At 42.3% G+C, this 61866-nt stretch overlaps 3 protein-coding genes across 4 annotated transcripts; 1 reads left to right on the plus strand and 2 right to left on the minus strand.

Moving 5' to 3' along the window:
• Positions 1-20731: 20731 nt before the first annotated feature.
• Positions 20732-34607, minus strand: trmt44 (tRNA methyltransferase 44 homolog). Its single transcript, XM_080519044.1, has 11 exons — positions 34135-34607; positions 33287-33404; positions 32325-32544; positions 32164-32232; positions 31759-31866; positions 30241-30312; positions 28738-28844; positions 28241-28424; positions 27252-27588; positions 22234-22350; positions 20732-21069 (listed from the first exon to the last, which is right to left on the minus strand). Exons 1-11 carry the CDS (start codon positions 34493-34495, stop codon positions 20846-20848), a joined length of 1917 nt encoding a protein of 638 aa, XP_080375170.1. The 5' UTR covers positions 34496-34607; the 3' UTR covers positions 20732-20845.
• A 3878-nt stretch (positions 34608-38485) lies between these two features.
• tnk1 (tyrosine kinase, non-receptor, 1) lies at positions 38486-48489 on the plus strand. The gene is made up of 14 exons (XM_080519275.1): positions 38486-38715; positions 41695-41873; positions 42543-42613; positions 42707-42892; positions 43371-43523; positions 43603-43880; positions 43969-44095; positions 44234-44380; positions 44510-44604; positions 45436-45666; positions 45813-45877; positions 46843-47339; positions 47425-47520; positions 47633-48489. Exons 2-14 carry the CDS (start codon positions 41711-41713, stop codon positions 47807-47809), a joined length of 2286 nt encoding a protein of 761 aa, XP_080375401.1. The 5' UTR covers positions 38486-38715; positions 41695-41710; the 3' UTR covers positions 47810-48489.
• A 1002-nt stretch (positions 48490-49491) lies between these two features.
• On the minus strand, positions 49492-60577 carry LOC308147110 (phospholipid scramblase 2-like). Of its 2 annotated transcripts, XM_080519192.1 has the most exons (9): positions 60455-60577; positions 60319-60365; positions 59738-59824; positions 56872-57152; positions 56191-56233; positions 55789-56009; positions 51946-52107; positions 51253-51414; positions 49492-51159 (listed from the first exon to the last, which is right to left on the minus strand). In XM_080519192.1, the coding sequence occupies exons 3-9, from the start codon at positions 59748-59750 to the stop codon at positions 51100-51102; spliced, it is 942 nt and encodes a 313-aa protein (XP_080375318.1). In that variant the 5' UTR covers positions 59751-59824; positions 60319-60365; positions 60455-60577; the 3' UTR covers positions 49492-51099. The 2 variants fall into 2 exon arrangements, with proteins under 2 accessions (XP_080375318.1, XP_080375317.1); XM_080519191.1 differs by having other exon boundaries at positions 60319-60483.
• Between the last annotated feature and the right edge of the window lie 1289 nt (positions 60578-61866).

The following is a 61866-nucleotide window of genomic DNA, read 5'->3' on the forward strand; positions in this document are numbered from 1 at the left end:
TAGGGAGATTGTGTTGTTTGTTATTTTTAATAAAATGCTGAGAGTGGCTATGTTGCTCTGTGACTTTATCGTCATTTTGATTGTTTGTTATTTGCTGTTTTCTTTCATAATTTTCAACGGAACATAATTATTTTAGATAAAGGGGCCGAGTAAATAAGTTGAATAATTTTTCTTCTCCATTTCATCTATTTTGTTTTGTATTGTATTGAATTGTTTTTGGTTTTTAATTTTTACAATGAATGAAATAAATTAAACTAAACAACACCTGAAAAACCTGAAAATTGATTAAAATCGTGTGCTTTACTTTACAGATCAGTGACTTTTCCTTACATTATTTGTAGCTTAAAAAGGCATAAAACATTTGGCCAGATGTAGCAGGAACTCGAAAATATAGTCAACTAGTTAATATTATGATTATAACCATTTGTCAAAATCTAGAAATTATCTTTGATGTCAACACATTTCTAAATCTGTGTAGTAATCAGATTGCCTGAACGGACTCACACAAACTAACGTGCGCCCCTGGTGGTCAAATAAATACCAAGCAGCCATCATTTCGCACAGCCGGCAGCTCCGTTTCTTCTTGTGGCCGGTATAGACACTGTGGTGGTCCTGTTCTGGCCCGAGGGCCGTACGTTTGACGCCCTTGTTTGAGGTGAACTTTCCAGAAAGAACGGAATGTGATTAGGTGTCTCCCTTCAGCAATCTATAATTCAAGATGGTGACCTGCCTCACACACATTGGTGTAGTCCTTAGTATGCTTGCATCACCGCAAGATGAACTCAGTTTTCTCCTGCAGTTAAAAAAAAAAAAAATGCATTTGAGTGTGACTCTTGATTTGCCGGTTTAAATCTGAATAACTGCCTGTCTCTCTGCTCAGGGTGTCTGTGTCTTATTTCCTCAAAGTCATCTGGGATAAACACCAGCGTGACAACTTGTGCGTAATAATATGATTTAAACTTCAAGTGCCTCCCCAGTTAATTGTTTGTGCTCACCTCGCGCTGAGTCAGCATAATGACCAACACGCGAACCAGGTCAGAAACAAGGTCAGAAGTCATTAGCCTTTAAACACTATCATGTGCAGACTCGAGTTCCAACAATCCATCATGCACAGATCAATATCTGATCCTTAAGGTTAGCAATAGCTTAAAAAAAAACAATCTCACAATAAGCATAATAATAAAAATTTTAAAAAACCAGTTGGTTGAACATTTCTTGTCTGACGCCAGTATATTTTACCTTCACCGGCGCTGCTGCCTGCTGGGAAGTTGCCAGGGAGGGAAAACTCGACGTGGGCACACGTTGAATGACAGCCGAGGATTTTGTTTACAGGGTTAATAGTGGTGTGACAGATGGGCCTCCTCCACACTGCTCCGTATGACAACATACCTGAAGCACCGCGCAGAAACAAAACCCAAGACGAACATCTGCCATGTCTCCTCTCTGGCTTTTTATGGTATGATCTGCAGTGACAACGGATGGCATTTACAATGTGTTTGCGTTCTATATATATATATATATATATATATATATATTGCAGCGCCAGACAGGTCCAAAACAAAAATAGCAAATCAAAACTACTTAATAATTTGATTAATAAACTTGTCAGATTTTCACTCAGTGGGTTTTTTTGTTGTTTTTCTTCTAGATTTTACTGTACTTTCCCATTTTTAAGTAAAGGACAAATCAAAAGGACATTTTGTAATTAAAGTTATGATTTGAATAAATCATGTGGAGCAAAGGATCAGATGCTGGAATGGAAGTAGCATCAGAAACTTGTCTTATTTTAACCTCTGACATTTAGGCCCTGCTGTTCTCTTTGCTTGATAAAATGTGTGGTGTCATCGTTGCCGGGCTCTAACAAGCTCTCCGAGGCCTTCAGAGAAAAGGTTGTGGATGTTTGTTTGTTTTTTTAGCCTGGCGAGGGGTTTCCTCAGTTTTCTGAATGAGTAGAAATAAATTATTTCGCTGTGACGGAAAATCTCCAACCTGCAGATTTGTCCAGGACCAACAGCGGATGCAGAGTCAGCCCAACAACAGTGCGGTAGAAGCAATAATTTAAAAAAAATCTCCAGAAAGCCTTAAAATTTAATAAGAAAGCTTTAAAATGTGCACAAACAGAGAGCGGATGCACAAATCTGACCTGGAAGGGAAGTTGGTCAGGAGTAAAGTACTGTTTGTCCAAAGGGAAGCCAAGTCAGGTCTAGTGTGGTGACTGGGGACGGATTAATGAAGCACAGTGGGTAACAGTATTCTCCTTCAGTGCAAAAAGACCAAAAAGTGAGTCCATCTGTCAAAAAGTTTAGGTTGAAATCAGGTGCTCAGTTCTGACGAGTACAAACAAATCCAGTCCAGCATGGGACATAAAGCAGATGAAGAGGGTTGTGAAATGTGCCACAGTCAACACACTGAAATGCTGCAGAAGATATGAAATTGGTTCTTGATGCAAAAAAAAAAAAAGAATCTCGGAGCATTTTGTTGCTTCGGGAAATTTGCATGAAAGAGTAGTCAAACATTTGAGCAAGCTGTTGTCAGAAAGTGTCGGGCGATTATGGAAAACTACTCCAAGGAGGTTTTGATGGCGTGCATCTGTGTGTGTTGGCGTCGGAGCCTAAATGTGTTTATATACTCGCATTATGCAGCCTGGGCATTCATGTGGTGCGGAAAAGATCTAGTTTTTATAAGGAAAATCAGTGTTTTAAGGTCAGAGTAACAGCTGTTTTAAAGGGGCACTATGTCAAATGCATGTCATGCCTTGGTTGTACACTGGGTGGCAGTGTTGAGTCACTTCAGTCAAAATCTGTCGGATAAGTCTCCTTTGACTTTTCTCTTTGATTCAAATCGGGTCCATTGGCTAAATAGTGTAAATTATCGTGTCATGACAGCAACTGTGTTGAATCAAAAAGTTTTATTGTTGCATTCATTTCTTCTATTTAAGTGACTCAATACACCCTCTTATGGTGAAACATAGTACTGCAAGACTAACACTGTTGGAAACTTTTTTTATTTTGGTAAGTAAGTGCATTTGTGGATTAATTGAGGTTTTACTGGTTTATAATAAACTCATTTTGTAAATTGTACCTTTAATGTTAGGTGGTCTAGATTAGAACACGTCTGCAGGTAATGAACACGATCTATGTCAGTAAAAGTGTAAATCTTTTTTGCACGAGTGTGATAACTCATCTTACAGATGACTGTTAAGATTGTACATTATTAAAACAAATCCCACTGCATTTAAAATGTTGCCAGTCACAATTAATTGTAAATCGAAGCCCAACATAAGTTATTTTGTTGGCAACTATACGGCACATGATTTACGTGATGCACAATCAGCTTGGATCTACTGTATATTAAACCTAACCTCCATATCGTCAATACTCTCCACAAACTAATGGCACTCATGAAGATGCATGCGCTTTATGAGCTGTAATGTATGTCGTAATGTCTTCAAGCTCATTGTCGATATTTCAAAGCTGTTAGTGCTCATTACATTTGTGCAGCTAATCCACTGAGATCACCGAGGTCTCATATGGTTGCTAAGTTATGCAAAACCACGGCATGCGGCAACATGATACAGCAATCACATGCATTTTCTCCAGGAGATCCATACTGGGAAATTTGACTAATGGACTGACTGATTGTGCTTCGGCCACAGTTTCACTCCTTCCGAGATGAAAATGCAGTCGTCAAGTCCACCGAGCACGTTTCCAAATATACCGCCGGTGAAATGAGAAAAGACTTGCAACAGAAGTCTTTCTCGCACCTGTGTTGCATTGTGTTTCCCAGACATCTGATATGATACGTTATTGAAAATTGAGGCTTCGCCAGTGCTGGTTGGCAAACAAAAGGAGCATGAAATAGCTTTCATGAGTGGTGTGCAGCTGCCACAGGTAAAGCGGGAAGACTTGTGATGAGTCACGTTCCCATAGCAACACCTCGGCCCGAGAAGTTATCGCACCATCTCTGGCCGCACACGCTCCCGTCCTGGACGTAAATATCATTTACATGCAGGCTATCATTGTCATTAGGAGAGATTATCAAGCCTCCATTATCTACTTCTTCTTTCTTTTCTTTTTTTTTAACGGCACATCAAAAAGGAGCACAAACGACGTTAGCATTTATTCCCCGGTATCCACGCAACAGGGTGGATATGAGCCCCCGTTCAGTGGGGGATTAAAGCGTGCACAGTTATTAAGTCGCCGCGAAATGTCTCATGGTCGTCTCTGCTAATCGAACGGTGTCCTCCCGCCCTCAAGCAGCCCCCGCTTTTATCGAACCGGGGCCAACAGAATGGTTTGGTGCTCCGCAGGTGCGCGCGGCTCTGTCAAGCCCATTGCTTTGTTCAACAATGAGCCCTCTTTTATCTGGAGACCTAAAGGAGTGGACAGGGAGATAGCCGGGGTGAGGAAGAAGCATAAATAGACTTGCTCTGACCCAGTGAGGACGCGCCACACTAAAGCCACATCTGAAAGGACTCCTTTAGTGTTTTATTAATCACCCAGTGGGAAATGCCTGGCCTATTTATTGATTACCTCCTCAATTCTTGCAGTTAAAGACTTTTGTTATGAAGCTTTGCAAAAGAAGAAAAAATTCCCAGATGCAGGGTCTCAACACTGACAATGTTGGCCAAAAATGTTTGCCTTGGACTTCTGGAGCATTCCTTCGATTTTGGACCACGGGGTCAAAAACGCAATGTTATTACCAGCGAAGATTCGGAGCAGCCGGCAGGCAAACAAACCGGGAAAACAGTCTTTCTTGGCAGCCGAGAGCAGAGAGAGAGAGAGAGAGAGAGCAGACTGTAACCCGAGTCTGAGTGGAACGGATTGACAGTGAGCCTACGAGCACGGCGAGCTGCATTCATTATCATTAGGTGACAGGGGCTCTTTGAAGCCAGCCGGGGCTCCAGTGGACAGACAAGATCAGGGCCAGCAGGCACGTGACGCTGCATCACGGCTTCTGGAGCGCAAACAAAAAGAGGCTCATAAAACCACGCAGGCGGGCACGCTGGTGAAGAAAACACTACTTTTTACAAGAGTATTTTGTTCAGGGGTGGATGTTAATGAACAGCCACACCATTCAGACATGATGTGCAGAGCTGCAGAGACACGGGGCTGAAGCAAAACAACTGGTCTGTGTTTTTAAAAAAAAGAACATTTGTACTTGATCACTGTTAAGTGATAGAGTAGAGTTACTTCATGTGTCTCTCACACACACACACACACACACACACACACACACACACACACACACACACACACACACACACATACACACACACACACACGCACACACACACACACACACACACACACACACACACACACACACACACACAAAACAGCTTGTCTCTTGGAAAAGTAACTTTCTCTTCATCCTCCAACCAAAAGCTCAGAAAATTCCAAATATTTACCATTTTATCATTTATTCAAGGGTTCAATCTTTTTTTGTTGTTGTTGTTGTTGTCATACAATTTCACGTTTTTACATGTCCTAATACAAAATTCTGTTTCCGAGGAACTGTTTCACTATTTGAGAGTCGATTGACAAATATTCAAATTAATCTTTGCGACGGTTTCTTTCAGAGGCAGAAGGCGCAAAGATTACTATCCTAGGCATCAGTTTGATTTGCATCTTTTTCTGGATTTTTGTTGTGTGACTACTAGTCCCACATTGTTGGGAGTACCGACACATAAAGCACATTAAAACGTGAGGAAAATTCTGGAATGGTGTGCTGTGACTTTCCTTTACAATTCAGCAAACTATTTCCACAAAAATCGCAAAGCACTGGGAAAAATGTTCCAGTCAAAGTGGATGAGATTTTGGTTAAAAACACCAAATGGAGGAAATATTTTTTCATAAATAGCAACAAGTGCCTATTTCCTAAACGCTGCACATCAGTAACCTGTTTCCAGGATATTTACCATATTACAGTGCAATTAAACCGTCCCTTTAAGTGGTTGAGTTTGGTGTTTGTTTGTTTATTAATTAATGAGTTTGTGATATAAATTGTTAGGATAATTATACTTAAATGCATACATGAACCCATCTCTTCTTTTGCATAGTGGGAAAAATTTGCATATGTTTTTATATTGTGCAGATTTTCCTCATTGCAGTACATTTCTGATAAAAATGTCAAAATGAAAACAGAAGTAGAAATAGAAGGTTTGACCAAGCAGTTTGTTGTTTTTTGATTGTGTAAATAAAGCAAATAAATCAGATTTACTTGGACTCAGGTGAAGTTTTCGTGTTAGGATTTCACATAGTCATTGCGATTGGAACTGTGTAGTGTGCTGTACTGCTTTTTCTTTTTTAATACCTCAATCACTTTATCCTATAATGAGCCAATGGCTGTCATCCATAACAAAACCCTACAGTTTAGTGACCCTCTGCAACTACACAGGACCATTAAAACATTACCGGGTGACACAAATGGATTTCTCGGTGTGCATTGTGCTTAATGGGTGAGTGTTCATTGATATTCATCGCTCGGTTGAAAACCGCACGTCTCAGAACACTTCGCCGCTCCTGAACCTCGGGAAACTGGCTTCCGGTTTCATTAGTCAGTTGTTTTTGAATCAAATTCAGCAGAAAAAAGAAGAAGAAAAAAAAGCAGAGTAACAAGTCAGATTAAGTAAATAAGTGACAAGGTTGTAAAGATGAATGTGGTGAGTCCATTCAGGTGATCAGGATTATGTAGAAATGTGTATTTATTATCGATTGGCAAGGCAGAGATTGAGAATTCTGGTAATTATACATTATAATGTTAGTATCTACAGGTTAGTACTCCTGTTTTAGGAGATAGATTGATGTAATGATGCCCAATTGAGAGTAAACTGTGCAGTTTGTGGCCAAGTTAATAAGCTCATTTTTCTAAATTCAATGAATACCTATTGAGGAAATTCTTTCTTTGCATTCAACCCATCCCATCTTCCACCTCTCTAAACTCCAGCCAACCAACATCCCTGACATAGAAGACAACAAATGTCCAGCAACACTAAGTACCACTTCTAAGGTGGAACTAATAACATGGTTTTTAGCGTTTCTGTCTTTTCCATGTAAACGGACAGGGTTCTGAAAATGTTGTGTGAAGGCGAAACTTTCCTGGAATGAAAACACACAAAAAACATGTGTTTTTACTTGAATCCTTGACCCAGAATGACTCCGAGACAAGTTGGTAGTTACTTTTCACTTTTCCTGCCAGCGTAATAAAAATGATAATATTTCAGCAGGGATGAATTCCCCCCAAAAATCACATGCTCCAAATATAAATCTTTTTTGTCCCTTATAATGAAGCAGGACGGTGTTCCTGTGAAGGATCCCAAACTTCCACTGTGAACACTAACCTGGTGTTTCTTCCAGTCGGTGTAAATGAACAGCGGCAGAAGCGCGAGGCCACTGATGAGTTTACACTTTCTGCATAGCCGGCGAATATATTATGTTATTTATAATTCCGCCAGCTGCCTCCCGACACCCCGGCCCTTTGCCATAGTAAACACACCGCCTGAGCATTGACTCACTCGTCCCTCTGCCTGTTTCCTCCCCTCTCGCTCTCTCTCTCTCTCTTTCCCCGCTCGGCCACACACTCAGATCCAGAGCTGGATTCCTCCAGCGGTGGCAGTTAGCCGGTCCGTCCGTTCCTGCCTCTCAGTGGGAACCTCGGCTCTTACTCATCCCCGTCTAACCTTTACCGAAACACGCTGGTCCAAAGGACGGGACGCCCCCACAGCTGGCCGTATTTCAAAACATCTGCTTCAGCCGGCCTCCAAGATATTTTCCAGGCTCGGATGCCCTCGAAGGTGCACCATGTAAGAGTAGTGACTCACACCTAATATGTCGCATGAGTCACGACGGGGCCGAGCAAGACAGAAGTCGCCAAACAACCCACTCTTGCTCCGGACACCGCCATCACTGGTTCTATGAGAGGAACACTCTGACGAAGAGATTTGGGGTTTAAGGGCTGCAGAGTGGCAGCGAACATTGAAGTGAAAATATGAGGATCAGGAAAAAAAACAACAACACCACAGAGATGAAAAAGTTCTCCAGTTCCCCAAAAACTACCATCGGCTCATAAAGACATGATGAAGTGAGGTGGAATAAAAATATGGCCGGGAAGAAGGAAAGAAAGACGTAAAGACATTTAGAAAACAGAAAGACAGGGAATATAATTAATGGAAAAGTGGAGATGGAAAGAAAGGAAAAAGGAAGAAAAATGAAAGAAACTAATTTAAATGTAGATTTTATTTCAGAAAAAAATAGAAGAAATGAATTCACAATGAAAAAGTAAGAATGAAAGAAACACATTCAGAAAGAAGCTTAGAAAGAAATTTAAAAAGAACTTGAGGAAGAAATAATAATTTTTAAAAAGATAGGAATTTTGAAAAATGTAAGAAAATATGGTTGAAATAAATTTGGGGGAAAAGAAAGAAATTTGAAAAACATGAAAAAAAAAATTTAGAAAAGAAACTTGGTAACTTGATAATTAGTTTTTTGGTTCAGCCATGTGTCATTTCTCGATTCTAACAAAATTATAACAAATTCACATTAAATGAAAAGTGATGTGAGGACGAGTTGCGTTATAGATTTTACTGGAAGAAGCACAAGGGAGAAACATGACGGGTTTATGGGACGGCAGCACCAGCTGCACTTTAAAAAACAGTTTGAAATACAAGGTGACAAACTGTTGTCGTTGTTTGTAAGCGATGATAAGTGATATAATATTTTTCTATTCTGGTTTGATGTTCAGTCTCTCTCTCTCTCTCTCTCTCTCTCTCTCTCTCTCTGTCGTTTCATAATGTGTCAAACACTTTCTATGGCAGGGAGTCCAGGTCAGCGCCGAGACACATTCACTGTCACACCGTGTTCATGAACATGCAGAACGAGGTTTGTCATTGTCGTGTTTAAAAGGGGAAGGTCTTGCCTGAAAGCCAAGCGCTCTGGGCTGCGACACATATTATAAAACTCTCATTATTACAGGCAAATGGAACCTTCTCGTGGATACAAACTGCAATGTCAGGTGCACAGCACTGCACCTGTTTACATGCTCAGTTTGAACACAGGCATTAAAAATGGAACTGCAAGGTGATTAAAATTACATGTATGTGCAGGTCATTTTTGAAAATGGGAGTTTGGGTCTCAATGTGACCTGCAGACCAACTGAATGGCAGTAATTGTGTAACGAACGCAAAGAAAAGGTTTTAAACGAGATTTAATTTTCTTAGTTAATGGGAAAACCTCGTTTATTCTCATTGTCACAGAACAGTTTGTTCTTCCTGCTCTGGGAAATCAAAAAGAAAATATCTCATTAGTGTCTTTTGTTGCTTTTATGGAAATCCAAAGTCAACAGAAATATCTTTTTTTTTTATGTAAATGAATGCTGCTAATGTTAATATGTGCAGCAGCACTGTAAAAGAAAAAAAAATCTGTTTTGCGCTTTAAACAAAGAGATGACGGATGAAGGTCCCCTCTTTTCCCATGGGTGCCATCATTAATTCAGATACATTTCAATATGATTTATCAGCTTTGAGCAGCTGATTAATCAATGTTTTCACCACCTGTCATCACAGGATTGATTCTGCCACACTGGCAGGTGCCATTACTTTTTTAGTGTGGCCCATGCAGTATTAACACGTGTTACGTAACCCTTATCTGAGAAGTAAAGGAGGGCTTTGAGAAACCTCCACACCACCAAAGCAATTTCTTGTTAATCTTTAATTAAGCATAAAGTGCAGTGTTGATTCATCCTTTCTGGACGAGTTCTATTTCCAGCCAGCGTCGCCCACTCCTTCGCTCTCCGGGGAGGCAGGGGGAGTCTTTAAAAGCGGCGGAGAGGCCACCAAACATCGCTGTCGACGTGTGATTAGATGGAGGAAGGCCGTGTCAAAGCATACGTGTGTCGGAACTGCCAGCTAAAATAATGATGGCGTCTGACGCGCGTGGCTTTTTGATGTCGCGTGAAAGATTCATGGAGGAGTTCGTCAGAGACGGGGCAGATCGGATCTATATGGTTAAACCAAAACAGGAAGTCCCTCTGAATTCTGTTGGTTATTTAAATGTTGCCCCTGTTTCATGTTTACGTTGGACTCCAAACTCCCTGACACGCTGAGCGATGCGATGACGCAGGTCTGCAAAACCCCCAACGTGTCTGAAAGCGAACACTCAGGGCCGTACAGTATATCACAGTACGGTCATATGACAGGGTGGGGAGTTTTACTGGAAACTGCCTTTTCTAATCATCTTTATTGGCTCACTGATTAGCTTTTAGGACAATGCATCAATTTAATAAGCCTAACAGCCCACTGATGGACTGATGGATGGATGGTTGGATGGATGATAGATGGATGATGGATATGGCAAGCAAACACTAATGTACTCCAATATAAAGCACCTAGATAGACTTTTAAAAAATATGTTTTACTATATTTGTGCAATTTCCATTAAGTTGTACATTGAATGAATGAATGAATGGTTTATTTTGTTTACAATCTACAGTACGAAACTTGCATTGTGTGCATTCAGCTTACATGCTTGCATAAAATTTAACAAGCTCTGTAACAAAAAAAATTATTACGCAGAAGCCAAGGCTTATTTCTGCTTATTCTCCACAATTCATAAAATAACTATCAGTAATACCAAAAAACCCAACAAAAACATAACAAAATTTTACTTTGAATTCTTCTTGGTCATTTTAGTCCAGTTATTTTACATTGTAATCCTTAAGTATTTCACCTTTCAATGTTTTTTTCAAGCTCAACAAAGATCTACACAATTTCAAACCATCTCTAAGTCCATTCTATAAGATGACTCCCAAAAATTGAACATATCTGTACATGACGTCTTTCACAGACATGCAGCGCTCTTAAATTCTAACTTTTTTCACTTAATTTAGAAAAAAAAATTTAATACAGGCGGGAATGCATATATTCTTTATTCAAACTAGTATTTTTATTGGTTTTTTTAAGTTTATAATATTTAAGAATAGTCGAGGTCTGTAAGTTATTCTGGCTTTGGTGCTTTTAACTTCACTCTATAGAACGTTTTGCTTTGGGTAGTAAATTCTAAATACCACCATGTGACATGTGTTGGAGATCTGGAGAACCGTCCACATTTCCAACAACAGTAGTCTGTCTTTATAAATGCCAGATTGTAGTTTTACAAGAATATTCCTCCTCAGACACAAGTTTTATTTAACTGAGAGCAACTCAGTAAAGTTATGTGTCTGTGAAAGACTTTTATATGCAAATAAAATCCAAAATGTGGTCAATTTCAGACAGATGAGGGAAATAAAGTGCAGAGTTTACTGTGCAAAAGAACACATTTGATGTCCCTCCCTGTTTGTTTTTTTTAAATCATTGTACATCTACATTTCTTAGAGCGGTTCAGTTGTGTCGGTGGTCTTTTAATCCTTTTACTTTCTAGCTCATGTCGGCACCATCACATTAGGCTTGTGCATTCTATATTTAACTTTTACAAATGATCGGTGTCCCCCGAGGGCTCACATGCCTCTGCTGAAATCTTTAGGTTTTCCATGTTGGCTCCTGGGAGGTCCCGACACCTCCAAGCCAACACATACATCCACTTTATTTGGAAACGCTGCCATTAAAGAAAGATAAACAGTGATGATTCAAGCACAACCTAAACACAGGACTCGTCAGCGCTTTAAATCTCATTCTAACAGTGTTGTAAACTACTGATGGCAGGAAGTGATCTGATGTTCGTCAGGAGCGTAACATGACAACATACCAGGTGGGTGTTTTCTCCTTGGCTACATCAGACAGACTAAAGTGGAGCTGTCACATCACAGGTGTCACCTCAACCCGTTGCCCATGGTAACAGCAACCCCCCCCTCCCCAGTCCGCTGTCAGTCGTAACCCCCATTTTCACTTGGTGTCAGAGCTGCTCTCATGTTGGACACAAGCATTTTCTTTTTTCACCCTGGTTTGAGGAGGATCACCTCATGGGGACCCGGCGCTTCAGCAGGGCTTCAACAGTCGAAGGTGATGTGTCACATTACAAGAAAAAAAGGGATTTTTTTTTTTTTTTTTTTAAGCATTATGTGGGCTAAGAAATAATAAAAAATAAATAAATGAATCCCATTTTGAAGTGTTCAAGGAATCATTATTGTCATACGCGTGCTGTCACATGGCATGGTACAAAATTCCACACTAAAGGCCCAAAACATGTAGAAGTAAAGAATGCAATAGAACAAAACAGAGAGTAATATAAAATAGAACATAAAAGCAATATAATATATCCATAATTTAAACAAAAAATATATATACGTACAGTGTTTATAATAGTGAGGAGATCATTTAACAGGCAAGTTGTGAAGGTCTGCAGAGCGACAAGGAACCACCAGAGCTCCTCAGTCTGGTGGTCCTGCTCTTGATGCTCTGCAGCCTGAAGGGAGGGAGGAGGTGGGGGTGGGGGGGGGTGAGTACAGTTCTTCACGATGTGGAGTGCCCTCTTCATCTGCCCGTGTAAATATCCGCGGTGGCGGGTAGACCGCACTCACCACCCTCCGAGGAGCATCCGTCTCTTCACTGTGCCGCAGCACGCCTGCAGAAACCGAGGAAGAAGGAAGGAGAAACCTGAAGCTGGAGAAACGCAGACAACTGATTTTCCCAAAGGGCCGCATGAAAAATTAGCGCCGCTATCGAGGGCCGACAGGAGCTGTGCTCAAGAAGAATTAGCTCTTCACAAAAAGCTATTTTTTACGCAATTTCTGTGAGCTACTGTTCCCACAAGTTCAGTGAATAAAAGCATTATTTTCTTAATTAACCATCTTTTTTTTTTTTACACTGAAAAACACACATTTTGCAAAGTAACAACAGCAAATAATGTAATAATGGCCAATAATATAAAAAGAATATGGCAATTTTAGATTTAATAAAGCCAATAGTAACAGTTATTTTCATTTGATTCTAGTCAGAGAGAGAAAAAAAAAGAGACGTCGCTATTTTGAAAAGTGGGAATGGAAAATCTAAATTTTATACAGATGAATACTGTTTCATCTCTCCACCTTTTCCCCAGACAACCCAGATATTCATGGTTGTAATTCAAATACTGGAAAAGAAAAAGAAAATCTATATTTTATTTTTGGCCCAATGAGCCGTGAATGTTGGAGAAAGACTGGCAGAGTGGGAATTCACACCCTGCGAGGCACGGCGTTCTCTGTAGAGTCGTACCAGGTGAACATTTTCACGTTGTATTAATCCACCTGAGAAGCTCTGAAGTCAAATGTACAGGATATCGGTAAGAGTGAACGTCACGTGTGAGGGAACGAAACCCCGCAGCTTGAATTTTTAAAACCATTAGGTGGCGGTTACGTGTGAGAGCCAGTGGCTTGGTATATGCGGTGGGAGCATGAACGGTGGTCTAATTTTATCGCCGCGAATTGGGCGGGGTGCCGCGGTGCACATCCCATGTGTGCATTGTTCGTTTCCAGCTCTTTGTTGCAGAGAGGCGCCGGCCACGCCTGGCAGCTCTCCACCGCCGGTGGCACACTCGAGACTTTTGGAATTCCAAATGAAGGAGGTGTTGAATGGTGAAATGTCAACACCTCCCCACCACCACCACCACCCCTCCTCATCAACAGCCCCCAACCTCTATGTCTATATATATATGGGGGTGGGGGGGGGGGGGGGGCAGTCCATGCACCAGGTATGACAGCTGGAGAGCCAAACACCCTCATCGCTGTGACGGGGTGATGAGGACGGTGGAAACAGGCATGAGTGGACATGAAGGAGGTGAAGAGGGGCTTTTCCTGCGGCTCCAGTGTGACTCTGCAAACACAGCAGATTGTCAGCTCTGTCGATGGAAGGCCCACGTGAGAATTCTACCATAAAGATCGCGATGAGTCCTCCGAGGGAGATTCTGTTTTTTTGTTTCTTCTCAGTTAAAGAACATTAGTTTGATTCCAAAGCGATAGCGTGGCCACAGAACGCCGGTCTGAGGGTGTAAGTAGCTTCAATCAGTGCTGCACTTTATCCAATGAAAACAGAGAGTGTCACAGGTAAGAGAACTTAGTTTACTCCATTTGCAAGAGATGATCTGAGTGTGGAGGATCCGGATTCAAACTGTTGCTGTAGCAGTAAACGTCCAACAGTCTAAGTTGCTGTGACAAAGACTTTCCATTGGCTACAGGTCTTGTAGGAGGAGAAAACTTCTTGGTTCTTCGAGGGCTGGCTTACTGGAAGTTGAATTGTTTTCCGAAAGTAGAACTGGAGGCAGAGCTTTCAGTTTTCAAGGCCCTTCTGATGTGGAACCGTCACATCTGCAGCAAGCAGATTTACAGTATGACAGTCGGTTTGTTGCTTGTTGTTCTCTTTCTCTCTCCTATCCTTTACTCTCCTTCTCCCCAAACGGAACAGCAGAAAATCTCCTCCTCTAAGTTTTGCTCTGCAGGTTTATTCCTGTTAAAAGGGCGTTTTTGTTTTTCTTACTTTTCCATCATCTCCAATGCTTGCTTATTCGGAAATTTGATTTTTACCAGTAAAAGTGCCTTGAAATGACTATGTTGTATTTAGCGATATGCAAATAAAATGTAAATACATTTGACCAATCAAAAGCAGGTTACACAGGTCATTGAAAGCCCAGTTTCTGTATGCTGTGATTCTTTATTGCTCTTTATTCTAGTTTGTCATCAGTTCAGTCACATCAAATGATAATGAAGTGCAGTGTGAACAAATTGTTACATTTCATGTGTTGTTCTTGTCATTCGGTGAAGTTTCCCAGTGAAATTATATAATAATCATCAGAAACTGAATTATTTCATAGAATGGCAGTTTGCATATTTTTCCTGTGCTTGCATGTTTTGTTTGGTTTGGTTTGTTTTTCTTCCAGATGCTCCAGTTGACTTCCAACAACATGAGTATGAGGTATTTTTTGGTGATTGTTTTTGTCAACATGTCCAGAATGTGTCCCGCCTCTCGCCATTTGCAAGCAGAGATCAAATGCAGAAGATCGATAAAGTAACGGTGGAGGACGGAGCTTTTCCTCATCTTTATGTGACTCACGGTGTGGACGGATTCATTCATAAACAACGGTTGTTGCATGTTTATAACGATCAGCATCTGTCTTGACGAAGCGAAGCGATGAATCAGCAGGAAGAGAGTGAAAAACTGCTCTAGTGAGGAACTCTAAACATCGCCAGGTCCAGACTGGGACAGATTATGACTGATACACTGAGTTGTTTTTCAACCGGTTGAGTTTGTTGAAAGTCTTGACCTCGTAAGCAGGGCGCAGCCAAATTGAATACAACATGAGGTAAAAATGCCAGGAAATGACAGACACATGCTTTTGAGCTTATGTGATTAAAGGCGGAGGGCGTAAGATTTAACTCATGTCACTTTTGAGAACTGAAGTACCTGGAAAAAACAAACTAACTTGGCTTGAACTGAGGATATTCAGTAGAGCAAGAATCAGTAATGGCTGGAGAACTTATGAGTATCAGATTGCATCTTTCTGAGGAAAAGTACAAGAGGCTGAACACAACCAGTCACGATGACCCCAAACAGAAAACACCAGCAAGCAACCCGACAGAGCAAAGGAACAAGGGTGTGAAGAAAATGTCACCTCGCCTTCTTCTATTCCAACACGTTCATCAGCACCACAAATCACCCGGTGACTCACCGGCGTCTCGCTAATTTATGATCACAGGTCTGTGCCATCCGAGATGAGCAAGCTCTTCTCCTGTGAGGTGACTTAGTCCCACAAGCCATTCACTTTGCATGGACGGACGCCGAATGCTGATGGAGCGGCTCCAACAAACGGCATCAGATGGCGGAGACATAAGGCATTGTTGACGTGTTGAGGCATTCAGAAGCTTTTAATTGAGTAATTGTTGGCCTTTTTTTGTTTTTTTAAATCAAATTGTGAAACAACTGCATGTACAATGCAGCAGTGAGGAATAATGTAAAAGGAGATGATGACATCGAATATGGAGACAAACTTAAGCACTACAACAGTCGCAGACTATCAATAAAAGAGAAGCTTTGTGAGTGGAGCTCATCTTACATCATGGACAGATCCTCAGTACATTAGAAGGCGAACACGGAGAGTCGCAGTCACACATACTCATATTAACAACTATGTAGAATTTAAAAGTCGATAATGAACCTCAAACTCATGTTTTGTGATTATGGGATGAAGCTGCAGAACAGCCACACACGCACAGGTAGAATATGCAAACTCGACACAGTGTCGATGCCCGTCTCGCTCTGAGGTAAGAGCTAAACCGTTACACCACGAAACAAACCACTGAGCACAAACTAACACAAAACTGTAGGGATTTAAAAAAAAAAAAATGTTGTGAGGCAGCTGCAGTTAAAGAAATCAATTCATGGCTGTGACAGCTGTCAGCTTCAGAGTCCAACACGGTTCGCTCTGCTGATGGAGACTTCTGTTCCTCCAGAATAATGTCAAGGAGACGCCGCATTACATCAAGCCCCATGGTGCCACGATGAATAAAGCATGAGGGGAAACACGGGGAAAGTTGTTGGCTTCGGCAAAGAGATGCAGCCACTTCTGCCTGACCTAGATTTCGGGGAGTAATTTTGTCTGCTAATGCGTTCCCCCCCCGTCATTCTCTTCGTTCGCTTTCAACGTCTCCTAATTTATTCCTCAGAGCTGATGGACGGCGTCCAAATGGCGCGCGAGGCCAGACATATACAACGCATGGCTAAGATTCTCTCTCACTTACTGTTCGGGAGGCAGATGCAGGAGAAAAATGTGTATTTTCCATTCAGTGTCAGATCCACGCTTCAAGGAAACTGTTTTTTGTTTACATTGCTGGAATGATTCACATAGCTCGCCGCTGGAACCACGCCGGGATTAGGTTATGTGGAAACTATTTTGACTGGACAAACACTTGCAGGCCTAATTGTAGCCAAACTGGTCCTTTGAAACCAATTCTGTGCCGATTGTTGAACACCTCTGAACTAAAATGTGTCTGTTCTGTATTGTCAAGTTCAGATTTTCTGATTCATAGTTCAAGAACATTGTCACGTCCTACATTCAAACTTCATTTGATTAAAATGAGCCATCTTAGCATTTCTCTCTCTCTCTCTGTGATGCAGCTGTATTTTATTAACTCCTGTCATGAAAGTCTTATCGGAGTGTGTGTAATTTGACACCCGCCTCATTGTGTAGACAGCTGCGACTCTTCCTCAGTCTGAAAACCATTTAAATCTGTGGAAAAGTGACATCCGTTAATCTTCACACAGCTTTGAAAACTGGGCTTCTTTTGCTAAATAGTGACCACAATGTGTGGTTAACGTCTCAGTTTGTCAAGACAATCTGCGATTAATAAAGTATTCTATTCAATGTTTAGGGGAAACGAGAGAAATAATGTTTATACAAGAGCCTGGGTGCTATTGCTCCCGATGCAACATTGTTTGATTGTATAAGTGTTAAAAATGATCATAAGACAAGTCTGAACTGATCAGCTGGATCACTCCACAGCAACACAAGAACAATTGGAGCACCGTCACGGGTCTGTGATCACATGGAGGAGATGCTATTAGAGGTCAGGGTTCAAATGTACTTGAACTTCCGTGTTTCAGTGGAAGTTAAACTTGCCATGTTCATGTGTCTCTTCCCTTGCATCATCCTCGGACTTGTCAACAGACAATTTGCAGTTGTGAAGTCTGAAGGCTTGAGGTATGAATCTGTAGCGGAGACTGTTTGTTCTGCACCTCAGGCTGTCCAGAGGCCAGCAGAGAGAACTGTCCCTGGTGTGTGTGGTTTCTGAATATGTTTTTCTCTAACGACAGACAGAGTTTGGCACTAGTCATGTCCTTGATGGATGGAGGAGAAGTCCTGGTAATCTTCTCTGCCGTCCCTCAGCTCTCTCTGGAAGCCATTCCAGTCCGCTGCTGTTTAACCAAAAGTACTTATTGAAATATAAATGTCTAAATAGATTTTTTTTTTTTCCCTTGCGTTTGTCAGATGGGTGAGCAGTGAACCTCTTAGGAAGTGTTTATGTGAAGGCCACGCATGGATAGATGCTCTTTCCTCCTCCCGTCTCCAGCGCGGCCGACATAAACAGAGTGATGTTTTTTTTGTTTTTTCCTCTTGCAGCGGTCAGAAGGACCAAGGGTTAAAAGGTCACAGCAACGTCAACGAGAGGCGTGTGTGCGCAGCTCCGAGCCACGTCACACATCCTGGGCAGTTAAATGTAGGGCAGCAGGTCGATTGCATCTGAAGATTTCTGCCGACCCGTCACAGCGTGAGCATTTTCATAAATTGATTTCTTCCAGGAAGCGTAATGACATTGTCGGGGGAGGAGGAGAAGGAATTATTTAAACAGGTCATCTAAGCCCCCTGACATATTACCACAGCACCGTCTGTCAAGTTGTTCGCGACACGTTGAACCTGAAACACAATCTCTTTACAGAAAGACGTCATCGTTTTTAAGCCTTGACAATCATGCAGAAAGCCCCGCCAGCCATCCTTGGTGCTTTCCTTCCCTCCGTGTTGAACCGCTGGACAGTCTGAGTAAACATGTGTGCATTATCATCAATATTCAATGGCACAGTCACCGAGCTCCGGGGGGGATACGTAGGCATCAGGTCTGCTAATATGTAACTAACCTCAGGATGTCCCTTTGATCCACAATATGGATTTTATCGTCTGCGCTGCGAAAACAAGGCAAGAATGCAGCTGTTTTCCCCGATAACATGGATTCACAGCTGTTTCCATCTGCAGACTGGATGGAAATACATTCCTGTATAAGGTATTTTACCCAAATAGAAAACTCTGTCCTTAAATCTCACAATTATACAGAAAAAAACCTGATGATCAACTTACTTCGTCGAGGGTCTCAGCATGTTCTCCTACAAACCAAAAACATAGCGGGATTTGTGTAGAAACCAGTGTGTGCAGTCAGCTGGGATCGACTGCGTAAAGAAAATAGATGGAGTTTGATGTTGTAATGAATCTCATTTGCTCCTTAAAAAAAAGGCACATTAATTACAATTCAGCTTCCAAACAATGCAGTAATTTTTAAATAATAAACGCTAAGCGCCATAGTATAAATTTAATGCATTTATGTATATATTTATCATATTGTGCATATTTGAAAATACTACAAAAAGTAGATGGATCCAGTCACCTTCTGTATTGCACAAAATGTATTTTACAACTTCGAATAGAAAATAGTTTGGATTTCTTCATTATATGTTTCTCAAGACATTTATTCCACAGGTTTCTTAAAGGTTCCCTATTGTGCAAAATGTATTTTATAATGGCTTTCTATCAGGAATATGAGTCCCAGAAGTGAATAAAGTCCTTCATCTCCCTCACTTTTAGCGAATGTGCGCTCATATAGGCAATTTAGAGATTTTCTCTTCATGATGTCATGCAGGGAAATAACAACTCCCCCTGGTTGTGGATACACACCCTTCCACGGGGCCATGAAAACTTCTGAAGATTACTGATTTACTGAATAAAGTCAAAATAATATGACAAACCGTTAGCCCTAGCTAGCAGGAGCTAGCATTAGCGACATGGTAGTAACTATAACACACTGCCTATCCTGGAATGTCCTGCTGCAGCTGCAGAGTCTGAGCTTCTTCAAGACTTTCTCCTTCTGCTTCAAACTGGTCTGTTTGAAAAGCAACGTTTTAACGAGCCACAGTGACAAATCCACCTTAAAAACCATTAAAGGTACAGGAAAGCTGCGTCTTCTGCCTGAGAGTAGCGTGGACAGACGCAGAACCAGCCTGTTCTCAGCAGAACTCACTAGAGGGTTTTTTTTTTGACTGGATGAAATTCAGGACCAATGCTGGATTTGGGGAAATACAATGTTGTTGGTCCTCTGACACTGGCGTGAAATTGTTGAAAAATATGAGACCCTTTAAGTAAATTCGTTATCCGTTGGTTTTAAAAGAGTTCTCCGTGTACATCCTTCGGTTCTGCTGATCCTGGTTGAATGAAGACCTCAGAATTCAATGGCAGCATGTTTTAGACGTCTCACGACTCCAACACAAGCCGAGATGTGTCTGTTTAGAGCACAAAAGCTGCTTCGGTCTGAAAATTGACATTTACTCCAGTTGTAGTGTCTGTACACGCCGGCTTAGGGGAACACATTTTAACAGTTTGCTGTTGTGCTTCATTGAATCGGTGGTCTGAGTAATGACTGTCACACACACACACACACACACACACACACACACACACACACACACACACACACACACGCAGGAGGCTCGTCTGGTTCCCCGCTGCAGCCCCCTGGAGGGCCTCACTGTCTGTGACATTTGAGCCACGGGGTGATGCCACACCGCCAGAAAGAGACACAACAGTGCGCGCCCATCCAGAGGGGACGACACGCGGCTCACCCCTCAACTCCGGCCAACAAATAATTCATACCGCTAACATTTACTTTGTTCAAACGCTGTACGGCTTTTATCCGACGCCCTGTCTGCGAAGCTCAAAGTACATTTTCCAGGGGAACGAAAGGTCTAAATGCGGCGCCGAGGCAAATACTAGTAAATATGGTGAACGTTTGACATAGCACAGAATAAAGACAAAGAAAGCGTTTGAGATTAAATTTCATTTGATAAAACAGGTGTCAGTGATCTCCAGCGGCGAAACCTTACGCTCCACCAGGAAGCCTCACATTTTGGCACAGAGGACGGAGGACACTGTGAGACGCCCACGCCTCCATTTCCAGAAATAATGCAAGATTGCGTCACACGAATTGGGCATAACCTTTTTCCTCATTTCTTTTTTTATTTAAAAACTGCTGGGCTGAACACAGTTGAACCTTCAAATTAGAAAAGAAATCACTGAATATAAAAAAAAAAAAAATAGATGAAATAACTGGAGGAATGAGCCGATCAAAATTAATTCCTTATCTTCTTCAGGGGTCTGGTCGAGGGCCGCATTTCGTCCAGTCCATGGGCGAAGGCACAGCTTTCAGCCTGCAGGGGGCAGCCCTGAGGGTGGTTTGCGTGAAACCAGCACAGGCGGGTTTTCAGGGCGCCGGGGGCGGCGGGCTTCCTCTTGGTGTCGACCCGGGTCGACCTCTTCTCCCGCCAGTCTCGTATGTAGACTCTTCCTCCTTCCACTGAGAGCCACAGAAACAAAAACCTCCAATTAAATAAAACCTCTCCGGGGAGCAGCAGAGATGTGGAGTTATGCGTCGTGTTCGCTACTTCTGAGATGTGGTTTAAAAAAAAAAAAAAAAATTTCACAATTAGCTTGGTGGGTTCGTGGGCCAGACTGGAGCCTCTTGCGGCCTCTTTTTGGCCCACGGGCGTCATGTTTGACACCCACGCACTAAATGTCCAATTCCCAATTTGTACAAGCCAGTATAAAGGCTTGTTCTCATAGAAATGAGAAGTGGTGTTCATACTCTGTGTGGATCAGAGCCCAAATAAATAAAACAAGCCCGCGAGTCACAGAGATTTGTAATCATAATGGTGATGTTAATAATATCAAACCTAAAAATATCAACAGATGATGTGCTGGATTTCTTTCAAATAAAATAACACAAACACATACACACGCAAAAACACAAGCAAATATCAAACCGGTCAATCACGCAGCAGTAAAAATATCTTAACGACGTCAAAAGTTAACAGCTTTTTAACAAAGTCAAACCAAAGAAAATGTCCAGTGACGACAAAGACGTGTTGTTGATGCCAGAGGTCAGAGGTCAGAGGAGAATGGACAGACTGGTTTGAGAGGAAACAGGAGCTCAAGTATCCACTCTGTGTCTCTGAACACAACGTACTTAAAACATTGAAGACAGAGTTCAAGCTAAGGCCAGGAAACTACAGACACAACAGAAGATTAGAAATGTAGTCTGATGAGTGTCACTTTCTGTTGAGAGGGGATGAAACAGGATTTCCAGCCTGAAGATATTGAATCCATACCAACAAGTATCACCACAGTTTTGAAGGAAAAAGGAGATTTGATCATATTTCAGTTTATTCAGGCTCACTGGTGTTGTGTCATTATAAGGTAATTCACTTTTTCATCATGTTTCGATGATTGTTTGATTTCTTATTTCAATAATAAAGCACTTTGAATCTGTTGTTACTTGTTCCTGTCCATCATTTCTAATAGACAAGGTTGAATTGAATTAGATAGAAATTATAATTTATTACATTATAGAACTTGTAAAATCTTCCGTATATACAGCGGCTCTAATTCAGCTCATCGCAGAGTGACTACTCTCACTTTACACGCCATTTCATCTAAATTCTAACGTGTGTCGCCAAAGTACCTCTGAAGACTTGATGGTTGTTCTTCAGAAGCGTCTGAAGGCCTCCGCACTCTTTCTTCAGCAGCGGCAGGGTTTCCTGTTCCAACAGCCCGACAGCCTCGCTCACAGAAAGGCTTCCTGAGGAGGAGGAGAGAAGATGAAAGTCAGGGAGGAAAAAAAAAAACCAAAAAAAAGGGAGCAGGAGGGGATCTATCGACGTTCCTGTCATTGATGTATCAACACGCAGCTTTAGGCACGCACAGAAATCTTTTTTTTCCCCCTCCATGGCGTTGTGCAATCGACCGCTCAATGCAACACGTATATCTGGATTATTTGACTTGAATAGTGGAGGACGAGCGCAGCAACCACTGTCTTTCTGTGAAATGGACTGATCTGAAGCGGCTCCAACAACCTGTCACAGCAGCCGACGTTCATCTTACCGCTGCTTCTCCCGGCGGCTGGCGGAGCGCGAGAGCCCCCCCCCCCCACACACCCACACACCCTCCCCCTCCCGGTGCGACTGATATTTCACATACCAGAGAGAAGAAGAAAAAAAAGAGGGGTAATTGAAAAATAGCTAGAAAGGAGTCAGCTGGAATGCAAGTGGATAGAATGGCGCTCACGGCGCTCCACCGTTGGGGCGACTCTTCCTGAGGTTTCCAGTATTTTTGGCTTTGCCCTTTCTACCCCCAGAGGAGAATTCAATTAGGGTTGACCTTTGGTTCACACAAATGACAACCCCCCTCCCCTCCTCCTCCTCCTCCTCCTCCTCCTTTTTGCGCTGACATATTGGAGAGGGCCACGCAACAGGATTCCTAATACTGATTTGTGGCAATACTTGACCGACATTTGAACTCATCACACTGGATAGTTTCAAAATAAAACACGGCGTCTCAGAACTCTCGTCAAAACCCCTAACAATGTGTTTGTCTGCCACTATAATACAAGAAAGCCTATTGTCTACACGATTACACCCTAAATTTAGTTGGTCAAATTGGTGATTAAATCCCAGGAAGATGCAACGCGCTCCATGTGTGAAACTGCCGTCCAGCAGCTGAGATGTCCAGGGAACTCCAAGGCCTTAATATAATATCAATACACCATTCAGAGCTGCCCTTTGCTGCCCGCGATGTTAATGGGGATTAATGGGAGAAGGACAGTATTGACGGAGCGGATTCAGCTCGGACGAAGAGCAAACAATTATTAATGGCTTGGCTGGATGTACAGTCGGACTTGTTTAAGGGTGAAAGTCCACCGTGAGATTTTTTTTTTTTTTTTTTTTTTAAAGGACTGCAAAGAGCTATGAAATCTGTGAGTGGAGGAATTTTACCTGCTGACGAGGAGCTCAACTTTAACGCAACTGTATAAAAATGTATTTGACACTCAAAAACACAGATGTCTCTATTCTAATCTAAGAAATAAAAGTTAAAAGAAGAAAAAAAAGATTCCTGAAAAATCTACTCAAGTAGAGTAACAAAGTCAAAATAGTTATTCGCCACCTGTGCGATCCTTCAGCAGATGGTCTTCTTACTCAGTGACGACTTGCTTTAGACTGCTGGAGAATTGAGTCCAAGTGAAAATCAAGTTTGACTCACATGGTTTTTTTTGTTTGTTTTTCATGTTCACCTGAAAAGCTGTCATGTCTTTTAAAAGAGGCGTTTGCCAGCGAGCGGCTGTGAAGAATGTCAGGGACGCGCCGTCGTCACACTGAACACAAACCGCCGGCTGCCTTGCCTCGTTTGCCTTCAAAAACAGATTCATGATTTCTCGATAATCAAACCCGTCCATTTCACGGCTCCACCGCATCCGAACCAAAGGTCTCGGCGGGCCCCTCGTCAGTCCTTTCACTTTTCCCTCCGTCCAGCTGCACTCTCCTCCTCGCCCCACTCTGGTGCACTGCCGGGATCATCTTGCTGAATTAAACCTTCTTTGCTTGATTGCCAAAGTCGTTGACTCACTTGCCTTCACGCTATCCCGAGTTACACTTTACAACCCGGTGAGTCACTCGTCTCTCGAGGTCAAAATCAAGCGGAGGAACTGTAAGAGCTGTACGACTGATGACTGATGAGATTTAATGACGCTGATGTTTGCCGTCAGGCTTTACGAAATGACCTGCTTGCCATTCTTTAAAAGGACAGATTTGGTCAATAAAATGTCAGGAAATTGTTGAAAATGCCATTTTACAACCTCATTTTTCAGTTGTTTTAAAGTGCTTACCGATTTTCTGAAAACAAAAAAAAGAGACGCGAGATGTGCCCCTAATTAAAACGCTGCATCTCAGTGTGTCGTACTGCACCTCTAAATATCGAACGAGAGACGCATGTCGGATGTACATGACATGGAATAAAGACATGGAGTCTTTATTCCTCTGCACGGTTACATAACTTCATGTGCTCAGTCAGCAGCGTGGCGTAACCCCCCCCCCCCCCCCCCCCCCCCCGAGCTGCAGGAGCCGGCTTCACACGGCAACTGCTCGAAATGCACGTTTATTTTAGCTCCAATGCACAGGTGTCACGCCACACCACGCCAGAGATTTACTTATGTAATCAGAATATAGCAAATGTCTTCAATGGAGAAAAAAAATGGTTTATTCTGTAATATGGACTGCAGAATTCAAACTTAAGTTGATAATTGGGACTTTTTTTGTGGTGGTAATGTTGGTGAAATCGACTTAAAATGAAAGATTTGATGCACTGAGACACAAGTTAAGAAACCTACAACTTGTTTGAAACCACAAATGTGACATTTCAAGCCTTCAATGCTGTGGACGATGTCGCTACAAGACAAATGGTGTCAAATTGTTTATCACCATTTTTCAAATTTTAACCCAATTTTTGAGCCCATCTATCCTCTATAAGGCTTAACCTTGTTCAGGAACATTATCAGAAATGTATTTATATTACTCCTATTAGTTTAACAAATTCCAATAATCTCTCACAAGCAGTGAGAATTAGTTTTGTAACTATAACATACGTTAATGTTAGTTTGAAAGAAACGGGGAACGGGGTTCAACGGAACCACATTCCCTTGTTTTTGTCAGTTTTAAAGCCGAATGTATTTAACTTTTTTAACAGGTAGAGGAAAAGAAACAACCAAATCTGATTTTTCGACAAAAGCCAGGAAGCAAAATCCAGTCAGAAGCCTGTTCAAGTTTCGCGTAAATGTCAAAAACAAGCAGAGGAACATTTGTAAAATGCCGCCAGTTTCTGAAGACAAATTGAGGAAAGGAGAAACTAAATCCAGGGGCTCGTTCGGTGACTCTCCTGGATGTGTTCAGCATCGGCAGGCTCACCCTGGATTTAGCCTTTGTTCTTACACAGCAGATAACTGGTAGGAATACCTCAATACAAATGCATACTCATGCATAAATCATAGATGGTGGTGCATTATTCATCCAGTCATCTCTATACAGAGTTACAGCCTGCCTTTATTCACTCCGCCTCATATTTTATACCTCTGATTTCGCCGCTGATAGAGATTTTTCCCTTTTAATGATCGTGTGTGTGTGTGTGTGTGTGTGTGTCGGCTGGGAGCAAAGGCACTGACAAAGGTGATGAGTGGGTGGAGTGTGTGTGTGTGTGTGTGTGTGTTTGAAAGAGTGTGTGCATGTGTGCGTATGTGTGTGTGCGACTGTGCACTGTGCAGAGCAGGAAGTGGCTGGTGGAGGGTGAGATGCAGAGTTCAAAGTGGTGTCGTGAGACCCTGCTGACTGATGGGGGTGGTGGGGTTGCGGGGTGGTGGGGTTGGGGGGGGGTGAGATGGGATCAGATGAGATGACATAAGCCAGTGACACGAGGCGCGAGCAGCCAGAGGAACATTTAAAAAGGCACCGAGATGAAGTGTGAGAGGCACATTCACGGGCACAACGCAAGAGGTTTTGGTTTAAAAGTAGATAAATGTGAATATATAAATCTCATGTTTAACGTGGCTTTCATACACAACAGTGTTGAGTCCCTGTAACATCATGCCATCACTTTTTTACGCAGCTATCGAATGTCGAGAACGTTTCATTTATGGCTGTACAAGGTACATGATCATGTACAAGATAACTTCATCTGGACTTCTTAGAACTTAAAACTTCCTTCCAGGATGAACACATGCTGGTTTTCCCCTCCAATAACAGATTCATGTTTTTTTTTTTCCCTTTGACACTAATTCTAGCAATATTTAATCTTTTTTTCATGTATTTTTAACACTTTCAACATTTTATGCATGTCCACTATTTCATCCACTTTAGATAAGGGTTAGATCACTTTTATTTGTCATCATTTTACCAGTTTTTCCTGTTTGATTAAGTACTTTTAGCTATTTCAACCATTTTTAGTAATCCAGGCTGTTTCGCCATTTTTACCAGTTTTTTAGCCAAGAGATGAGAGAATTGGTAAAAAAAAAACAACAATGTGGTATGCACATAAAATAAAAAATGCAAGCAAAATGCTTATTTCCATCGAATTTTCTGGAAGTTTCAGCTGCAGAAGCGCTGAAGAGCCATGTTAGTAGTTTTTATTTTGCTTGTCGTTTTTGTATTCGAGGTCCAACTTCCTTCTTCTAATATATCCACGATCTCTCCTCTCCAATCAATGCAGGCCTCACTACCGTCACAAACCTTTGATTTAACTCTTGATGCTGCACATAAGCCCGGGCATCAATCTCCCAATTCCTAATTGCTGTTAATTAGAAACACAAACTTTATTTTCTTTCGTCTTCTGTCACCTCCTCGTTGCGCCGCAGAATGTTTTAAGATTTCAGTGTCAAGACATTTGCAACTTTCCTCGACTTCACAGGTTTCTCTGCCCCTTATTTTTACATTTAAATTAAAGTACAGCTTCCTCGCCACGGCCGCCACAAAGTAATGACTTGAGGAATCCCCGATGTAAACATTGATAAAACCTGGATCGGCGCACCTCACAGACGATCCGTCCTATTTTGGATTTCATCCGAAGCTGTTCCGCCGCTTCGGCGGCGCCTCGCGTCCGGGGAGATTTGTGGTAATTATTTATTTCCTCTCGAGTGTTTTGCGGCCCGCCGCCGGATCTTACCTCCGCCGTTCCAGTCGTCGCAGGACGCTGCGCCGTCATCCGCGGTCATGCTCAGAAGAGCGCCGGCGACCCGCAGGACGACGCCGTCGACCAATTCTCGCGGGAGCGCGGCGCAGTTCCGGACCGCCTCGACCTTGTCTCGGGGCTGAAACCCGGCTCCCCAGGTGCTGTCGCCGCCCGCGTTCCCACGGCAACTGTCCTCATCACTTGTCACGTCCGACCTTTGAACTGTGACCCCGGGGCCAGGCTGGCGGCTGAGGATGTAATGAGCCCGTCGCCGCTCTGCCTCCGTCTCCTCAGACAGCCGGTAGTTTCTCGACTTCCCGACCAGACACACCTGCAGGTGGGAAGAGCTGAATGTCGGGAACGAGGACGGACCTCAACACACCTCACACACACACACAATGCAAACACGGCCCATCACAGAGCATCAAAACTAAACAAAAAGCTGTTTACCGTTTATTTTCTATAGAAGAGATGTCCTAAAAGCTTCAAATTAAATTATGTTTTCCACCATCAAAGGCTTGTTTTGATTAAGCGCCATCTGTGTGTTCGGGTCTCTTAAAAGCTCAGCCGAGGTTTCCCCCATTTTCACCGCGAGCTGCAAAACATGTCATTCAGGTTCTGCTTTCAGGCTTTAAAATCAACAAACACTTTTTACTGGACGGAGAGAAGATTCAGCGCGCGTTTTCTTTTGCGTTCGCTCCGTTTCCTCCCAACTAGAGAGCTTTAGTAAAATAATTCATGCTTTGTCTTCAGCCTTGACAAAAGAAGGAAAGTGTCTTTATAAGATGAATAATATGGGCTGAAGACATCTGCACTGCGTGCACAAAATACTACTCATTTTTACTGGGAAGATAAGGAGTGGGGGAGATCTTTGCTAATGCTTGTTTTGGAAGAGTAAAAAGATGGCGAACCGCAGCTGATGAACTGCATGAGTCACACGTGTTTACTATGAAGCTCCCGGTTGGTTTTTTTTATAAGCCTACCCTCTTAGTGGATGGGATTCTCAGGCAGTCTTCTTCGGTGTTGAAGCCACAGACTCGGCTGACCTCGGAGATGAAGTCGATGTATTCCTTATACTGGGACTTCTTACACTGGCGCCTCTGGTATTTTGCATAGAAGTCGAAGAAACAACAGGGGAGGACGAAGTACCGGCAGGAGGAAGACGACCTGCGACATGAAAATCACAGTCAATGTGAAGTGGGTGGAGGTGCTGCTTGGTGCAACGCTGGAGGCATTTTCCACCGTTTTCAAATGGAAACTTGTTCACCAAAGAGCCAGAAGGAGGAATATCTGAAAGACTGAGCGCCCTGGCTGAGGCTCAACGTCGCCATCAGGTGGGCGACCGAGAACAAAAGCACACATGCACATCTTCCCCCATCATCCCCCATTCCTCCCTCCCTGCCCAATAATGTTATTCCAAATTGGAGAGATCAGCTGCCACTTGAGCTGCTGAGCGTGATTGTGTCCCCTGATGACTTGCCTGGCTGCCATAACGGGGATCCACGGCGTGAGCTCGTCCGAGTGGTTCCCAATCAGCCAGTCCGTACCCGGGAATAAGAAGCTCTCGCCGGGAGTAATTGCCTTTTCCTGAAATAGCAAAGACCCAAAGAAAAAAAAAAAAAAAGCACAAGAGCTCCTGAGAGCAGGGACGACACACGCAGGCTTGATTTAATTCAGAATCACTTAATGGAAATTGTGGAAATGGAAAACCTTTTTTTTTTTTTTTTCCCCTTAACTTGAAACTTTTAATGCGACGCAGAGCAGACACTGCGGGGAGGTTTAGGGAAGCTCATGCAACTCCTCTGGTTGCTTTTGTGTGGATTCACCTTTCCATCTCGACGACACACACAATAACCGCATTTCTACTCGATAGGCTGATCTAAACATTTTCATCACGGCGATGATGCGATCTGAGAGTAACGAAGGTTGCGAGGTTCGCCGAGCTTGGCGGCGGCCCCGGGGGCCCTCAGATTGTTCCACCAGACCCGCTCCGCTGAAGTCAGTCAATAATGGATGACCTGAAATGGAAGCAGTCAGCAGCGTCTTGTCAAATGAGCGACGGCGGCCAGACGGGGGAAGGACATCAAAGTGCTCCGCGTTTTCGGGGTTTGTCTGGAAATCAGTGTTTGTTCACAGGAATCCGAGCGCGAGCTGATCGCCGGGATGAAATCGACCACGTGACCTGCTGGAAGACGCACGCAGAGCGATCATTAGACGGGAGTCTCTCAGGAGACCCCGCAGCACTGAATGTTTGATTATATTTGCGATAAATGGTGTCATCACGAGAACGCGCTTCTCCTCGGAGACGTTACGAGTTCAATCTGAGGCTGAATCTGCTTTTCTTTATCAAATACTTTTCTTAAGTATGTACATATTAATGTTTGTTTGGAAGTGTTTTGTATTACTGCACCTTGAGGATCAAATTTCCAGTTTCTCACATTACACAATGAAGACATTATTTACTATTTTTCATTTCTCATTTGTGTATTAATTTATTCTTTGACGGCTTTTAATGTGTTTTATGTTTTGTACTGTTGCACCTTGAAGACAGCACTTCCGTCCATCTTGTAATTGGCACAATGAATCATTCTATTTGTTCAGTAATTGATTAAATTATGCGTTGGCGTTGTTTGGATTATTGCATCTTGAAAATTTTACTTCCAGTATTGATCATGTAACTTGTGTTGAAGACATTGTGCTGCATTCTGTGAATCTGAAATAGTTCATGTATCCCGTGCAGGAAGAACTAAAACGGTTTCCATTAAAATGTGAAACTATTATCCACTTAATCGCAGCACAAAGCCATAATAGCAGTGAGGGGGCGACGGAAGCTGAAAAGACAGCTGCTGCTGCACATGAACGGTGTCTCCCCGCTTCCATCGGTTCAGGCGAAAAGATAATAACATACTGCATTGAGAAAAAAAAAAGAAAAAAAAACTGAAAATAGTTATGATCCCGCCTTCTTCCTTCTGCGCTCGCTCACCTCCAGCACAGTCTGGGGGCCGTACATGTCCCAGATCCTCCTCCTCCGGACGTCGATGCCTTTCCCGGGGTGCTGCAACACAAGACGGCGCGGCGATCAGCCAGTTCACACTCTGATTGCTCGTGGAAATTTCGATTCCGCCTGTCCCCGTGCGCGATTGGCGAACGCGATCGTCACGGTGCGGCGGATTGAAAGATATTCACAGACACGAAGCCGCCTCACCTGGACTCGCACCGCCTCCGCGGTATTGATTTTCCTGCCGGGGAGGATTTGGTTGATTGAAAGATCTCGGCTCTACGTAATCAATTCACACTTTCAGTCAATTCTCACACGACGGAGTGACGAGCTGGGATTAGACTGAAGGAGTGGATTATATTCAAAATTGTGACATTATTATTTCCCGCGCGGTTCATGTGGGTGACGCTTGTATTTATTGTACGGTCACTGTGTTTAACACCGACGCTCTGGTGACTCACGGTCGATAGAAGCACCTGTTGACCTTCATGCAGCCGGGAAGAAACGGGGTCAGCGGCTACTTCACCTGTCAGCCATGAAATGCGATGACGTTTTCGACAAACGTACCGATTCCTGTGTGGCTCCTATATATAATGCGATCCTATGAATAAGAAAACACTGACTAATAATAAAACTAGAGATAAACTGTCACAGAAAGAGAAAATGTGAATTTAGATAGTAAAATCCCTTTAGTGAAAACTACAAACAGGTGATGAATTCCATTTATCTGAATGTACATCAGAAATAACAAACGTGGGGGAAAAAAAACAATTATTTGTGTGGAATTGGGTAAATGACCTTGTTTTTGTCCATAAATAGTAGAACTTAACACTGTCATTATATCAGTTATCTCATATCACACTTTAATAAAAAAGTAAAATGGCATGTGATTAATTGTTTATACATTAGATTGAATATGTTTACGTGCATTTAAAATTTAAGTTCACAATGCGATGAAAGGAAAACAATGTTATTAATTTATGGAGAATAGGTGACATAAGAAGTTTGACTACTTCACACTTTTTGGACACGCATAAGCACCGGAGCCTTGTGGTGTCATTTTTGTTCCACTTTTGTTTTAAATCATGTTGTTTTGTCAAACGGAATCTCTTAAAAAGCTATCGCAAATTTATTTTTTTCATTTCACATGTTCAAATTCTTTTAAATACTTGGATGCAGAAGCTTCAGATACATTTTCTTGTCACTGAATAAACTGACAAAAGACACTGTGTTGATCTAAATGATTCTAATTAATGCCACCATTGAAAGATTCTGTATTGTACAAAAATCTCAAACATTTGATGACAGCATGATTGCTCAGAGGATATTCGGGTCTTTTACTTTAATAACCAAGGACGAAACCGGCTTGTTGAAATCCAATGTTATAAGATCCCGTTTGATGGATTTCCTGTGCAAAACAAGCACAGATTTGAGTCTGAGAGAAATAAAGTGCAGTTCCATGACACCTCGCGATGAGACCTTCCCCTCCAGCTGCTAACTCACCCCTTCGTTTGTCAGGATGTGAACCAGGAGGCCGTTTCCACAGCCCAGATCCACAAAGGACTGTCGGGCAGTCAGGCCGCTCTCCGCTCTCTCTCCGTCCCACAGCACCTGCAGACACGGGGACCAACACTCGTGTTGCTGTACGGCCCGCCAGCTCTCCGTCACTCTGGCGAAATCCAATTAACAGCTGCCGCGCGACACCTGCTGCCACTCACACCCTTTCACCTGCCTCTGGCGTGCGCTACGAGACGGTTCACGGGGGTCAAAGTCATCGCTTCGCACTCACATCGACTGACCCGACGTGTGACAGATAAATGTGATTTTCACCTGCGTGTATGCTGAACGGCGGCACAGGAGCATTTGTCAAGTCACACATCAGCCATTAAACAACGGAACCGGACCCACCAGGAGATACGTGGCGATTGCAACATCCTCATACACAAACTTCTCAGGATCCGTCACCTCTGGCCACACCTGAAAACAGACAAACAAACAAAAAAAAAAAAACAATTCAGAAAAATGAACAAACAGAAGAGCGAACACTCCTCAGAAGACATTTCCATCACCTTCACCATGGCCTTGTACTTGTCCTTCAGCTGCTGGTACACGAGGCTGTACTTCTCCACCGGTAGAAGAGACAAGGTGCTCTTGAACTCGCTGCTCTTGCACTCGGCGGCCCAGCGCCGCAGCTTGGGCAGCAGGTCGGACGACAGCCAGGGCAGTTTGGGGTAGGCGACGCCGTCGGAGAACCAGCCGTCCACTGCCAGCACATGGAGCTCCAGGGCCCTGGAGGAAAGATTACAAATACTGCCAGTAAGTACTATTTAAAAATAAATGGACAGGATGTAGAGTCTGATCAGGAATATTACTTCAAAAGGGATGAGATCCCTCATGTTTCGGGAAAAAGTGTTCTGTGACTGTGTTGCTTTGCAACCAACTGTAATTCTTCATCACTGTTTATACTTGTTTGTACAGAATGAACCCAGACTGTTCTGTTTTTACTCAATTTCTCACTTTTAGTTTTACCTTTCCACTGATTGCTCACATACACACACATAAAATAAATAAAAAAACAACTTAATGTGGTTTTACATAAAGAAATACAGTGAAATACTGTCGTCACAAAAAACCCGGGCAAAATGATCACAAGACGAAATGACTTAGTAGGTTCTGTAAAAAGACATGAAGTGTACTTTCATCACTTTTTCTTGCCGTTGCATGTAAATGTTGACTTTTTATTTCTACATTTATTTCTTTTATTGAGAATAACTGTGTATTACCATGATTATCTCATCCTGTATAATAAAATATGCGAGTTTAATGTAATATAACAGATCGTCCTGACCATTTGAAATTAGATTAACATGTATTTAATATTTAATGTGAATAAAATATTCATGCTTTTTTTCCAGCTCTTTCCACACTCAAATAAACTATTCCGAACAAATGTAAATTGTTAATTGAAAAATCACTCTGGAAGTTTTACTATTTGACATAAATTACTTGGAGTATCAAATATTGTGCTCACCATTCGTCACAGTCCTTGCTGTGGAGCTGAATCTGATAAATGTTGCTCTTCTTAAAAGACACTTTTCCTTCGTCATCCTCTTCAAATGGAAAAAAAGTCACCCGTTGTCCTGCAAAATCTACAGAAGGCAAGACAAATTTACTTCCATCCCATTGTTTTTAGCCTTAAAGAGGAAAGGTTAAAGGTCAGTGTTCATCTTGACTCCATGTCACGCAACACAACAAATCAAGACAGAAATCTCACACCTGAAATTCAATAACAAAATCAGCATACTAACATCCGAAAACTGTTGCAAGAATGAAAAGATTCAGAGAATCTCTCCTCTGGCTGCCTGTGTGGCAAAGGATCCACTTCAGAATCTTACTCCTTGTCTATAAAGCTTTGAATCTCAGGCCTGAATACATCTCAGATTTACTAGTAAAATATGAAACAACAAGATCTCAGGATGAGGTTTACTGGTTTAGAGACAGAAGTACATCAGACCATAAAACACTCTTATTTGCAAGTTCAAATAAACAATAGATTTGACTTATTTTGTTATCTCTATCCTAATTAAGCTTTTACTTCATTCATTTTCATTTCTTAGTCCCTATTTTTTTCATAATCTTAATACTGAGGAATAAGACTCTCAATTGCCTTGCGTTAATATATTTATTGTATTAGCATTGTGTCTGAATAGTGATCTAGAAATATATCAGCCTTGCTTTGCCTAAAACAAAGTGATGAAGAAAGGTATAAAAATAAGAAAAAACAACTAAGATAAATGTGATCAAAGAAGTAATATCTAATGTTTATTTGAAGGCCTGAGCAGATAAGTGTTTTAAGGCCTGATTTTAAAGAAGATGTACCTTTCAGTATAACTTCTTTGTGCAGGGTTGTTCCGTAACAGTTCACTTTGGGGATGAAGGTTCTGATGCTGGAGCTCCATGTGTTGTTGTTGTTGTGGTTTTGATGGGCGCGTGCAGGCGAATCACCACCACCGGAGAGGAAACACAGCACGTCCTCACAGAGCCGGTGGTTCCCCCGGTGGTCCCGCAGCAGTACCCGCAGCTCCTCTCGGCCCACGTCCCTGCTCTCCGTCTCTTTCGCACCGCAGAGGCGCTTGTTGACCACATGCGGTTTTTTAATCCAGACGTCCGTAGCAGACCAGAAACCTTCAGGGAGGGTCGCACATCCTCCAGGAAACTTTACATCCGCGAGCTTCGTCATTCCTCGACACGTGTTTATAGCCACCGAATGACACTAAAGTAAGCATTTGTATACCATACCGCCTGATAAAGGTTGTGTTAACGATTCAAAAGGAGCGTAAACGACAAATAAATGTCACCTCATGTTGTGTTTTGAGGAAATGTGCTGGTTGTCGCTGGATGATGACGTAAAATGCGTTACTGAACCTACGCGACAGAGGGCGCTGTTTACATTCCAACAAGTGTGCAACATAAGAGATGAACATAAAATGAAGGAATATAATTTATGTTTTAATACATGTTTGTGTCCTCCAGCAAGAGAAAAATATAATTATCCTAATTGCTACATGTGCTGCTGTTGTTGTTTGTTTATTTTACGTTTAAATGCCAAATGGGTAAGTGACAGTATCTGTGTTCAGTTTTGCAAAAGGTAAAACATATTTTACAAATGATTTAAAGGGAAAATAAACAAACTTTTCCATTTTTCTATTATCATGTGATGTTTATTTCATATCTGATTTTCAGAAAATTAAAATGAGTACTTTTAATGTAAGTACTATATGGAATTATTATGTAAAGTACAGTGTCTCTGAGTTCATATTAAAGAGGAATAATATTGTATCACTTATTTATAATACAGCTCTAAAAAGAAAATAATCTTTATTGATGCACTTCCACAGGTTTCTTTAATGAAAAATAATGGACATAATTAGTTAATTACAATTTGCAGTGGTCAAATTACAACAAATAGAAGAAGAAAAACAATATATTATATGCTGATGCAATAAAACATGTTATTGGTGTCTCAGAATATTTTAGTGAGCTTCCATTCCAATAAATGTCACATGATGAATGATTTGCCTTTAAATAACACAAACATTAGATTTTAAGTAAGTAAATACTCAACAAAATACAAAGCAAGAGTGAAATCTTGTTTATGATTAAAACAAAGATAATTAGTTTTCTTTTTCAGTTTGTGTCACATTAAATAAACATTGGGTTGGGCATGATGTTGGAGCTATATTTAGTAACACACATCTAAAGCAAAAACTGTTTAATCTGTGTGTGTGCATATTCTGGTTTCTTTCAAAAACATTAAATTAATGTTAATTTTAAACTAATGATGAAAGCAGGGATCTGCTCCAGTATAGAAGATGGGTAGATGAATGGAATAATGCTCTTTTAAAAAAAAACTTGTTTAAACATATTTTTTTACAGAATTTTACAGGAAAATATGTAAATCAAATGTAAATAACATATTTGCAGCTTCAAGTTGATGTTACTTGATTGGTACTTATAGTTAATGTTGCAGATCGAGAGGAGACATCCAGACTGCCAAAATTACAGCTTTATTTATTTATTTTATTTTCATATATGTTATCATCAAATATTGAAGTCATGTGTAACATCAGTGTTACAGAAGAGGCGCAGATGCATTACAAACTGTCAGGAGAAAACGTCACAGAGACACAATACACAGCAGTCAGACTGAGACAATCGAAAAGTCCAAGAGAATTTTTATAGTTTATTCTCGCAAAGAGAGACAAATGTGACAGTAAAACCTTAGCAGGAGCTTCAGTGGATCCACTGTTCATATGCTGAATTGTTTTGATAATGATCCACGTGCGTGTCTGCACTCCAGGCACTGAAGGTTAAAAAGTTGGTAACATAGGTCATCCTTGAAACACAGATTGAGAACTTCATTCTTTATGAGACAAAACATTCATTCCTTCTACTTCAGGGTCAAATGTGGCTGGAGCAGATCCCAACAGACGTAAGAGACGAGTAAAGAAATCCTAGAAAAGCTGAAAAAGTCCATCCCACATACGCCCACATTCACACCTGCCTAACCATAGAATGCGTGTTTGTGGACTTCGGTATGAGGAGAAGTCCCTGCTTGCACAGGGAAAACATGAAAACTGCACATAAAAAGATCTCCAACTAAATCCGTACTTATTTCAACCCTGAGAGGTGACCTGTACGCTTCTGTGCATCCGGCCCCAGCCTGTCCAGTCTTGTGTTTCTCCTCAGTCCGAGCAGGAAAACAGGGGCTTAAAATAGTACACACAACAGATACCGGAGTTCATGGTAACGACAAACTGGTCGCTGCGGTTTACTGTCATAAACACAGTGTTACTAAAGGTTTCCACGCTCGATGATGGCAAGAAATTGACAAGGTGATCACTGCCCAGCCCTGAGGCCTCGCTGCTTCACATCGTCTTATGAGTGTGAGTTTCGGGCTGCAAAATGTGAAGCCTATCAGGTTCCTCTCTGCCCATTTCTGAGTTAAGACGACATTCTCCCAGCAGTGATTCATACGCCACCTCCCCTCAAACTGTATCCAGGGCCGGCTCTCACAACACAGACGGCAGTTTCAAACGTTGTTAACTGACATTGATACTTTTTGTTTTTTAAGACATTCATCCTATACACTTCTTTTTTGAAATCCAGACACTCTGCTGCTCATCACATCCTTGAGATGACAGCTTAACCACCACGAATACCTGCCTGGTAGGTTTTGAATGACTTGCCGAGGTTGTGAGTTATCTTGAATGACTCATATCTGTTAAGGTCACCACTTGTAACGACGAACTCGAAGCTTAACCCTGCGCCGGGTGCCTCTTAAGTGATTCCAAAGTGCATAAAAGAGGCGAAAACAGATGTCCACCAGCCGCTCCTGTACAGGGACTCCTTTGAATGGCCTGAACTCTATTGTGGGTGTTTAGCAATTCAAGCATGTGAGCAGGGAGGAGCGGCGAGGACCAGAGATTCTCCGTCCAGGAAGTGCAAAGTTCACATGGGCGCTTCAATTTGCATTCAAACGAGCAGCGGCTTCTTACACTGAAACAATCCTGCCAAACCAGTTCGGCTCCGGCAGGTATGAGGCGAAGAAAAACCATTTTATCTCTCTTGCGTCATAGCTCATGGCAAGTTTCGAATGAGTCCATGCATAAGGATGTGTCAACATGAGGGAGGAGGATATTCAGAAGTTGTTCCAAAAAGCAACAAGCAAAAAGCAAAGATTTTATTTGTTGTCACGTGAAGTATAAGTGATGGAAATGTATGTATTTACACAAACACCAAACAACTTGTACTGAAAATTACAATAATGTCAACATAAAGCCAGTTTTAACAATATTTCTGCAGAAGAACACAATGAAATGTCCCAGAAAACTTCTATAGGTGTTGCATTGTGGTTGTTTTTTACAAACTCACCTTGACACCATGGCTTTGAGGCTTTTGAGGCTAATGCCAGTCTGCTATCTTTCATGGCAGCATCACCAACATCTGAGCTCGCGTCTCTCAAGAAATCTGATTTAAAAAAAAAAAAACAATGTTTGAAATGTTATAAACGTCATGAAATGTTATAAAAGAAGGTATATTGTTTTCCTAAATGCACTTTATGCCTTGCACTTGATAAAGAAATAGTTTGAAAAATACTTTTAAACACAAAAGCCTGTACTTTCTTTCTTCCTTTCAACCTTTTTTTTTATATATACACATTTTTGCTTAAAAAAACAACTTCAGAAACATAACTCAGTTCACCATGAGGGTTTTTATTTACACTATTTGTGTCTTCAAAGGCATAAAGCCGTTGGCCACATGTATCCGGAACTTAAAGATATAGAAGGATAGTTCACTTTGTGATCAGATTGTTGAATTCTACAAATGTTCTTGAATTTCAACACATTTCTACATCTGTGTCCTGATTACCTGACGCAAACTCAAGTGCGCTCCTGGTGGTCAAATAAACATATTGCAGTTAACTTTTTGGCTGCCTGAACTGTATGTTTGGCACTGCTGATATAGTTTATAATAGTTTGTAAAAAAAATAAAATAAAAAAAAACTTCCCACACAGCCATATAGTTGAGAGGTTTTCCGGCTGTGCGTCTCTGCAGGTTTTACCTGCGCAGGTGAGCCGAGGAAGAGGCGTGGCCACGGTGCGCAGCGGAGGGAGGTGGCGAGAAGAGCCGGAGGGAGGCGCACAGGTAGACCACAGGAACTGTCGGAGCGTCTCTCGGGGGAAAATATTTACAATATCAGGAAAAGCAGCCGGGATTTATCCGACTTTTCCCCTCATCGAGAGTCCGCGCAGGAGTCGTGATTTGTGGTCAATAATAATAAAACTAAGCCTCCGTCGACGCCGCTGGAGGTTCCAATCCCAACATGGATCAGTTTTCTCGGGCGTGTGTGGTTAGGAAATAGTCGACAGCCGGGAGAACGAGTCATTCTGATCAACGGTATGAATCACTTTTATATTTACCGAATAGTGACAGTTTTATCACACTCTGAAGTTTCTGATTGGAAAAAGGCTGAACCCAAGCGTGTCGTTGTCTTTTTGTATTTACAATATATGTCGTTCCTTCGTTGTTTATCTGCATATAACAGCTGAGGTGTGCTTCTTATTTACAGTCCAGTTTCTAATATATAGCGTATACACTACTGATTGTAACAGCAATTCTATCACTAATCAATAACAACCTATCACAATCCTGCATGGCTCAATCAGTCGATCAATAATAGTAAACATATCTTACTTATTTAATGTTATGTTTAACGTATTCCATCTTAATAAACGTCGATATGTTTTATTAATTGTGTCCTTTATGATTAGACAAACAACATATACTTTTGTATTATTATTTATGGGCATTTTATAGGAATAAAATCTCAGGAAAACAAAAGTTGACTGTTTCTAACATTTGAAAGACCAAACAACTCAACGAAGAAACCAATTAACTCCTATTTTATTTTATAGCACCTTTTAGAGACAATCATAGTGTAACTCAAAGTGCTTCAGGAATGATTCAAAGACATACACATCTGCATAGATAAATGCAAGAGTGCACGTTCATACAATCAAAGTATCTTAAATATGTGAAATTGAATCAATGGTAGACCAATACACACTAAAATAAGCCAATAAAAGGTGAGTAAAATGGTAAATAATTCAAATAAAAGCAACAAAAGAGTAAACTATAAATATCAATATTTCTAAGACAGGTGAGTAAATATTAGCATGTAAAATACACCAAAAAAATGAACATTTTATAAGGTATGGAATAGAATAAACAGTAAGTAGAGCTAAAATGGAAGTGAAACAATAACAGAACATTCAGATTATACTATAACTGTTATCATAAAGGATACTACTGTTTTGTTACAGTTCCAATAGCAGTTAATAGAGCTATTTGATACATAAACACATATTATTATTCTCACTTTCATTCTTTCCAGCACAGCAGCCATTATACGTTTTCTCACTGTTTCACATTGTTTGCACCTTGTTTTAAAGCGAGGCACACCCTTCACCCCTCTCAATAGATCTGTCTGTTATCTAATATCACCTCTGTGGCTGAAGCTCTGCACTTTCTCTTGCGAGGGAAGCGTCCAGGAGCTGCTCTGTCAGTGATTAATGACCCCCAGTGTGTCACAGCGGGTTGATCTTCACTTGTTCTTGAGCTCCTCCAGAGGAAGTTGACGTCAGCAGTGTAAACAACTGCAGCTATAGTGGATAAACAACGCTCCTGGTCATTTAGGTTGTGCATAGTGATGAAACTGAGGCCAGTTTTGCAGCTGAATAACTAAACTCTCGGTCCCACATGCCTTCGGGGTGAGTGCATTTTGGCAGTCGCCAGCCAGGTTAAAGATTGATCAGTGTGTACACAGAGCTGTCTTTGTTTACCGGCGTGCATCTTTCTGTTGAACGTGACCCGAGGAGAGTCTGCCTCGCGCCGGCTCGGCTGCTAATTTGATTGGGAGTTGTCCCTGGAAGTTAATGCAAGCCCAGACGAGTCCCCTCCTGTCGTGTATAACTGTAGGACTGAGCGGCCTCGAAGCACGAGACAACTCCAGTGTTGTTGTTTAGCGTGGGTGTTAATGTTTCTACAGGGGAGCCGACCGGGGAATGTTGAAGGCCTTCCCCGCCTCATACCGGCTGGGCTTGGTGTGCCGATAAGCAGGTGATTTATGGAACGTGTAAAACCTCCATTAAGTGTCAGAGCAGGAGACGGAAATCACATCTAATGCTGCAAGAATTCAGCGGGTTTTATTTGGCAAGGAGCGAGTTCGTCATTGCACTCATGTGAAAGTGAATGACGGTATTTGATGTGAGAAAGAAAACAACGGCAGGGCTTTTCTGCAGGAGCGCTGCCGTTTCTGAGTCATTTCAACACACTCCAGGAGTTCAGTGAATACTGTGTGAACAGGATCCGGTCGAACTGGTGGGTCTAAATCCACCGACAAGGGAATGTTTTCACCTCTACTGTAGTATCGTTGTCTCAAAGGTCCCTTTCCTCTGAGCTGGAGTCGGATCTACATGTTCATGCTTGAGGTGCAAAGATACTTCTTGGTTTATTTCTGTTTAGTGTACCGTAATCTGTCTCCCCTCTCTGGTTGTGCTTCAATTGCTTTACTGCCGTTAGTACAGCTCCGGGAAACTCCAGTACTTGCTAGAGTCGAGTCAAACACAAGACCTGTGGGACAAAGGCGGCTCCAATCTGGCCAAACCAACGAGAAAATAATAAAATTTCATTTTCTATATCAAATTAAAAGCAAACAGCAAATAACAAACAAACAAAATGACTTTGAAATCCGTGAGGCCTACATAGCCACTCTCTCTTATATCACTAATATTTTTCAAATAGCACACAAAAACACTTTGATTCTCCTACCATTTCTTTGTATTTCACTAATAACCTTGTTTTAATCTTTTTTTAATCTAGCATGTGTTTTAGAATCATTTAAGTCCTTGTCTAATTTGTTTATGTTGAGATTGTAGCAATCTTTGGAAAAAATTGTTCATATTTGTAAAAATGCAGACATTTTCATTGCTCCACAGTAAAGAAAAATGTAAAGGTTTAAATTTAAAGGTAAATTTGACTCTTTTCTACTGGTCTGGCCTGCTCAGCATGTGGCCTCTGAACTAAAATGAGTTTGACGCTGCTGCTCCAACACATTGTACATGTTTTCTCCAACTGTCTTCTATTCCGCTCATTTCTAACTTGATGTTTCTCAGCTGTTGTGCTCTTTTTTGAAATGTGAAGCAGAGAACATTACTTTCTCTGGGTTTTGCTCCGTAGCCGAGGACTATGAACACAGTCAAGCACTTAAATGAGAGATATAATATCAAAATGTTTCAATTTAGAGATTCACTACAAAGAACTACAGTAAAAAAGCTCCGTCATGTGACCTGAGATCTGCCCCCCCCCCCTCGACAGGCAGGTTGTCGGGGTCATGCTGATGGACCAGGACACTCAGTGGCTGTACCATCTGCTGGCTGAGGTCCAGCTGGAGAAGTTCTACCTCAGCGTCAGAGATCGCCTCAACATCACTCGCGTGGAACACTTCAACTACGTGAAGGAAAGTGACCTGGAGCAGATAGGAATCAGCAAACCAGGTGGGCCTCTCCACTCTGTATATTAACCTCCAGGCCGCAACTTTCCACCTCGATCTCCATTATAGATTTCATTAATTGTGCAAAAAAAAAGGCTTTGAAATACTTCTTATTACAAAAAAAAGCACTGCCTGTAAAGAGCTTTCCTATGAGTTTTGGATGGCCAATTTTATTGTTTTTTTGAACCAAGTCAAAAAATGTCATTTTGCTTCATGCAATGAAGTAAAATGATTATTTTTATGAACATGATTTACAAAGACACTATAAATAACATTTGTAGATTAATTCTGTGTGACTTCAAAGAAAATTGTTGATTTCTTATGAAGTTTTGGGCAAAAAAAATTTTGTTTTATCTTTTAAGAAAATATTTCAAACTAAAATATATTCTAAAATACTTCCGTAAATCTTCACTAGCAAATTATTTTTGCATTGAATGCTATTGTAGTGGTGTAGTAGTGTAGTGTTTAGCACCGTTGCGTCATATTGAGAGAATTATCAGTTTGAGTTTGTGCATCTGTGTCATTTAACAGAGAACAAACAAGTGAACAGAAACTGATTTAAAAAAAGACACACTGGCGAAAGACATTTCAAACAACTTAGAACTTTGATCTGAAGTCTTCTGGACGATTCCACATGTCAAGAGGCTCAAGCGGCCATGTTTCTTTATTGCAGCACAACGGCGACTCTGGGAGGCTCTGAAACGCTACAAGACCAGCTCTCGTGCCCGATCATGGATCCCCAAGGTCTGATATCGTTTCTCTTGTGCAAGACTGCGAATGGCTTTTCTTGTTTGTTTTTTTTGTTTGTTTTTTGTAACAATGTATGGATGCACACAGGTGTTTGGCGGCCGGGGTTCAGTAGAGAGTGTGGAGCAGTTCAGTGGCGGTCAGGGCCAGGAGGCGAGCAGCCGGGCTCTTCCGTCGCTGATCCCAGACAGTGAGCTGCACCTGGGGGAGAAGTTGGGCTCCGGGTCCTTCGGGGTGGTGAGGAGGGGGGAGTGGCACACGCCAACAGGGAGAGTGGTAAGGAGCTGCATTTCAGATTTTTTTTTTTTCCTTATTTCAAACCAGACAAACCATCTACTAATTACAAATACTTAATAACATTAAGCATCTTGTATGAAATTCACTGTTTAATTTGGATCTGCACCATTATTAGATTAAATTATTTATTTGTCTATCGAGAAAGACTGAAATCTACTGATTAGAATATCTTTTTTTAAATCCCATAAAGTGGATATGTTGGACTTGACAAAATACAACCCCACTCAGATAACCAGTCCAAGTGTATCATGGCTTTTATATGAAGTTTGGCTATAATAATAATAATGTTCAGGCTTTGGATTATGCCATATCAGCATTTCTTATTTCAGAAACTGTACATAAACCTTCACCACAAGACTCCAGAGGTCTTAAATCCCAAATGAGGTTTATTGTCACTGAATATTCAGATTGTACCAACCTGCCTGAGACTGAGTATTGATCTTCACGTGTTCCTCAGCTGCCCGTCGCGGTCAAGTCACTGAGGAGCAGCACGTCGCGGCAGGCAGAAACCCTGACGGACTTCCTCCAGGAAGTGACCACCATGCAGTCCTTGGACCACCCCAACATCATACGGCTCTACGGCGTGGTGCTCACGCAGCCGCTCAAGATGGTGAGGCAATGAATTCAAGTCGGGAAAGTGATTTTTGGAGCTGGAGTGAACACACTGACACGCTACCCTTGCCCTCCAGGTCACAGAGTTGGCCCTCCTGGGCTCGCTCTACGACACCCTGCGATCCCGTCAGTACGAGTACCCTCTGTTGCGCCTCTGGGTGTTTGCCACCCAGATAGCGGCGGGTATGGACTACCTGGAGTCCAGGAGGTTCATCCACCGGGACCTCGCTGCCAGAAACGTACTGCTGTCCTCCAAGGAGATCGTGAAGATCGGCGATTTCGGCCTGATGCGAGGCCTGAGCGAGGAGTCGGACCACTACATTATGACGGCGCACAAGAGAATACCGTTTGCATGGTGAGAGTTGTTGAAGGAATGCAGGGAATGTAATGGCGATATCAGGAGTATTTGTAGTAAGCACCTACCTCCGGTGTGTGGCCTCCAGGTGTGCCCCCGAGAGCCTCCGGGTTGGCTCCTTCTCCCACGCCTCTGACGTCTGGATGTTTGGCGTCACCCTGTGGGAGATGTTCACCTACTGCGAGGAGCCCTGGTTCGGTCTGTCGGGTCGTCAGGTACACGCATGCTTCATCGTGCCGGTTGTATTCGTGTGTGGAATGTGTGGCCTCGCCCCTTTCGCTGCCCCTCGTTGTCTGATTGACTCCGTGACTCAGAGCCGAAAGCATCACTGACATTTAGTCTGCTCGATGCAGATCTTGTGGCGTGTGGAACGGGAGGGCGAGCGGCTGGAGAAGCCGCCGGATTGTCCTCAGGAGCTGTATGTCGTCATGAGGAAGTGCTGGGCGTGCAATCCTGCAGACAGACCCAACTTCGCCCAGCTCACCACGATGGCGGCAGAGGTCTGGATATACTAAGTTCTTGTGATCCACTGTGTGGGAATCTGCAGGAGTTATTGATCTCCACTCGTCTGATGAGTTGCTGTGTTGCTGAAATCCAGCGCATCACTTTTCTGTTGCGTTCCTCTCCAGGTCAAACCGATGGAGGTACACGCAACACGAGACTTCGCCGAACCCAGAAAACTTGCACTGGCGACCAACGACCCCGTCACCGTCATAGACCACGGGTGGGTGAGGGGGAAAAGAAGGCGGAGCATAGAGTGAAGGAAAAGCGACACAATAGGTTGTCTGTTGGGATGAAACGGGTTTCAATCAGCCGCTTTTCAAGTTGCATTCCAGTGTTAATCTAGTCTTCAATTGCATTCTGCTTTGTTTGTTGAATTAGTTCAGCAGCTTTTACAGCAACTTCACAGTCCTCTATTTTGTTTTTCAGATTTCTACACAGGATTTTATTTATTTTGATTTTTTTCAAGCACAAATTAAACTCAAAAATGCACATAAATCCACAAAACAAAGGCACAATTTAGCGTAATGTCAATAAAGTTGTTCAATCTATTTCACTGACCAGCATCATGCTCTTGATGCAAATGTTTATCCAGCTCAGTAGCAAGTAACTTTACAATTCATCCGTCCATCTCCATCCAACCCAAAATACACAATGGACAGGTCACCAGACCACAGGACAAACACTGTGGCACAGGTGAAATGATCAGTTAACTTTGAATGCATGACTTTTGACTTTGAGAGGAAAGAGGAATACCCAGAGAAAACCCATGCCTGCACAGGGAGAACATATAGACTCCACACAGAAAGGCTTAATGCTTCAGATTATATGTGATATGTCATTATTTTGACTGATTGCAAATTGTTTATGATTCTGTCTGAGCTGCATCTTATTATGATTAAATACGAGAAAACATTGGCAAAAAGAAGCAACAGCAAAACATACAATACCAAAGCTTTTGTATGCAGATTGATAAAATATACCCTGAAGCTAATCAGGCAATATTGCGATGGCATTTGTTTTTAATTCTCTCTCTCTCTCTCTCTGAGTGCAGGCTGGAGCTGAGCGAGTGGCGAGGTCAGAACCAGAGGACGCTGAACGTGGGCTGGTTTCCCGCGAGCCTCACTGTGCCGTCTCTCTCCACCGCTGCTTCTGCTGCTGCTGCTGCTGCTGCTGCTGCTCCTTCTGTCCACATTTCGGCTCCGGTGAAGGGCAGCCTGCAGCACATTGGGCATGGAGACGCGCACCTTCAACGCAACAGGGGAACACCGGACAACCTGGACGAGTGAGTGACGCTTCTTCTTCACCGTTTTCTGACGACACTCTGGCACACAGTCAGGATCCCAGTTTTGTTGAATTTTAGCGGCTTCATTAAACAAGCTGTCATCCGAGGTTGTCAGTTTAATATATGTACTGTTGTGACTCCTGCAGCAGTGGAGGCTGGAGGTCGGGCCCTGGCAGGGAGAAGGAGGGAACTAACCTGCAGGGAATGGCAGGTAGGAGGAAATACGACATCTGAAGGCAGGAGTAATGAGACATTTCTAAATGTGTCTGACTAATTTAGCCAAACTGATGGTTCATATCCACTTTATTTCTTTATATATGTGGTGTGGTGATGCAGAGATACACTGTCGCCGTATAAGAGTGCACCTGGTTCAAAAAACTGGTCTTCCTGAGTGGTGTGCATCGGGGTTAGTTAGTCAGAAGTGTTGGTATAATAACTTCTACTTTCTCATAGAAAAACTCACAAACTCATAGACTTTGTGAGTCTGCCCCCTGCAGGTTGCATCATTTCTATATGAAAAGCTTGAATTCTGTCTATTTTTATTTGTTTATTAACAGGATAGCCCAGGGGTCCCCACCCCTGGGCTATCCTGTTAATAAACAAATAAAAATCAAAAATCCTGGTCCTCGAGGGCCGCAGCCCTGCACGTTTTAGATGTCTCCTCACATCAATACAGCTGACAGAAATTAATGGCTCCTTGTCAAGCTTTCTGCAGAGCCTCATCATGATAATGCAGGTGTGCTTGAGCAGGGAAACATCTAAAACGTGCAGGACTGCGGCCTTCGAGGACCAGGATTGCCCACCCCTGGGATAGCCCCTTGAGATGGAACATCTCTTTGTGATTGGTCCTACAACAAGCACCTTGAAACAAAATAATAATAATAATAATAATACTGATAATGATGATAATAATAAAGAAATTGAAAAAGATAAGCAAAATGGCAATGCAACAATGACAAAAACAACAACATTGAAAACACACAACATGCATACAAGACAGTAGCTTTCAGCAATTGTGCAGGCCTCATACCTACAATAGGATTTGGTAGGAAAGAAAATGTATTCCCATGAGCCATTTGGGGCCTAATTATGGGATGAAAGCAAAAGATAATAATAATACAAGTCAAAAGCAGTGCTTTTTATATTGACAAAAGCCTGTTTTCCCATTCGTTTCAGGAATGTCTCAGAGCCTGGAGTCAGTGATAGGTGGGCAGCGGCCCCGATCCAACACCATGGGAGAGGTCAGAGTGGATCAGCACGGCCGCCTCTTGCCCCCTTCGATGGCAGCTCGGAGTGTGGTGACGCAGCAGGACCCTCGCCGGTTCAGCGAGGCCAGCATCGCGCCCCCTCCCCGACCGCCTCCCCCGAACTTAAAGCGGGTGAACGTGAGATCTCAGAGGCGACCGCAGCAGTACCCCCCTCCGGGCGCCTCGTGGCCCCAGCCGATGGTCGTAGTCGCCGCGGGGCAGCCACACCCTCAAGCTCAACCTCACCCCCATCCCTCACCGCAGCAGGCCTTCGGGGGCTCAAACCTCAGTAAGATGGCCCACATGGCGCGCTCCACGCCGCAGCTGGACGAGACGGACAACAGGGAGCGAGAACGAGAGCGAGAGCGACGCTACCGGGAGAAATCGCCTCATATGCAGAGCCCGAGAGACGCCGTCGTCGCACAGGTGAGAAACAAACGCCCCTTCGATCCCGATATGCACGAATGATGGCCGAGTACATTAAAAAACACAAGCTCATTGTCGTGCTCAGATTATGGAGTCGGTGCACGGAGTGACCATCGAAGAGGTTCAGAAGGCGCTCCACCGTAACGACTGGAACCCGATACGGGCGGAGCAGCACCTCAAGGTCAGACCAGAAAGCCTCTTGTTCGAATAGGAGTTCATTCAGGGTGCACCTCGAAAGCAAACCCGCAGTATTTGAGCGACGGCGCCTGAGCCCTTTGTTTGTGTCTCCGCAGCTGGAGCAGCTGTACTCCCTGAGCCTCTGCTCCAAAGAGGACTGCCTCAAGATCCTCACCCGGTACCAGTGGAACCTGCAGCTGGCCAGTCGGTATCTCATCAAATGGTATCGGGACGAGCGGTCCGGCCCGGGCGAGAGGGAACGGCCTACGGTCAGCGCCGAGAGACGGGTCTGAAGAGACGTCGGTTGGGACACTTTTCCAGCTTCACGTCGGAGCAGCTGTCGTCAAAGACTTTGGTGTGTGTGAATGTAGAGAAATGAAGATGGACGAACGTGAAAGAGTCAAAATGTAATCAGAGAAACACAACGGACTAGTTTTTTATACGTCAGAAGAAACACTATCAAGCACGTTTTTGCAAATAGATTTTTGTACTTTAATTAATTTGTATATACTGTACTTGAAATTGTTTTGATTAATAAAAGACTGTTTGGTGTTAATCTTCCATGTGGGAATACAAAGTGAGCATTGTAACTGCTTTTACCATCACATTCATTTTCTTTTATTGTGGCTTTTAAAACTCATGTAACAGGTCACATCATCAGGTATATGTACTGACATTGTACCTTCATTGCAAAGGGTCACTTTATTACAATTTGTTGTTAAACGCATTGAATCAAAGTAAGTAAAGCAATATCATCAGATTTAAATATTGTATAAAGTTTCTTCATTTGTTGTATAGGGGCATCCGGATATAATATAATCTGTATTTTAAGTAAGGGAATGCATTATTCCATCTTCTGTTTCCAGAGGTGGCAGATAAAATATTTTAGTATATGTTTTTACTTAAACTCGTTCTTTTTAGGTATCTGTACTTTTTACATACATTTCACCCTGTTTTATATGAAGTCCCACCAGGTTAGACCCTTTTTTTTTTTTTTATTGAAAAAAATAGTTCAATTTGTGACATAAAACTATATGATCCAAGTTAATTCATGGTTTGTGTCATTGCTGATGATTAGGCTGGGGCGTAACAGCGTTTGTGTGCAAATTCTTCACACATCAAAAGAAAAAGGTTCAAGACCCTTAAAAGGTGTCAAATGTATTTATTTATGTTTCTGTGCATTGAGCTACTGGTATTTAAGCTAACCATTAATTTACCACATCTGTCAACACTTATTTCTCTGATTGCACATGCTTCCTTTGCCCTAAGCCTCTCTCTGGTTTCCATTGTTCACAGCGATTATGTTTGACGGTTCATCGGCCTTAATGGAGCAGTTCTAGCATTTGTTTATCTTAAGATCAATTTACTCACTCAAACTGTGATGCATTAGTAATCTAGTATCTTACAGTACACAGGATGAAAGCTGAAATTAAAGGCTCTAGGATCGCGCAAAATCAACCCATTAATCTAACTTTGTTAAACGTTCTCATGTCTGTAGTGCAGAAGCACAGATTTATTTAATTCTTTTCCAATAAAAACCACTGAATGAGGTTTTACTGGATGATGGTTATAATCAGGACATGTGTTGATAAGCTCCTGCATGCATCCAGCAGGTGGAGATACTCACTTTGTCTCCAGTGAAGTAGAGCGTGGACATACATTTTCTGTTAATGTTCATTGGTAGAACAGAATTCAGGTGACAACGACATCGTAAACCAATAAAGTGCTTGCTGATTTGATCATCTGAACCGACAACTGGGCCATTACATTTTGCAGGAGATGAACTTCAGACTTGTGAGGAATACAGAGTTCCCTCTGAAGCCTGAGGTCATTTTTTCCAACTGGAGCCAGATGTAACAAATAAGACGGGTTTCTAAGGGCCTTTCCCAGATTTTCCTGGATGATCACCAAAAGCAGAAAAAGACAGGAAAAAGACAATGCGACTGTGGAACGCTGTGACATTTCCTTTGTTTTGGACATACTTTTTATTATTTCAATTAAAACAAAGAACTGATCACAAGGCGGGACAATGAGTACAAAAGAGTTATGATAAAAAACAAACAGGAAGAATTTTGAGTGTCGTGTTAAAAAAAAAAAAAAAAATAGCTGCATTAAAATAAACTGTACAACCATTATGCATTTCTAGATCCCAGGTCAGTAAACTGGCATTTGCATATTTTGTATACAAATAGTTACTGGCAGTGAGAATAATGAGCTGCAGCCTGGACCGGACCACAGCAGGCGCAGCCATTAGTCTCCAGAGGAACCACAACAAGGACGATTAACTACAGAGTGGACGATCAGATTCAACAGCAACAAACACACTTCCAATCTGATCATAACAACAATCACCTCAACGTAGTCGTTAAAATGTCGTCTTAGCATCTAAAATAGATGGAAACCAAACCTGGACTTAAACAAGTTGACACTTCTGTTCTCTCTTCCCCACAGCGTTCATCATTAGTTGCAGGATTTCTCACACACTCTGCGGTCAGACCAGCGTTCAGTCAACCCAACTTTCACTTCTCATTTCCTCCCCCCCACACTTTGTTCCACTTTTCATCCGTTCTACAATTGACCTTAACCCTTTCCCTGATAACTCATGACGCTGGCGCTCGCGGTGTCCCGGAGTAACCGGAGGGCGAGGCTCAGCTGTGGCGCGAGTCTCCACGGCAACCGCCGAGCCGCCAGAGGAGCCTTTAATGCCCCATTATGTACACTTGAGGTGAAGACACAGAGACGGGGCAAAGACAAAAGTGTGACAAAGAGCACTTCGGTGCACATCTACTGGCATTGGTCAACGCTCGAATTTCCAAAGAATTTTCACCATCTGCTCATTCTATCTGCAAACACAACCACCACTACCGACCCACCGCGGCCTAATCCGGGGTTTTCCCAAGTCTTTGGTCGAAGTACAAACGCACAGAAGGTCTCGAGTTCCTCTTGCCCCTTCATAGCAGTTATCTCAGAAATGCCAAAACTCAGCATGCTAATATATCTACAATCACAAGGATATTATAATGTTTAGCGTATTATAACGCTTACATTTACTGGTACTGCAACTTACAGCTCAGAATAACAGGAATATATTGCAGACGATGAAGAGAAATAAAGAAAGTGTCAGATTTTGCAAAGGATTTAAGTGGTGGGCAGACATTGCTCGGATGCTGCTCACTATGGCAAAGAGAACATGGAGTTAATGAATACAGTTTTTACTAAATCTACTGTCATTTCTACAGAAAGGCTGAAAAAACAATTATGCGTGGTACGAAATAGAAATGTCATCACAAGTGCAAAATCCGAACGAGAGATTCACGGTAAGGCTGATATTCTTTGGCAGGTTTTTTGAGTCTCAGCAGGAGGTAATTTGCTTTCTGCACACGATACGGAGTGTAACAAACAAACTGTGACACCTTGACAGCCAGTTTCAGTCATAGAGCTTCGACGGGCCCGTTTAGCTTTTCTTGCTCTTGATGTGTATATAAATGATTTCTGGGACTGGCAGCCTAAAGAACTGATCAGACTAATAATGCATTCATGATTTAGTTTTTTGTTTTTTTCCCCCCCCGTCACTTTTCCGCCGTTATGAAAAGATGGTGCTTCGCTGGTTGGCCTCGCCGACCTTCTCGAAAAACATGAAGTCCTGCAGAGTAGAGGCGATCAACACGTTAGAGGATAATTGAGGCGTGTACACATCGTTCGATCGCATGCAAGGGGGACAAACACAAATACTTACGATGAGGAAACAGGCGCCCATCAGCACAGCTTTCATCTTCACATCCAAGTCCAAAGGGAACTGGATCCCGAAGTTATCCGTGTCTGTGAAGACTTCTTTCAGAAGGCCGCTCCACTGCTTGCTGATGCGACCGATGGCTTTGTCGCTGTCCTTTCCCTTAAGCTGTCGAGCAGAATTTTTTTTTTAAACTATATTACAAAACTATCAAAATGTCTCAGCTTCAAGCAAGAAATATAATCTATTTTTGAATCAGTACAACAACAAAAAAAACTGTCCACAGTAAAAACTTTGCAATTAATTCAAATGATCAACCAGCATGTCTTCAACAGTTGTTGGTTGATCCAGATGTTTGGAAGAAAACATGTTTGGATGTTTTCACGCTTATTTGCTCTCTTGCCGAGAAAAAAAACAACATAAAACAACCACTCTGTCATAGATAAGCAAAAAAAACAAGCCTAAAACTACCACAACCGCTCTATTGAGGCTACATCTAACAAATGAACATGCTATTATGTTGAGCATTTATTTATTCAAATGGTTGCAGTGTTTAAATGGAGGAGCGTGTCGGCATGGAAACAGCAAGCTTCACATTTATCTATCTGCTGAAGTTGGATTAAAAAGTTAAGCTTTGCTGGATACAAGTAGCTTAAAGTGCCCAGGTTGAACGTCATGCATGCAAACCTCTGAGCTCACCTCGAAGTTGACGTCCCCACAGCAGTTGCAGGCGAAGCAGGGCCCCTCCAGCATCATCACGGTCTCCTTGTTCGGCCCCTGGACGGAAAACTTGGGCAGGAAAGGGTGCCAGTCCTGTTTGACGTAGCCTACGGTGGTACCCGGTGGGGCCTGGACCTCCATCTGCGGGTCACATATTGTCGTTAGACTACTACCATCACACAGAAATAGAAAGTTATTTACAGTTTGACCCCGACTCTTGACGGCGACGGCTATAAATAAAACCTCACGAGCTTGGGCGTCACATGAGACACCAGGAATGAGGATTGAGACGGTTTCATTGTGAGACTACATAGCACAGGTAATGCGTCTCACATGGCTCCTGTCTTGAGCGGTAAACAGAGAGCTGCAGTATGTGAGAGAATCAGTTCGGGCTCTCGGGGCCAACGGGAGCGTATTTTAGACCGACTGTGAACGACGCGATTTAACCGAGAGGGACAGAGAAAGGTCTCAGTGGAGGGATGGCAGGGAATCAGGGAGTCAAGGAGATAGTTTAGCCAGACAAAGGGCCATTCATGCTCTTAACACACCCCTGCCTGAGCAGACTGGAGCACAAAGAGATGGAAACACAACCCAGTAACAGGAAGAGACGGCCATCTGAAAGGACGGCGACCCAGAGAAATGACCCAGTGACAGAAGATGCAGGTTTTACTTTTTCCCCCTAATTTCCCCAAATCCAGCCTTGGCCTTAAATTCCAGCCGGTCTAAAAGTCCCTCCAGTGAGCACTACTGAGAACAGGTTGTTTCACTCAGGGGGAAGGATCAGGCTTCTTTGGGGATCCTGTTCATTTCAATTTTTATCTTTGTATATTTAGTGCAGTTGTGCACTGAAGCATTTCTTCATTACATATACAAGAGATTGTGGGTTTTATCATGAGTTCCTACAGAGATTGAGATTTGGGCAGGTTTGGTTTTTTTAAGTGGGCGGGTTTTACATTGAGTTTGAGCTGGAAACAGTAAGACAGCTCTGGAGAAAATGTGGCTTTCCAGTGGCATGCAAAAAAGTTTGTGGTTGATTCATCACTATGACCGTTCGTGGTTGATTTATCGCTGTGACTCGTATCATCATACAATATCATGCACAGGCTCCAGGGACCCATATTATCATTAGAAAAACATTATCAAGGGAATTTTATGTAATATGTTTAACTGATCATGAGGGGGTAAAAAAAAATACATTAACTAGCTTTGTATTTATTGTAGCCAAATGGTTATTTCTGTCCCGTCAAAGCAACAAACTTTGATTCACATGCAGCACAGTTAAAACTTTGAACAAACAAATGCAAAATATGACTCTTGATTATATTATATTCACTTTTCCAACTTTTTAAATCAGCTGTGCGTCTCAGTACATTGGTTCATACTGAAAACTAACAGTCACCCATCTAAAAATCTCCTGTAATACCATCCAAGTGTCCCATAAGAAGCCCCTCGAGCTCAACTCGGATTATATTTATGTTAAGGTAACCCTTTTGTTCCTATCCTGTGATTGTTGACATAACAATCACTCCAAAACTATTTATGATATCTAGGAATCTAACAGTGAACAGACAATAGAGAAATGGAGCTTCTGTATGCGCGCAATGATCATTAACAATGGCTGGGTTTACCAGCCTGTCACATTTAGCGCTCGTAAAATGAGATTCTCAAAACCATTTAAAAAAATAAACTGCAACTTTTTGATGATTACAAAAAAAGCAAAAAAAAATAACTGAAATAATTCCAGTAGTTTAAGTCGTTGATAGAGTTAAAGGGTAACTGAAATGTTTTTCAGATTTCATCTTTAGAAAGAATAATAAATATATGAATATAAAAATAAATATGCTTTCGAAAGGTATATAACATTCCCAGATAAAAGTCCGAATTCCGACCCTTTTAATTGACTTTACATGATGCAGCAGACGACGGTATATTTGCGGCCCATAAATGTGAGCCGCCTGAGCTAGACCGGATATGACGTACGAGGGGTTATATGTCCCAGCCAAAACAACATCAGCTGATTGAAGAATGGAGGGGTTTGGCGATACAGAAGCACCTAGGAGCGATGTTAGCGAAGATTTAAGTGACGTATCGTTGGTTTTGGACGAAGATGAAGGAGAGGAATCATCGGAGGAAGAATTAGAAGAAAATCAAGGCGTTCAACCATACATGTTTGAGCCGTGAGTACATATTGTGTGTGACCGGGTATTTACCCGTGAGTACATATTGTGCGTGGCCGGGTATTTACCCGTGTGCACATATTGTGCGTGACCGGGTATTTACCCGTGTGCACATATTGTGCGTGACCGGGTATTTACCCGTGTGCACATATTGTGCGTGACCGGGTATTTACCCGTGTGCACATATTGTGTGTGACCGGGTATTTACCCTTGTGTCAGAGTGGGTGTTTTGCAAAGTTTATTGGTCTATTTGTCTTAAGTTTTAGCAGGTTTTAAAAAGACTTACTGAAGGTTGGGTTTAAAAATCCGTTAAAAAGCCGTTTAAAAATGGTGGGGACAGAACCAGGTTTCAGGATACGTTTCCTCTTCACATCAAAACCAAGTGACTCTCGGATTGCGGGTGCTGTTTCGTAACAGTCATCCGTGAAATGTTGACTGCAGAGATAGGAGGCCCCTGTTGGTGTCCAGTTGGAGCGAGTGCGCTGCACTTGTTTTGTCCATAATCTCCTCAAAGTTTCATCTTTTGGGAATTTATGGACACTTACAGACGGACTGGGCATTTGGGAACACCCAGCCGCAACACAACGCTTAGGCATGACTCTAAAAAACTGCTAAATAACGCGATAATGCAGAGCACATGTAAACAAGACACTACGATCAGCTGTTGTGGGCGGAAGTAAATAACTCCTCATACGTCACAGCGCAAAACTACGGCAAGTTGGGAAAACTAGGTCAGATTCACAGGGCGGGAGATTTAAAGGCATTTTTAGACGTTCGGCGCTCAAGAGCAAGATAGTGGTGTGATTGTCATTGGTGTGTCATATATCATTCGAAAGGGGGAAAAATAATGCTAAATACTGGTGTATTTTAATAGAATTATTTCAGGGACCCTTTAATCTCTTTCTTTGTGTGTGTGGCCTCACACCGTCTCTATCTTAAAGGTCAGATGAAACACGAGTGACTCAATTCACATTCTAAAGAGCAACATGGAATTACGAGGCCGTACAAGCTTCGACAAGTTCGATATGTGGAATCAAACAAAGACGAGAAGCTTTTGCTCTATAAGGGTCTGCACTCAGTGAGGAACTAAACCTCAACTTTACCAGGCTGCGTTTAAGCAAAAATGTGGGTTTGATTAGGCCGACATCAACTTCCCCGAGCAACGGTCTGTACATTTTATGTCCTTCCACTCCCCCGGGTGACTAAAGCTCAAACATGCCTGAAGGTAGAAAGAAAGCAGATACGACAACTACAAGAGTTAATTTACACACGTACGTGTAGAGCAGCACCTAAAGAACATAACCGCTGACGATAGAATGAAAAGATGCTTTTGCAATCACTTCACAACTGTTTTCTCTTTTTTAAAAGGGGTTTGAATTATTTACAAAGAAAAAAAATATATATATATGTATTATTCAAATAATTATTTAAACTCGGAAATTTGAGATGACATTTTGTGCGTGCCTGACACTCAGTACCCTCTCCATTTTGATTTCTTGCAGGTTTTTTGCACGAATGGTTTTATTGACGAATGTCACAGACTCGTCTGTGTTTTGATGTGCCTTTTTGTATGCATGCTGCAAACAGCACCGCTTCTTTATTACGCTCTTTGCGAGACAAACGCACACGAGCGTGACGCACAGACCTCTTGCAGGCAGCAGGGACACCAGCAGGACATGCAGCGGAACGGCCGGATGAGACGGATGACCTCCCGGTCCGTGTTGTCCTTGATTTTCATGTCGAAGCTGCGCAGAGAGCCGCAGCAGTTCCTGGTGCAGCAGTCGTTCTTCTCTTTGGCTTTGTAGATCTTTTGGCCCAGGCTGTTCTTTATCTCGTACTGGTTGTTTGTCTCAAAGCCAATGAATGCTGGGTGGAGGGGTAGAGCAGTCAGTTGAGACAATAAATTATGAAAGCAACTGATAAGCAAAAAAAAAAAGTCGAGGACAAACTTCAGAATTGTATTTAACACAGCTTGAAGAACGCATGACAGCTGCTCATTATTCCCTTATTTTACTAGAACAAATATGAGTGAGCAAACACGGCTCACCTTCTAAAAGCTCAACTTTTTGATGGATCAGGATCTGGTCGATCTAGAAGAGAAGGCAACGTTAGAAAGACTGGGAAAGTTTCTGCAGTGAAATATCAAATATTTCCAAAGCAAAACCATCTCGCTCACGAATCTTCCTCATCTGTGTACAATGAGACTGTTACATTTTTTTTTTCTGTTTTTAAAGAGCGGAAATGTTACTTTATGTCATTTCTTTCTTCAATATCGACGCCGGCGACAGTTGCTGATACGACTGATCTGTAAGGTTTCAAAAAGCGGCGTTTGATTTGAATAAATTGTGAACCGGAGCTCTCAAAGCAACAGGTGAGGAGAAATTATAGGATGTTTAATGGTTGTTTACACACAAAAGGAATAGCGTGAGAAAGACATGACTGGTTCACAATGAGGCGCTTTGAAAAGGTTTCCTCTACTTTGGTTTGCCTCCCACGTACAGAAGGCGCCAAAGTAAAGGTAGAGTTCAGGAGTTGATGTCAGTCATTGTTACATTACAAAACCTTCCCATGATGGCGAGGCGTCGTCACAATATAGCATTAAACAAATAAAGGCTTGTGAGCAGGTGGAGGAGGATTCAACATCACCCGACCGACACATCACAGCGCCAGCAGCGTTTCACAACCCCAAATATGACCTTTACAACCGGTTCACATTCATTCGTCCTACCTGTGTGAGGTACTCCAGGCCCGGCGGAACCCCGACAGGAACCACGGACGGAGCCGGAGCAACCCCATCGGGGGCGCCGCCGTAGTCCTGCCCTGGAGCTTGTCCATGAGCCACCGGTCCGGGCTGGTACATGACAGGAGGTGGGCCTGCGTTATAGCCCATGTTGAAGCCCGGGGAAGGGGCTTGGCTGGGGTCTCCGTAACCCCCGGGGTAAGGGGCCACGGCGTGGCCGCCGGAGTGAGCCATGGGGTAAGGTGGCTGGTAGTGAGGACTTGGGTAGCCTGGGAAAGAGACGGAAAATGTTACTTACAACCCTTTGAAAAAGTTTGTCACAAAAACCCTGAGCAGTGAATTAAAAAAAACATTTTAAATACTAAAACTGCTTTGTTTCTTATCTGCGATCAGACTTGTCAGGCAAGCTTCAACTTCTTACCTTTCAACGAGATAACAAGGAAGAGACTTAGGTCATCACACCACCAGAGTGATCTCTCAGTAATAACAGTCACTCCCGAGCGAGAGCTCATATACGTCCTCCATGGCTCATAAAGCCTCTCCCACCTGGCCAGAAGAGCCAATAAGCTACTTATTAGCTGAGCCACAGCCTTTACCGCATTTAAAGAGCCTTGACTGGAGAAACTGGTCTGTGTGACACACCTTTGTGTTTCGTCATTCATTGGAAAGTAACTTGCTAATAAGACTGACTTTAGGAGGCTTAAGGAAATGGCGTATTTTATTTAAACTGAGATGAAAATGTGTTAACAGCATCTTTTGTGAGCGCCAACATGATTTTTTGTGAGGAAAAACACAAACCTTGGTAATAAATAAATGAATATACACATAGAATTGTCGGTGTAAAGAAGGAACGCGATAATCGTGAAAACATAGTGACACTGAAAAACAGGCTTTTACAACCAAGTAGTGGCAAACATATGAAACAGGAAGTATTCTTTACATACAAACCTGGAAATAATGTAAATATTTACAAGGTGAGTGCAGTTAGTGCAGCTGGAAGACAGACAACAAGCCCAGTAAGAAATCTTAGTTTAGTTGGTTTATTTGGAGTTAAAAAAAATTAATAACTCCATTCTTCTGAGTGAAGTAAATCATATCATGTAACATAAGATGTGTCCCTACAGTTTATTAATACTGCACATGGCAGGTCAGGGACATTATATGGACTTTGAATTAAACAACTCGTGTCAGATCATTAGGTTCTACGTCAAGATTATAAGAAATAAACATTACAATTCACAAGAACCGCTTGTCATCTACAAGGTTATTTTATTAATCTATAATTTAGTGCACAAATGTATCAAAACGTCGATGTTTGTTGTAATGTAGGATGTAAGCAGGAGGGCGCAGTGGAAAACTCTCCCGTGCAATAAAGGTGAAGGCTGGTCTGTATTTCTAATGTGTTGAAACGCCGTCTTCATAACTGATTGACATGCTGAGGCCCTTATGAGGGAAAACACACCCGCAGTTTAATCTTCTGCTTTAAAGAGATATGAACTGTGTGAGTGGCATTTATTTTTATTTTTATTTTTTTTTTATTAACCACATGAGTAATAAATAAAAGTCCTGATGTGGCATCGATCAAACGACACCTCGCTTCAGTGGCACATAAACTGAAATTTAGGTCAAACAAGTATTTGTAGTTACTCGAGTATATTGCCGTCTGTTGCAGTATGGGCCGCTTTACTGATACAGCGGACTCCCTGCGGTGTTTGTCGTGTCTGACAACAACCCGGCGTTTGCTCTGGAGGGATTTTTGTGCCACACGTTGTGGTTCAACCATGACTCAGCTGATCAGACCGGTTCTCCTGAACTCAAAGGAAACACTTAACTCACCCGTTAAACATCACTGAAGCGTTTACTTGTAAAATGCGGACGTCGTGAGCCACGCTGACAGGAAGTGTGATATTTAACGGTATGATATTTAAAAGTCAAATGAACCCATGTGTCACTTTTGTTTGGAAAACAAAAGTTAAAGGGAAAAAAAAAAAGGAAGTGGTGAGCAGTGTTTAGGATTTCCAGGCTTCTTGTGGCTCCACCTCTTTCCACATTCCTCTCTCGACTTTACAGGAAGCGAAACACCCAAAATTGGAGCCCTCCTGTCCTCATAAGATCAACTTAACAACAGCGGGACCTTTCACCTCCCGGACAGGATCCAGTCCGAGCAGAGAGAGGCCCACTCTGGACAACAACAAAAACAACAACCTAAAACGCTCACAGGCAAAGTATTCAAGGAATTTCTCAGAGATTTCACCATCTTGTGGAGGATAAAATTTCCTAAGAGGCATCTGGAGGCCGGACAAGGTGCTCATTCATGATACAGCTGCGTCCAGCGGAGGGCCTCTGATTGGAAAATCTGATGGAAACGCTCCAAGGCCCGAATAATTTTTGCTCCACAGGATAACTATGTCCTTCTGCCTAGAAGTTAAACTGAACCCGAGATGTGGAAGCGGTTGAGTTCACACACAAACACACACACAAAACCACACTAAACAGGCAGAATAAAGTGCTGCAAATCAAAACGCCCCATTGCAGGCCTGTCCACCTGAGTGCATTGGAATCAATCAATCAATCAATCATTTTTCGTGAGCTGTACACAAAAGGGCCTATTTTGTGTTCGTGACCACTTCTCCTTTGCAGAGATCCATCCACCTCACAGGTGGGATATCGAGATGCTGATTAGACTTCAGGATTTTTGCACACGTGTGTAAGTTAGATTGTGTCATTTGGATTGGGCTCGGCAAACTAGTCTCTCTTTGTTTACCTCCCGAAATAACAGTTTCTGTTCATTCTTCCAGGTTGTATACATTTGCTCAAACACGTACTCCAATGGTGGAAGCGGTTGAGTTCTCACCGGGAGCAGACATGGCGACGAGCTGGGTCAAACTTCTCCGGGCACAGCCACAAAATAAGGACACACTTCCCGGCTCTTTGTGGGAATCTGATGGCGAGAAAGGGGTTGAGATCAAGGGGTTAAATCAAAGATCAAGCCGCATGCCTCCATTTACCCTCACAGCACTAAAGTGTCCTTTTCACAAGCACAATAACAAGACAAGCCGGCTTTGTGTTTGATAAAGATCGTGAGGTGAAAGTCAGAAGTGTTGGTCAGCAAGAGGACCTGTTGTACTGGATGGAGCATGATTGATGGGGATAGAAGTGGGTGTGGCCTTGCGTGATGTAAGAAAGACAGGGGGGGGAATTAATTTTTCCACCACTTCCCTCTCGTTTCTGTCCTATTTCCTGCTTTATAGTGTTCCCCTTGCCCCCCTCAAATAGCAGCAAAAATAACTAAAGAAGTACAAGATCCATCACGTGAGGTCATTAGTCAACATCTGCCTGCTTCAAGAACACGCCTTTAGTGAGAGATGTATCAAACTCTTCTGATTTGTTTGCTTTACTTATCAAAAATGCTGAGGGAAAACACTCGGCTCTTACCTTAACGGGCCTCAGATCTTCAATCTGTCTCTGCTACAAAAGTGACACTTAAAAAAAAAAACAAATTATATAGATGTGGAGGGAAAAAACTATCCAGAAGGCCAAAGAGACGCGTTGGTGTTGTGTTCTTCCAAACCTGTTAGTCGAGGCTGTGTGATTCAGCCCCTCCCATCAGGTTTTTTTTTTTTTTTGGGGGTTATGTTTTCTCCTCCTACTTGTGACTCCTGCAGATCTTCCGGCTCTTCTGTCTCCAGCAGCTTCATCCAGCCACAGCCTTTAATAATAACACGCACGCGGGGTTGTCATGGAGGATGGGGGTGTTTAATCGATTCAGCACTGGCCTCACATCCTGCACGAGAAGGGACTGAACCATAAAAACAGCTTATCGGCGCGTGCAGCTTGCGAGGAGGGAGGGGTTTGTCGTCAGGGCGCGCTGCCGGAGCAACCGCTAGAGGGCGCAAGTGCAGCGGGAATTCTTGTCACATCCTTCAATGGCATGCAAAAAAAAAACATCTTTACTGCTTTTAGCACTGTGGAGCTGGAGGCACAACATGGACAGGTCGACAGAAAACGCAGGGAGAACATGCAAACTCTGCATAGAAAGACGTTCAAGTCCAGACTCGAACCAGGGATCCTATAAGGAGGCCAAAGGCGCCTCCATAACATTAATATTAGTGGCGGCTGGTGATACACTTCTTAAGTGGGGCTCAGCTTTGTTATTACATTTCAGCCAATTTGAGCTTAATTTAAATACCGTGAGTTTATAAACCACATTACAGCAATTTGGCCTATTTTATATTTAGAGGCCCCCGGTGATGAAACTGATATTGTACTTTTCAACAGCCAATGAACAGAGAGCACTTATTAAGACTCTTTTATTAACATACTTGTAAACAAATATAAGCAGAACCTTCATGGCTGGCTTTAGAGAAAGCATAAGGCCTATCAGGTATATTTTCAAACAATACATCAATCCATCTTTCAAAGCATTTTAGAACAGAAAAGAAATGCAAATGCAAAATAAAATGTGTGTTTTAAGCCCTTAGATTTTCAGTCATTAATAAATATCCAATCCAATCCAATCCACTTTATTTATATAGCACATTTTATAAACGAAGCATTTACAAAGTGCTTCACATACTGCACATAAAACTAAACAGTCCAACACTAAATAAGTATAAAACCATAAAATCAAAATAAAAACAGATGAAAAACTACAAACACATTAAGAAACTACAAATAAGAATAAAACAATTCAAAAGAATAAATAGAAATATAAAGACGCTTAAAAAGCAATAAAATAAATGAAAACAATAAATAAAACAATAAATAAAAGACACAGGGGACCACACGACTCACGCGGCGTTAAAAGCCTGAGAATAAAAGTGGGTTTTAAGATGTGATTTAAAACAGTCTAAAGTGAGTCTAAACATGAGCATGTCTAAATATTTATAAACATTAACAAACTTGGACACAAAAACATTCATGAACATTCATGGTATTTACCTTTTTTTTTTTATACAATTTATTATCATAGTTGTCTTCTCC

Source organism: Blennius ocellaris, assembly GCF_963422515.1.
Source record: "Blennius ocellaris genome assembly, chromosome: 23".
NCBI classification, from domain to species: Eukaryota; Metazoa; Chordata; class Actinopteri; order Blenniiformes; family Blenniidae; genus Blennius; species Blennius ocellaris.

What these genes read in the sequence shown, in the direction of transcription:
- tnk1 (XM_080519275.1), top strand. Translation starts at nt 41,711, where the DNA reads ATGCTGATGGACCAGGACACTCAGTGGCTGTACCATCTGCTGGCTGAG. An exon ending in GATAGGAATCAGCAAACCAG is followed by an intron (nt 41,874 to 42,542) that starts GTGGGCCTCTCC and finishes TCTTTATTGCAG; the next exon opens with CACAACGGCGACTCTGGGAG. An exon ending in ACACGCCAACAGGGAGAGTG is followed by an intron (nt 42,893 to 43,370) that starts GTAAGGAGCTGC and finishes CGTGTTCCTCAG; the next exon opens with CTGCCCGTCGCGGTCAAGTC.
- trmt44 (XM_080519044.1), bottom strand. Translation starts at nt 34,495, where the DNA reads ATGACGAAGCTCGCGGATGTAAAGTTTCCTGGAGGATGTGCGACCCTC. An exon ending in CAATCGCCACGTATCTCCTG is followed by an intron (nt 31,867 to 32,163) that starts GTGGGTCCGGTT and finishes CCGTGTCTGCAG; the next exon opens with GTGCTGTGGGACGGAGAGAG. An exon ending in GCCCCCAGACTGTGCTGGAG is followed by an intron (nt 28,845 to 30,240) that starts GTGAGCGAGCGC and finishes TTGCTATTTCAG; the next exon opens with GAAAAGGCAATTACTCCCGG.
- LOC308147110 (XM_080519192.1), bottom strand. An exon ending in GCCTGGAGTACCTCACACAG is followed by an intron (nt 56,234 to 56,871) that starts GTAGGACGAATG and finishes CTTCTCTTCTAG; the next exon opens with ATCGACCAGATCCTGATCCA. An exon ending in TGGGCGCCTGTTTCCTCATC is followed by an intron (nt 51,160 to 51,252) that starts GTAAGTATTTGT and finishes TCTACTCTGCAG; the next exon opens with GACTTCATGTTTTTCGAGAA.